General features: G+C 40.8%; 2 protein-coding genes across 4 annotated transcripts in view; both read left to right on the top strand.

Annotated features, from left to right (window-relative positions):
* The window catches only part of EAPP (E2F associated phosphoprotein), a 20,244-nt gene extending 14,484 nt beyond the window's left edge, over positions 1-5,760 (top strand). The window contains exon 6 of the mRNA XM_019428110.2: positions 3,181-5,760. Within this exon, the coding sequence (XP_019283655.1) occupies positions 3,181-3,457 (277 nt within the window). The 3' untranslated portion in view covers positions 3,458-5,760. The remainder of the gene's footprint in view (positions 1-3,180) is intronic.
* A 38,189-nt stretch (positions 5,761-43,949) lies between these two features.
* SPTSSA (serine palmitoyltransferase small subunit A) lies at positions 43,950-71,816 on the top strand. 3 transcript variants are annotated; one of them, XR_002074749.2, is made up of 3 exons: positions 45,618-45,724; positions 52,880-53,009; positions 70,197-71,816. XR_002074749.2 is itself a non-coding variant. In XM_053889346.1 (2 exons), exons 1-2 carry the CDS (start codon positions 44,012-44,014, stop codon positions 64,143-64,145), a joined length of 207 nt encoding a protein of 68 aa, XP_053745321.1. In that variant the 5' UTR covers positions 43,950-44,011; the 3' UTR covers positions 64,146-65,198. The 3 variants fall into 3 exon arrangements, 1 of the variants encoding a protein (XP_053745321.1); XR_008417177.1 differs by lacking the exon at positions 70,197-71,816 and adding an exon at positions 64,042-64,154; XM_053889346.1 differs by lacking the exons at positions 45,618-45,724; positions 52,880-53,009; positions 70,197-71,816 and adding exons at positions 43,950-44,114; positions 64,042-65,198.
* The last annotated feature ends 273 nt before the right edge of the window (positions 71,817-72,089 follow it).

Below are 72,089 nucleotides of genomic sequence, written 5' to 3'. Positions count from 1 at the left end.
GTCAGTGCAAAGCCCGATGCAGGGCTCTATCTCCTGAACCCATGAGATCATGACCTGAGCCAGAATCAAGATTCAGACGCTTAGCCACCCTGGCGCCCCTGTAATTGGTTTTGTGTCCTGAAACTTCATTGAATTTTATATTTATTTTAACAATATTTTAATATTTTTTTTGGTGGAGTCTTTAAAATTTTATGCGTATAAGATTATATCATCTACAAACTGAGACAGTTTTACTTCTTCCCTATTTGGATTCCTTTTATTTCATTTTTTTTGCCTGATTGCTCTGGCTAGGACTTGTAGTACTATGTCGACTAGGACTGGTGAGAGTGGGTACTCTTGTACCCCATTTTAACCATTTTAAGTGTACAACTCAGTGACATGAACTACATTCACAATATTGTGCAGCTATCACCACAGTCCATTTTAGAAACTTTTTTGTCATTGCAAACAGAAACCTTGTACCCATTAGACAAAATTCCCCATTCTCTACCCCTTCCTACCCCAGCCTGTGGTAACCTCTATTCTGTTTTCCTTTCTGGATTGTTCATCGCTCATGTATAGAAATGAACAGATTTTTGTGTGTTGATTTTGTACCCTGAAACTTTGCTGAAGTAGTTTATTAGCTCTAATAGTTTTTTTGTGTAATGCTCAGAATTTTCTACATACAAGATCATGTCATCTGTGAATTATTTGTTTCCAGCGTGGATGCCTTTTATTTCTTTTTCTTAGCTAATTGCTCTGATTAGAACTTCAAGTACTATGTTGGATAGAAATGGTGAAAGCAGATATTTTTAGTCTTGTTCTTGATCTTAGAGGAAAAATTTTCATTTTTGAATATGATGTTAGCTGTGGAATTTTCATATATGACCTTTATTGTATTGAAGTTCCTTCTATTTTTAGTTTATTGGGTATTTTTACCATGAATTGGTGTTGAATTTCGTCAAATTCTTTATTTTTATTTCTCATTTTTTAAATGTTTATTATCTATTTTTGAGAGAGGAGGAAGAGAATGAGCAGGGGAGGGACAGAGAGAGAGGGAGACATAGCATCTGAGCTGTCAGCACAGAGCCTGACATGGGGCTCAAACCCATGAACCTCAGGATCGTGCCTTGAGCTGAAGTTGGACGCTTAACTGACTGAGCCATCCAGGCGCCCCTAGAAGCTCTTTAAGCTTTTAAAACTGTAGCTTTTACTAAAATGGTGACAAGAATGGCATCAGTTGTCATGAGAGGAGGGCAGTCTCAGGCCACAATGTGAAAAGACAGTCAAAACATTAGCTCTCAAGTTTCCAATAACTTTTCTTGTCTTTCTAAGTTTGAAGAGCAAATGAAATTATTTTTGGAGATAAAAGTTACTTTTAAAGCAATAGAAGAGAGGATATATTCATTCTTTATTATCTATTAACACATTTTTTCCTACTTTTTTTTTTTTTTTTTTTAATGTTTATTTTCAGGAAGAGAGAGAGTATGAGTGAGGGAGGGGCAAAGAGAGGGGGAGAGAGAGAATCCCAAGCAGGTTCCGTGCTTTCAGTGCAGAGTCCGATGTGGGGCTTACTCCCACGAACTGTGAGGTCATGACCTGAGCTGAAATCAAGAGTCAGATGCTTAACTGACTGAGCCACCCAGGCGCCCCAGTTTTTTCCTATTCTTAAATAACCCTTAACATTTCTTTAAATTTCCCATTTTGTTCTGTTTGTACTTTGGTTGTATTTCAGTAAGTTTTTGGTCTTCTCAAAGTTTAACTAATTGGAGATGCAAGAATATACACTGGGGGAAAAGATAGTCTCTTCAATAAATGGTGCTAGGAAAACTGGATAGCTACATGCGAGAATGAAACTGAACCACTTTCTTACATCATACACAAAAATCAACTCAGAATGGATGAAGGACCTAAATGTGAGACCTGAAAGCATAAAACGGCTAGAAGAAAACATAGGCAGTAGTGTGACATAGGCTATAACAACATTTTTCTAGATGGTCTTCTAAGGCAAGGAAGATAAAAGCAAGAGTAAACTACACCAAAATAAAAATCTTTTGTGCAGTGAAGGAATCCATCAACAAAATAAACCCACTGAATGGGAGAGGATATTTGCAAATGATCCATTTGATAAGGGATTAATATCCAAAATATATAAAGAACTAATACAACTTAATACCAAAAAAACCAATAATCCAATTAAAAAATGGGCAGAGTATCTGACTAGACATTTTTCCAAAGTAGACCTATAGATGTCAAACAGACACATGAAAAGATGCTCGACATCATTAATCATCATGGAAATGCAAATCAGAACCACAATGAGGTATTCATACACTTGTCAGAATGGCTAGAATCAAAAAGACAAGATATAACAAGTGTTCGTGAGGATGTGGAGAAAAAGAACTCTTGTGCACTGTTGGTGGGAATGTAATTGGTGCAGCTGCTGTGGAAAACAGTATAGAGATTCCTCAAAAAATTAAAAATAGCAATAACTTATGATCCACTAATTCCACTTCTTGGTTTTTATCCAAAGAAAATGAAAACTAATTTGAAAAGGTACATGTACTCTTGTGTGTATTGTAGTATTATTTATATTAGCCAAGATATGAAACAACCCAAGTGTCCCTTGATTGATAGATAAAGACAATATGCTAATATACACAGTGGAATATTCAGCCATAAGAAGAATGAGATCTTGCCATTTGTAACAACATGGATGGATCTAAAGGGTATTATGCTAAGAGAAATAAGTCAAAGAAAGACAGATACTGTATGATTTCACCTATATGTAAAATCTAAAAAACAATAAATGAATTAACAGACAAAAAGCAGAAACTGACCCATAATTACAGAGAACAAACTGATGGTTGCCAGAGGAGAGGGTGGTGGGGGATGGCCAAAATGAGTGAAGGAGAGTGGGAGATACAGGCTTCCAGGTACGGAGTGAGTAAGTCATGGGGATAAAAAGGTACAGCATAGGGAATAAAAATGATATTGTAATAGCATTGTATGGTGACATGGTAGCTACACTCATGGTGAGCATACATAGGGTGTAAACCTGTTGAATCACTGTGTAGTACATCTGAAACTAATATACACTGTATCAACTATACTTGAGTTAAAAACTTTTTTTTTTATCTAAATAGATAACCTATTAAAATAGGACATAAATCGCAATTCTCCGTTTGTTTTTCCTCTTAGGCATGAATCATACAAAACTCAGTATAGAGCAATGTTTGTGATGAATTGTTCTGTCAACAAAGAGGAGGTTCTAAGATACAAAACCCCAGAGAACAGGAAGAAAAGGCGAGGCCATAAGAAGATGAGGTCTAATCGTGAAGATGCTCCAGAGCAGGTAGAGGCAGAAGTGGAAGAAATCTATCACCCCGTCATGTGCACCGAATGTTCCACTGAAGTGGCAGTCTATGACAAGGATGAAGTCTTTCATTTTTTCAACGTTTTAGCGAGTCATTCTTAAATAGCTAAGTTGGCATTTAATTGCCCAATACAATATACAACGCAAATGTGGACACTTACTTTCCCTGTTAATTCCTCTCCATTGACATTCTGAGCGGTTATTTGAGGAAGCAGTGTTTGTCTTTTTGAAAGAGAATGATTGTCAACCTGCATCCTTCCACCTCCTTTAAAAAAAATTTTCCCCCAGTTTTGATGGGACTAATTATTCATTTCCTTTTTGATGGGCATTTGGAAACCATGGGGACTTTTTTTACATATTAAAACTCTTTAGAATTAAAATGCTCTGGAGTTATAAGTAATGTTTCAGAGTGTTATTTTTTATTTTGGATGTACCCTTGGTGTGATTAAACTAGACACTATTCCCCCCACCCCCACTTCTGTCTGTATTGTTTTTGCTAAAAAGTATATTTACCTTCTATCATAGTATGAAGTGACATTATTTAGCAACTGTTACATGGGGTAATATTGCCAGGTGCTTTCAGTAATTAATATAGGTCTTTTCCTAAAAGGATTGTATAGTTAACAGTAATCTAACCTTAGTGAATTAACATAGTAAGTAGAAATTTATGGTGATGGGTCGCCTGGGTGGCTCAGTCAGTTAAGCATCTGACTTCGGCTCTGGTCATGATTTCATCGTTCCTGAGTTCGAGCTCTGTGCTGACAGCTCAGAGCCTGGAGTCTGTTTCAGATTCCGTGTCTCCCTCTCTGTTTCTGCTCCTCCCCCATTCGTGCTCTGTCTCTCTCTCTCTGTCTCGAAAATAAATAAACATTTAAAAAAAATAAAAAAAAAATTATGATGAGGAAGAGCAAGCTCACCCTCCACCCTTGGACTTAAAAATACAGTTGCTGCCTCTTATGCCCACTATTTGTTCTGGAATTTCTGTGGCCAGCAGCCAAGATACTGTTTTTTCTTTTTTGCTATTAATATAAAAATCATTAGTGACAGGTTGGAGGAAATTGCATTGTAGGCATCTGTGCTTTTGAAAAGAACGATTGGACTTGTTCCAAAAACATTAGGAAACTCAGGATCCTCCTGTTATTCTAGTAGAGATATGGTAGAGTGGAATGAAGTCAGAAAATAGGTATTTAAAAAATTTTTTTTAAAAATAATCTCTGCCCTAGTGGGGCTTGAACCCACTACCCCAAGATCAAAAGTCTCATGCTCTACTGATTGTGAGCCAGCCAGGGGCCCCAGGAAATACATTGTATGTATGTATGTATGTATGTATGTATGTAAAAGATTTTATTTTTAAGTAATCTCCACACCCAACATGGGGCTTGAACTCACAACCCCCAGATCAGGGATTACTTACTGTACTGACTGAGTCAGCCAGGTACTTTAGGAAATACATTTTAATTCAGGCTATCACACTAATCTTGGGCAAGTATTTTCCTCTGAGTTCCAGTTTTCTCATCTGTAAGATGAAAAGATTGCATTAGAGCAGTGATTCCCCACAGAGGTCAGGGCTCAGCAGAGCTTGAGGGGGACCTCTACATATTCCCTCAGAATGATACATCTCCAGAAGGGAGAACATGTCCTTCCCACTGCCTTGCCTTCTGTGCTTTCTAAGGAGCACAGGAGAACTGGAACCAGTGACCGTATGATGTTCATATGAATTGGGTGGAGGCAGAAAAATGATAAAGAATTTGTTCCTAGGGATTTCCAATGTCTAAATAGCATATTTTATAATTTTTATAATATGCCGATGTCTATCTGGCTGGATATCTGATTGGAGATATATATATAGATATATATATCTATATATATATCTATATATGATGTATACATACTTTTAAATGTTTAAGCATATTGCCAGATGATCTGTTACAGAATAATACTACTAGTCTAATTTAACCTTGTTTTTGCCATATTATAGCTTTGCAAGATCTTTTTCCTACTTGCTGTCATTGCAGACCCTGCTTTCTTCCCACATCCCACAACTACTGTTCCATTGTACCTTCATCTCCACTGCAAGGTTCTCAGTGGTCTTATACATAAAGATCACCTGGGGCAGATATTTAAAAGGTGCTACCCAGAATGCGACTCAGTGACAAAAAATGAGGCAGGAAATCACAATATATAAAGATGCAGTTTTTGGCAACAACAAAGGGGAGAGACAGAACTGTGTAAAGCAGACTTTTGTGTATTATTGAAGCTAAGTTTGAGCTAGTTTGTTAGAAATTTAAGATGGCAATTGTAATGCCCAGGGTAACCATGAATATGTTGCAACAAGAATACTTAAAGTGATCTAAGAATAGAGTATAATATATTTGAATATTATGTTATAAAATTATAAAACTGTACAGCTATTCTCTATGTCTCTTTATTTAAAAAAGATACCTTGAAGTATCACTTAAGGAAATTGGTGGTGAGCACTGTTCTGGCTTGAAGCAGAGAGGGCTGTGACAATTTTTGTGCTTCAGTTTTTAATGTGTAGCTTTTAAATTTTATTTTAATGCTTTATTTATTTTTGTGAGAGAGAGCACAAGTGAGGGAGGTGCAGAGAGAGAGGGAGACAGAGAATCTGAAGTGGGCTCTGTGCTGACAGCAGTGAGCCCAACACAGGGTTTGATCCCACCAACTGCGAGATCATGACCTGAGCCGAAGTTGGTTGCTTAACTGACTGAACCACCCAGGTACTCTTAACGCACAGCTTTGAGTATACTCTCTGTTCTTTTGTTTTCTTAGGATGGTATCTACTGTGTGATTGCGTTCAGATTATTCAACATGTGTTTCAGCATAGCCTTTTCACATTTTGTAATTGTAAATGTTTTTCTCTTATCTCTGTTAAAGAGCTACATGTGAGCCTTTAGGTATGCCTGGGTGGTTCAGTCAGTTGAATATCTGAATTCGGCACAGGTCATGATCTCCTAGTTCCTGGGTTTGAGCCCCACATTGGGGTTTGTGAGCTAATAGCGCAGAGCCTGCTTTGGATTCTCTGGCTCTCTCTGTCCCTACCCTGCTTGGGCTCTCTCTCAAAAATAAATAAACATTACAAAAAAAATTAAAGAACTAGACATGAGCCTTTAAAGAACCACTTGTAGCCTTAATCTGCCCCAGTTCCCTTATCTATCTATCTATCTATCTATCTATCTATCTATCTATCTAATGTTTATTTATTTTTGAGGGAGAGAGCACAAGTAGGGGAGGGGCAGAGAGAGAGAGAGAGAGAGAGAGAGGGAGACACAGAATCCGAAGCAGGCTCCAAGCTGTCAGCACAGAGACCGATACAGGGTTCCAACCCACGAAGTGTGAGATCACGACCTCAGCTGACATCAGAGGCTTAACCCATTGAGCCCCACCGATTCCCTTTTTGAAAAATTTTTTAAATGTGTATTCATTTTTGAGAGAGACAGCGGTAATGGGGCAGGGGCAGAGAGAGAGGGAAACAGAATCTGAAGCAGGCTCCAGGCTCTGAGCTGTCAGCACAGAGCTGGACCTGGGACTTGAACCTGTGAACGAGGAGATCATGACCTGAGCCGAAGTCGGCACTTAACCAACTGAGCCACCCAGGCACTCGCCCCCCAAACCCAATTCCCTTTTTAAATGAAGCATAAATTAATATTTAAATGAGGCATAAATAAATATATGGGCCTGGAGCTCTGGTTTGGGGATCCCACTGAAACTAATTGTTCTTTTTCCTGATCAGCTTGGCTCACTGTATTAGGGTTTTTTGTTTTGTTTTGTTTTGTTTTTTAATGTTTATTTACTTTGAAGGTGGGGAGGGGCAGAGAGAGAGGGAGGGAGAATCCCAAGGTGTCCCTGTGCTGACAGCACAGAACCCCACACGGGGTTCGAACTCATGAACCATGAGACCATGCCCCGAGGCAAATGAAATCAGGAGTCAGACTCTTAACGAACTGAGCCACCCAGGTGCCCCTCACTGTATTAATTTTTATTGTTGTGTAACAAATGACCACAAGCTTAGTGGCATAAAATGGCATATATATCACCCCATAATATTTGTGAGTCAGGAATGTAAGTACAGTTCAGTGTCCATTACTCAGTCTCAGAAGGTTGTAATCAAATTGTTGGCCAGATTGCATTCTTGTCTGGAGACTTGACTGGGGAACATTCTACCTCAAATCTCCCTTAAGTTACTGGCAGAATTCACCTCATCTTACAGGACTGAGGTTGCTGTTTTCTTGCTGGTTACAAGCTAGGAGTTGTTCTTACCTCCCAGAAGCTACCTACTTCTAAATGTGTCTTCATGCTTCTCTATGTGGAAATACACAGAACATTAAATCTGTTGCTTGTTAAATCTGTCACTTATGTTTCAAAGGGTCAAGGATGTGTCTGTGTTTGGTCTGTTTCCATGGACATCCATGCAGACTGTTTGTTCTTGCTTCTTAGCTCCTCAACCTCCTAATCCTTAGAAACTTTGCCCTCTCAACCCCCAGCCCTCTTTGCAGGAATACCACCTCAGGCTTAGTTCAGAAAGCCTGAAGGAGACAGGCAGGGAGTGGAGGGAGAAGAGGGAGACCATCCCCTGTGTTATATCTGGTAGTAAGATGCATTCATAACCAATGTTGAATATTTTTCTTGTAAAACCTTTTAAATGGATTATTTATTTTTTTAAATTATTGGACTATATTGACTCATGATTTGATATGAGTTTTAAAAATTATTGTACATACATGGGAATTCTTTATTTTTTAAATTTGAGAGATAGAGCGTGTGCACAAGTGGGGGAAGGGCAGAGAAAGAGGGAGAGAGAGAGAATCCCAAGCAGGCTCCACATTGCCAGCACAGAGCCCAATGTGGGACTCGAACTCATGAAGCATGAGATCATGACCTAAGCTGAAGTCAGATGCTTAACTGACTAAGCCACCCAGATGCCCCGGATGCTTAACCGACTGAACTACGCAGGTGCCCCTGCATGGGAATTCCTAAGAAATGCAAAAATCTAATGTATGAGTTACTTTAAAACATATTGAAATCTGTATGTTTTGGATTTAAAAATTAATGGCGTGCCTGGGTGGCTCAGTTGGTTGAGCATCTGGCTCTTGATTTCTGCTCAGGTCTTGATCTCATGGTTTGTGGGATGGAGCCTCACATCGGGCTCTCTGCTGACAGCACGGAGCCTGCTTAGGATTCTCTCTCTGCCTCTCTTTCTCAAAAATAAACTTTAAAAAGATTAATGAAGTTTATATGTGAATTTAACTACACATCTTAATTTCATAGCTTTATTTTATTTAGAATCAGTACCTGCCCTTTCCCTGCCTGGACTCAGACATTTTCCTGTGCATTTTCTTTTCTGGAAAAGCTTGTATGTAGGCTTTGGGTGCTGTGCCTGCAGTGCCAAGGACATAAACTGGTTTTGTTTGGCTCTTCCTGTGGATCATTAAGGGGATTCAAGTTTGGCAGCAGTTTACAAACATTCCATTCTGAGAAAATTAAGCAATTTCAATAATTGTTAATAGGATGACAGATTTTACTGTCACTTAATAGGTGTTAGTTAATGAGACTTAGGGAAGCACAGGAAAATTTTTCTTCATATGAAAGCAACTCTAGGCAGAGAATACTTTTCATTTAGATCAGTGTATTAATTGGTTAGGACTGCCATAACAAAATTGGTAATGAAGAAGTAAGACTCTCACTATATGCAGATGACATGATACTATATATAGAAAACCCTAAAGATGCCACCAGAAAACTACTAGAACTGATAAGTGCATTGAGTAAAGTCACAGGATACAAAATCAGTATACAGAAATCTGTTTTACTCCTTTAATGTAAAAATGAAGCAGTAGAAAGTGAAACTAAGAAAACAATCCCATTTACAATTGTGCCAAAAACAATAAAATATCTGGAATAAACTTAACCAAAGAAGTGAAAGACCTGTACTCTAAAAATTATAAAACTCTGATGAAAGAAATTCAAGATAAAGAAATGGAAAGACATTCTGTGCTCATGGGTTAGAAGAACAGGTATTGTTAAAATGTCTATACTACCCAAAACAATGTACATATTTAATGCAATGCCTATCAAAATAGCAAGAGCATTTTTCACAGAACTAGAATAATTGATCCTAAAATTTCTTTGGAACCACAAAAGACCTTGAGCAGCCAAAGCAATCTCAAAAAAGAAAAAATTTAAAAAAGAAAAACAAAACTGGAGGCGTCGCAATTCCAGATTTCAAGTTATATTACAAAGTGGTGGTAATTAAAACAGTGTGATACTGGCATAAAAATAGACACATAGATCAATGTAACAGAATAGAAAATCCAGAAATAAACCCATAATTGTATGGCCAATTCATCTTTTTTTTTTTTAATTTTTTTTTGACGTTTATTTATTTTTGAGACAGAGAGAGACAGAGCATGAAGGGGGGAGGGGCAGAGAGAGAAGGAGACACAGAATCGGAAGCAGGCTCCAGGCTCTGAGCCATCAGCCCAGAGCCTGACGCGGGGCTGGAACTCACGGACCGCGAGATTGTGACCTGAGCTGAAGTCGGACGCTCAACCGACTGCACCACCCAGGTGCCCCAATTCATCTTTGACAAAGGAGGAATGAACATGCAATAGGAAAAAGTCTCTTCAACAAATGGTGTTGGGAAAACTGGACAGCCACCCACAAAAGAATGAAACTGGTCCACTTTCTTTCACTCTATACGAAATCGAAAATGGATTAAAGACCTAAAGGTGAAGTCTGAAGCCATAAAAGTCCTTGAAGAGGGCACAGGCAGTAATCTCTCTGACATTGGCCATAGCAACATTTTTCTGGATATGTCTCCTAAGGCAACGGAAATAGAAGCAAAAATAAACTCTTGGGACTACATCAAAATAAAAAGTTTCTGCAAAGCAAAAGAAACAATCAACAAAATAAAAGGCAACTTATTGAATGGGAGAATATATTTGCAAATGGCATATCCAATAAAGGGTTTGTATCCAACAAGTATAAAGAACTGGTATAACTCAATACCCCCCCCCCAAAAAAAAAAATCCAATTAAAAGTGGGCAGAAGACATGAACTGATATTTCTCCGAAGAAGACATACAGATGGCCAACAGATGCATGAGAAGATGCTCAACATCATTCATCATCAGGGAAATTCAAATCAAAACTACGAGTTATTACTTTACATGTCAGAATGGCTAAAATAAAAAACTCAAGAAAACAACAAGTGTTGGTGAAGATGTTGAGAAACAGGAACACTCAGGCACTGTTTGTGGGAATTTAAATTGGTGCAGCCACCCTGGAAAACAGTATGGGTTTTCCTCAAAAAGTTAAAAATAGAATTAGCCTTTGATCCAGCAATCACACTACTGGGTATTTGCTCCTCAAATACAGAAACGCTAATCACTAATTCTATTTTATTTTGTTTCATTTTCTTTCATTTCATTTCATTTCATTTCATTTCATTTCATTTCATTTCGTTTTCTTTCACTTTATTTTCTTTTATAGAGAGAGAATGCAAGGGGGAGAGGGGCAGAGGGAGAGAGAGAGAGAGAAAGAGAGAGGGAGAATCTTAAGCAGACTCCATGCTCAGCGTGGAGCCCAACTCAGGGCTTGATCCCATGACCCTGGGATCATGACCCGAGCCAAAAACAAGAATCGGATGCTCAACTGACTGAGCCACCCAGGTGCTCCCAAAAACATTAATTCAAAGGGATAAGTGCACCCCTGTGTTTATGGCAGCACTAATTTACAATAGCCAAACTATGGAAGCGGCCCAAATGGTCCATATATAGATGAATGGATAGAGAGGAGGTGGTATATATAGACACAATGGAATATTATTCAGCCATAAAAAAGAAAAGAAAGAAACCTTGCCAATTGCAACAACATGGATGGAGCTAGAGAGTATACTGCTAATTGAAATAAGTCAGAGTAAGTCAAATACCATATGATCTCACTCATACATGGAGTTTAAGAAAACAAATGAGCAAAGGAATAAAAATAAGAGACAAACTGAGAAACAGACTCTTAACTATAGAGAAAAAGTTGATGGTTACCAGAGGGGAGGTTGGTGTGGATATGATGGAAATAGGTGGTGGGAATTAAAGAGTATACTTATCATGATGAAAAACATAAAATTTAAAAACATGTCAAGGAAAAAGGAAGCCCAAGAACATTCAAGCATTCACCCATGCAGACATCTGCTACTATCTTTCCTCTGCTTTTGGTCAGGTGGGATGTGTTGCTTCTACTTCTAGAGCTAGAACAACCGTAGCCCCAAACACACGCCTCATGTGGAATTCTGGCTTTTGGCTTATCAGTGCCAAACATGGCCTGGTTGTTTTTTCTCTCTTGACCCCATTTCTTAGCCAGGGTTAAGGGTCTGTTGTATTCAAAGGTTTTGAGAGAGCTTGTGGAGTGAGGATCTGCAGTGTGGATTTGGTCACAGCAAGATTATGGAGATCATTGATGAATACTTACAGGTGATTCATCTGCACAGGGGGTGGAAATATTTTGAGCTAAGGGGGAGAAAAATTACAATGGCCTTATCACAGATCCAAGGACTGAGGCAGAACATTTTATTTTTTTATTTTTTAAATGTTTATTTATTTATTTAGAGAGACAGAACAACTGTGGGAGCAGTTTATTTATTTATTTTGAGAGCAGAGAGAGAGAGAGAGGGAGAGAAAGAATCCCAGGCAGGCTCTGTGCTGTCAGCGCAGAGCCCCATGCAGGGCTTGATCTCATAAACTGGGAGATCATGACCTGAGCTGGAATCGAGAGTCAGAGGCTTAACTGACTGAGCCACCCAGGTGCCCCTAAGTTTTCTCACTGTTAAAATCTGTCTTTCAGTTTTTATAGGTTCATAAAAGTACTACACATTTTCAAAGTTTATCCCTAGCTGTTATATTTTTTTGCTACTGCAAATGGGATCTTTTGTCCATTATATTTTCTAGCAGGTTGTAGTTGGAGGAAAGCCATTGATTGTTATAAGCAAATGCTTGCTATATTCTGTAACCTGCTGCCTTTCTGAACTTTAAGTTCTAATAGTTTTTCAAGTGATTCTCTTGGGTTTTCCTCTTCTCATCTCCATTAGTGTCCACGTGCACAGCCCTGTTCCTCCATGAACATACTTTTCTTTGCTATCCTTTTTCTTCTTCCTTTCCTTGAGATCTTTGGGTTCTCGAGGTTTCAGTCCTTCAGCCACTCAATGCATAGTCTCTTCCTTAGAGAATTCATCCACTTTTTAAAAAAGTTTCAGCCTCACTGCCAGTGACTCCCAAGTCTATTTTGAGCTTTGGCTCTAATTCTGCATGTGCAAAAGCATGTTGGATTTTCAAGGACTCACAAAATCTGCTTATCTAAGGCTGAACAAATTGGCTACCCTAGGATCCCTTTATGCCAGGTGTGGTATCCACCTCCTAGCTGTATAGGTTTAAAATCTTAAACATTTCTTTTCTTTGTTTCACACTTCCTCTTAGTTAACAATTCTTTTCTTCTTCTCACCCTCAAAATGCCCATATTCATCTATCTTTTCCTTCTAGTCACAATGCGTTCAGGTCATTTTCAATCCCGTGGACCATTACAACTGCCTTTTCTGAACTTGAAGTTCAACAGTTTTTCTTTCTTCCAATCTCCCTTTCTTTGGTTGGTTTGTCAATTCAACATTGAGCTCCTCTTATGTGCCAGGGATTCTGCCTGGTGCTAGGAATTTTCAGAGCAGTGACAAGGGCCTGCTGTCAACCAATTGAGATGAGTGGGGGAAGCAGGTCATCCAACAATGACGGTATTGTGTGGTGGGTGCCATGGCACTAGTGTAACACCAGGTGCCACCAGAGTACAAAAAAGGAAGGACTAGGGACAACTCTGCAGAGAATGTGTTTGAGCTGAATCTTCTGGGATTATATGAGTTGGCCAGGAATTCAGCCCTCTGAGGTCGTTAACTCTTTGACCAAACTCTTCTTTAGGAAATTTTTATCTCTGCATGCAAATTTTCCACATATCTTACTTTTTAAATACTTTTTTAAGGTTCTTAAAATATTGTTTTCAGGTTTCAATCATTGTAATTCAAGTACAGGATTACATTTCAAGCTACCAAATGACTGTGTTTATTGAGAAATTAAACCTCAGGTATAAATTTGCTAATTATCCCCTTGCCATAGCTGTATAGTCATACCCCAAAAACTATGCTGTCTAGAGTGTTATGATGGCATTTTGGAGATCAACAAGGTTCTCATAGATTTGGTGCTGTCCTAGCCCACCTACAGACCTATAATCTGACAAAGTCAGGTTTATTAACTCATTGCAATGGGGGAGGTTACACACCAAAGGACCAAACAAAAGATAAGAGTTAACAGAAGATTTGGGGGAAGGGAGGAAATTTAAATAAAGCAGTATTTTGACAGGCTTGGTGCAAAACAGGCTCATGTGAAGAGATCCATGTTAGGTCTAAACTGTTAAGTGGAGTTTTGTTTCCTTGGAAACTATAGAGTTTAGATGTGGAATGCTGTGCCTACAACCTCTTTTCTGAAGCTTTGCACCTAGATTGTAAACCGACTGCTTTTGTGTGTCTAGGAATGGAATGTTTCCTTCTTACTGATATAATTTTAAATAGCAAAATTTCTGATAATCTATGACTCTGATAATCTAACCTCTGAAGAGAACAAAAGCTTTCAGTGAGGTAGAAAGGAGAAGTCAGGCAAAGAAGGGGGTTTTGATACTTTACTGCTATCATGTGTCATTGGGAGAGATCCTTTTCTCTTTATTATGTGGCCGTCTTCATCTGTAACTGTTATCCTAGCCTGGGCAATGGCAAGGCAGATTTTTCATTTTCACAGTCCTGCTGAATTTTGGCCTTTTCAATGCACTCATCATAATAAAGCAGGATCTGTGGACAGGAGATGGGGGGGGGGGGTGGTCTAATGAAGGCAGGTGTTAGTGAGGCCTGTGGCTGATGGAGCTGCTTCCCTCCGAGGTAGTAAGGAATTGCATCTAATCACCTGTTAAATGTCTGGGCTGTGAGCTTCCTGAGCCCTGAGCCTTTCAAAGATTCCCTTGGTGCTGCTAGTTCCTGGTGCTCAATGGCTGGCTAGTGAACTCACAGAGTCATCAGGATCGCTCACCTCTAGTTTTTACCAATCTGTTATTCTTTAACATCTCCAGGGTGGAGGTAGCAGGTGCTACCTCTCTCCTGAGCAGTGTGTCCCCAGAATCCCAAGTGCTTTTAACTCCCCGTGTTGCTTAATCAGTGAAGGAGGGGGTTGGGGGTGTCATTTGCATATGTGTCAAAATCAGGTAATTCAGAGTCTTCGTGCAGAGCCTTAAGTCATGTTCTGAGCTTCTTGCGGAATCTCTGGCCCAGCCTTTAAAAACATTGTTGGAGGTGAGACACCAACCCTCCCTCCTAGCATAAGCTGCCCTGGGAAAGGGCAATGATGCTTTCCTGGAACATCCTTACATAAAATGCAAATGGGTAAGCAATAGTCATGGAGTTTCCAACTCAGAGAGTTTAAAAGAAGCGGTATCATATTCAGATGAATTCTTAGCTTCTTGAGCTACCTTTACTGGGTGTGTAATCTGTGTTATAGGAGTAGTCAACATGAATCACTTTTTTTCTTAATTTTTTTTTTTTTTTTTTGAGAGATAGAGAGAACGCATGTACAGGAGGGACAGAGGGAGAGGGAGAGAGAACCTTAAGCAGGCTTCTTGCCCAGTGTGGAGCCTGATGCGGGGCTCCATCTCACCACCGTGAGATCATGACCTGCGCTGAAATCAAAGAGTGTGCTGCTTAAACGCCTAACTGATTGACATCCAGGTGCCCCAATCACTTTTTTTTTAAGTTTATTTTTTTTCGGTAATCCCTACACCCAACATGGGCCTGAAACTTATGTGCTTTTTTTTTTTTTTTAATTTTTTCATGTTAATTTTGAGAGAGAGAGACAGAATGTGAGTGGGGGAAGGATGGAGAGAAAGGGAGACACAGAATACAAAGCAGGCTCTAGGCTCTGAGCTGTCAGCACAGAGCCCCACCGTGGGGCTCAAACTCATGAATGGTGAGATCATGACCTGAGCCGAAGTCAGATGCTTAACCGATTGAGCCACCCAGGCACCGCCACATGCTCTTGTGATTGAGCCAGCCAGTCACCCCTAACATGAGTCACTTAAAAGGCCCTCAACAGAATCACTTCTTCTTGGGTTTTTCTTTAAAAAAATTTTTTTTAAATGTTTGTTTATTTTTGAGAGAGACAGAGAGAGGGAGACAGGTTTTGAAGCAGGCTCTGCACTGACAGCAGAAAGCCAGATATAGGGCTTGAACTCTAGGACCATGAGATCCTGACCTGAGTGGAGTGGAGGTCGGTTGCTTAACTGACTGAGCCAACCAGGTGCCCCTCTTTTTTTTTTTCTATAGAATTTTTTTATTTTGAGAGAGAGTGAGTGAGATCACATGAGTGGGGGAGGGACAGAGAGAGAGGGAGAGAGAGAATCCCAAGCAGGCTTTGTGCTGTCAGCATAGAGCCTGATGTGGGGCTTGATCCCAGGAATCATGAGAACACGACCTGAGATGAAACCAAGAGTCAGACATTTAACCCACTGAGGCACCCAGGAGCCCTCTTCTTGGATTTTTAAATTGCCAGATAGGGTGTGCTTAACGCAGGGTTCTTATGCACATGCAGAAATGCCAGCTTTTGCAGGACTCTAGGTACTAGGACCAGAGTGATCTTCTTTCTCTTTTTAATGTAGTAAGCAGCTTTATAAAGTAACTTCAGCTTTTAAGTGTTAAGCTTTTGGTTCAGAAATATTTTATCAAATCAAATGTAGTGGTCTCTGCTTATTAACCATGTGCATCCACAATATAACCATAATACACCCATTGCCAAGGCAGTTTTCTGTTACATAACGACATGATAAATAATTCATAGGGAGGATTAGAGTCTGTCAAAATATACCTTGAGCCTTTATTAGCTTTTGCCTGGAGATCTCAAGAGAGATTTATACAGATGATCTAGACTTGCACAAAAAGCGTCCTTTGCCAATGTGTCTTGAGTAAAAGAATGATCTTTGTCCTTAGATAATATATAAAATTTTGCCCTTTATCATTGCAAATCTTAGAATTTAAAAAATTTTTTGGAATTTTTGGAACTTAAATTTTTATCAAGTTAATATATAAACTGGTTTAAGAATAGTATTAACATACACACAAACCAGTGTTTCCCACCTCTAGCTACAATGCTGCTACCCAGAGGCATCTCCTTCCAATTTAGTTGTTTTTTCTGGTATTTACTTCTCCTATCTAAATAATATGCTTATACTATGGATTCTTGATTCATCAACTTTAGATGATAGTGTTTACTTTCTATTTGGTCAACAAAGACCTAGAGCTCTCTCATACCCTGAGTCTCCTCTCAGTATGAATATAGCACAGGGTTGTTTTTTTAAAAAAATTTTTAATGTTTATTTATTTTGGAGAGACAGAGACAGAGTGTGAGTGGGGGGAGGGTCAGAGAGAGAGGGAGAGACAGAATCCAAAGCAGGCTCCAGGCTCTGAGCTGTCAGCACAGAGCCTGACACGGGCCTTGAACCCACAAGCTGTGAGATCATGATCTGAGCCGAAGTCGGACGCTCAACTGACTGAGCCACCCAGGCACCCCTGCACAGGCTTTCTTTTTAAAATCAGTATTAAGTGATTGTACTATTATGGCTGAACTAAGCTGTGTAAGATGGTTACACTTCCTTTTTTCTACATTTTGTTTTTTCCTGGAGTTAAAAATTGCCTTTACTTTCTTTATTTGCTTAATTTTCTTGAACATTTAAGCACGTCTTCCCACGTCTTTAACTGCTTTTCCATGAATCATTCCATGTGGTCAAACCTGTCAGTTAATCTGTCCCTTCCATGTTTTCCTAGAAACCACCCTCCTGAAATCCTTGATCTTACTCAATCCTCTGTAGCTCTGCCTTACAGTTACCATTCTGGGACTTCCCTTTTGCCATAATATGGGGAATTCTCTTTATTTCTCACCTTTGTTGAATCTTGCTTCTGGGATTCTATGTCTTACTCATTGTTGGCTTAATCCTTCATCTTTTGCCAGAGCATATCCTTCAATACCTGAGAAAGGGTATATGGGACCTAATATGTAAAAACGTACTGTATTCTTTTGTCAAATTTAATTGAAAGTTTGGCCAGTTAAGAACCTTGATGAGAAGTAATTGCACTAAGAATTTTAAAGACATTGTTGTCTGTATTCTAACATCCGGGGTTGCTATCAGAATTCAGATGTCATTTTGATTTCTTTTCTTTGCACATGACAGAAGCAAGTACTGTTTCTGCCCATTTGTAACCCCTTCCCGATCCTCTTTTCCTGTGTGCTACATGCTTCTTACTGTACATGCCCAGGAAGCTTTGCCCGGGGGCTTTCTCTAGCCCCAAGAAGCCTGCAAAGGCCATGCCCTCTGCATGATGAAGTGCTGGGCAGTTTTAGTGCCTTCAACCAATGATTAAAGGAGCTGGGGGGTACTGCCCTTTGGGTGGGACAGCTCTGAAGTGTGTTCTACCCTGTGTCCAAAAGATGTCTTGTGGGACTGAGCCCTAGTTGTCCACATTAAAGCTCCTTTTCTCTTTCTGTCTCACTACTTCTCTACTAAGGTTTCTTTGCGATCATCCTCCAAATAAACTGTACTCAGATTGGAGATGTGCTTCTGGGGATACTTAACCCAGGACAGGGCCTATGTTTCATTCCACCTCTCTTCTCTTTTTTCCATGATGCTCTGAAATGTCAGTGATGTGTCCTTAGCTGAGTTTTGTTTGTTTGTTTGTTTGCCTCATAGTATATGTCACGCAGATGATCCATTCAATCTGGGTCTTCAGTTGTAGAAGTGTTTTCTTTATTTCTTTGTAATTTCCTTTAGACTAGGCTCTGTTCTCTTTTAAGATCTCTTGTCAGATGTAGGACCTTTTGGACTTATTCTTATTTTCTTAGGTTTTCTTAAGAAAATGAACGGATAAGGGCACCTGGTGGCTCACTTGGTTAAATGTCTGACTCTTCATATCGGCTCAGGTCATGATCTCATGGTTTGTGAGTTCGAACCCCTCATCAGGCTCTGTGCTGACAGCATGGAACCTGCTTGGAATTCTCTCTCCTTCTCTCTCTGCCCCTACCCCACTGTGTTTTCTCTCTCTCTCTCTCTCTCTCTCTCTCTCTCTCTCAAAATAAATAAAATAAATAAACTTAAAAAAAAAAGACAACTAATGGATATAAACTTGTTCATCTGTTTGTCTTTATTCCAGCTACGACAGGTATCGTCTATCTCTTTGTCATTTTGTTTTTTCTGGGAGATTTTCTCAACTTAATCTTCTAGTATACTCATCTTGTTTTTTATTTTGGGCTTTATTTATTCATTTATTACATAGATCCCTTTTTTTTCCTGATTGTTATTTTTATAATATCTTTTTCTTGATTTATGAATGTTATATCTTTTAGGACTCTGGAGATAACAGTTCGAAGTTTTCTTATCCTTTGAGTTCTTTCTTTTTGTTGATTTGTTTGGGTGTCTGTCTTTTGTGTAGGAAGCTTCCCACATAAGGTCCAGTGATCCATGACTCTTCCATGACACTGAAGGATGAGGCGCTAAGCTAATTGGATGATCCGTGCAGACTGGTGAATTTTACTATACTTGAGAGACTTAAAAGTCTACTATTTAGGGGGCGCCTGGGTGGCTCAGTGAGTCAAGTGCCCAACTTCAGCTCAGGCCATGATCTCGCGGTTCCTGAGTTCAAACCTCACGTCGGGCTCTGTGCTGACAGCTCAGAGCCTGGATCCTGCTTTGGATTCTGTGTCTCCCTCTCTCTCTGCCCCTCCCCAGTTCATGCTCTGTCTCTGTCTCTTTCTGTCTCTAAAAAATAAATAAGCATTAAAAAAATTAAAAAGAAAAAGTCTACTATTTCAGATCAGAAGTAGAATACCTCTGTTTTCAGTTGGTACCCGTACTATGTGCTGCACCTAGTATTACAAGCCTAGAGCCTCTCTGCTTCAATGTCTCCAGAGAGTAAAATTACTGTGTGCTGCAGGGTTTCAGGAAAAGGAAGGTCGTTTGGCTTTCCAGGGTGGTGATGAGGCCTGATGTCAAATAGCTCCTTATACAGCCTTTCAACCAATACTCTTGTCCCCAGCCTCTCATCTCATTCTCACCTCTCTCACAGAGCCCAATATTTCCAATTCCTGATGAGACCCCAAATTCTCAGTTTTGAATTTTCCTATGTACAGGATATAAAGAAAAGTGACTGAACTAAGGAAATCATCATGTTGGAGATATTTCAAGATTTAAATAGCAAATATAGGACTAATCACTATATCTTATATTGCAATATCCTAGTTCACAATCTCACCGTCTACTACCTGAATTGCATTGTCCAGATTATACCCCATGTAACCTTAGTGTTTTGCCCAGTATTAATAGATGTTCTATCACAACCACCATCATAACAACAGAGATACTTTGGTCTACTAAGTTTGGGACCCATTGGGTTGAACAAAGAGCACCTAATATGCTGACATGCACGATAACTCTCCAAGAAGGACCCCCACTCTTTCTTTTGAGAACACCAGTATTTCTTGGAACACGAGATTTCATATAACTTCCTAATGGGGCTTTTCCTGTTTCCATCTCTCTTGTCCTAATTGCATGATTTATATTGTTGCCACACTTTTATTTCTAACTCGAGCCAATCTTGGCATGTCAGTTCTCAGAAAGCTTCCCCATTTTTGTGAAACTTGCAGTCCATACTCAAGATTTTCAAGACCTTCCATGTTTTGACTAACAGATTTTCCTAACCACTCTTCCACCGTTTACTTCACGCATCTGCATGTTTCAGCCAAATTAGTTGCTAGTTTTACTTCATGCTCACAGAGTCCTGCTCCTGCTCTTCCTTTACTCCAGTGCTTTTCTCTTACCTCCCATTATCTTCCATGAAGTCTTCTCTGATCTACTTTCCTGTTTGCCATTCATGTTGGCATGACTTACTTCCTCCTCTGTGATTCTACCATTTTGCTCGTGGTTCTGTTAGACCTATTGCCATCAGCCTTTTAGCTTGTTGTCTCACTGGTGGAGTCTAAGACCCTTTGGGGTAAGACACTGTCTACTCACCTAATAATTCTAGCATGTCTTATATTGGGTAAATACTCAATGAATTCAATTCTTTTTTTTTTTTTTAAATGTTTATTTATATTTGAGACAGAGAGAGACAGAGCATGAACAGGGGAGGGTCAGAGAGAGGGAGACACAGAATCTGAAACAGGCTCCAGGCTCTGAGCTGTCAGCACAGAGCCCGATGTGGGGCTCGAACCCACAGACCGCGAGATCATGACCTGAGCCAAAGTTGGACGCTTAACCACCTGAGCCACCCAGGCGCCCCACAATGAATTCAATTCTAAAAGAATTAGAGACGGAACCACTTTTTTGGGATTTCATGTTATACAGTAAGAGATTGCTATAGTTAACGTTATTGAGGAGTTGATTTCTCAATTTCTAGGTTATCTGCACACCTTATTATTTTTTCCCCATCTAAATGGCTTTTCAGCAGCTTCATCCCTTCCAGATCAGGGTGAACAGAAACAGAATGAGATTACTATAAGGTTTGTGGCTATTTATAATTTTTTTTTAATGTTTATTTATTTTGGAGACAGAGAGAGACAGAGCATGAACAGGGGAGGGGCAGAGAGAGAGGGAGACACAGAATCTGAAATAGGCTCCAGGCTCTGAGCAGTCAGCACAGAGCCCAACATGGGGCTCGAACTCACAGACCATGAGATCATGACCTGAGCCGAAGTTGGATACTTAACCGACCAAGCCACCCAGGCGCCCCTATTTAGCAATTTTTAAAATGTGAAGTATTTAATTGGAAAAAAAAGATTGAACTTGGGGTTTTAGATTCCATTCATTTTATTTGCGCATTTCTACCCCTCACTGGCAAAAATAATCAAGAGCTAACTGCATGTTACCACATGCATCTTTTATTAAGCCACTGAGATGCTAGCCTCAGACTCTTTCTCATTTATACCCTAAACTGGGAGAACATTGTGACAGTAAGAGCTAAAAGGAATCTAAAATTAGGTAGACTTTATTTTATTTATTTATTTATTTATTCATTTATTTAGTGTTTATTTTTGTGACAGAGAGAGACAGAGCATGAGCAGGGGAGGGCAGAGAGAGAGGGAGACAAAGAATCCTTAGCAGGCTCCAGGCTCTGAACTGTTAGCATAGAGCCCAATGCAGGGCTCAGACCCATGAACCGTGGGATTATGACTTGAGCCCAAGTCGGCTGCTCAACCAACTGAGCCACCCAGGCACCCCTAGACTTTATCTTTTTAAAGGAGTGTTATAAATTTGAGTGTCATAAATGAAAACACCCACAAAATCTTACTCTGATTGATATTCAGATCAATGTGGTTAACTGTAAGGTAGAAAATTCATCAGAAAGGAAGATTTTATGATAATTCAAAATGTGAAAATAGTAGTTGTTCATCCTGTAGGATGCCTGTATAATCAGTTTAGGCTCTTCACTTGCTAGTGCTGAGGAGACGTGATGAGTGAGAGGATGGGCCTCCTGGTCAGTCTTGCAAGTTGGCTGTCTTCTTGAAAAGTTTTATTCTATGACACCCTTTCTTGGTTTTCTGCCTGTGTCTCTGGCCTTTCCTTGTCCGTTTCTTATTGGTTCTTCCATCCCTTTTTGATTTTCCTGGGTCGCTGGGCTCCAATACATGCATCTAATGGCCTATATGGCTTCTCTGCCTTGGGGTCTCATAGGCATCTCAAACCCATCATGGCTACTCAGCTTCCCTGGTGTCTCCCTCCTGCCTCAGCACACTTTAGCTGGGTACTTTCTATTTACCCTGCAGGCTTTCCCTTTATTTATGTAACAAATACTAACTGAATGCCTAATATATGCTTAAAAGACTCATCCTCAGAGATTCGTCGGATGCACCAGATCAGGTTAGGTGCCTCTGTTACCAGGGAAACTATGTTTTTCCTGTGAGAGCACTTATTACAGTGGAAGTTACATGATTTTAAAAAATTTCAGGGGAGCCTGGGTGGCTCAGTTGGTTAAGCCTCTGACTTCGGCTCAGGTCATGATCTCATGGTTTGTGAGTTCGAGGCTTGCGTCAGGCTCTGTGCTAACAGCTCAGAGCCTGGAGCCTGCTTCCGATTCTGTATCTCACTCTCTCTCTGCCCCTCCCCCGCTCATGCACTGTCTCTGTCTCTCTCTTTCTCTCAAAAATAAAACACTAAAAAAAAGTGTTGATCACACTAAACTTAAGATCCACAGGGGTAGAAATAATGTCTACTTATCACTGTATCCCCAGTGCCTAGGATCGTGCTTGGCACAGAGTAGGTGCTCAATAAATGTTGCAGAATGCATGAACATAAAAGGATTTAATGGAACTTCCTATAATCTAGTTGACGAAAGACAAGTTTTTCACGTATAACATGTTTGCGAAACAAAGTTGAAGTGATTAGACTATCTAATCAAGATCCTATCTGATCTTGAGACTCTATGATTCTTATCCTCTATCCGAGTTAATGTAGAACACTCTATACATTCTTTTTTTTTCTTTTTAAATTTTTATTTAAATTCTAGTTAGTTAACATACAGTGCAATATTGGTTTCAGGAGTAGAATTTAGTGATTCATCACTTACATGTAACACTCAATGCTCATCACAAGTGCCGTCCTTAATACCCATCACCTATCTAGCCCATCCCCCACCCACCTCCCTCCATCAACCCTCAGTTTGTTTTCTGTTGTTTAGAGTCTCTTATGGTTTGTTTCCCTCTCTTTTTATTTTTTTCTCCTTCTCATAAGTTCATTTGTTTTGTTTCTTAATTTCCACATATGAGTGAGACCATATGGTATTTGTCTTTCTCTGACTTATTTTGCTTAGCATAATACACCTTAGCTCTGCCCACGTTATTACAAATGGCAAGATTTCATTCTTTTTGGTGGCTGAGTAATATTCCATTGTACATAAATATACCACATCTTCTTTATCCATTCATAAATTGATGGAAATTTGGGCTCTTTCCATACTTTGGCTATTGTTGATAGTGCTGCTATAAATATTGGGTGCATGTGCTCCTTTAAGTCAGCACTCCTGTATCTTTTGGATAAATACCTAGTAGTGCAATTGCTGGGTTGTAGGGTAGTTCTAGTTTTAGTTTTTTTCTTTTATTTATTTATTTTTGAGAGAGGGAGAGAAAGAGAGAGAGAGGAAGAGAATCCTAAGCAGGCTCCACACTGCCAGCACAGAGCCTGATGTGGGGCTTGAACCCCGAGACCATGACCTGAGCCAAAACTAAGAGTCAGCTGCTCAACTAACTGAGCCACCCAGGCAACACTGTCCATTTTTAATTGGTTATTTTTTTTTTTGTATTGAATTGTATTAGTTCTTTATATATTTTGGATATCAGATATGTCATTTGCAAATATCTCCTCCCATTCAGTAAGTTGTCTTAGTTTCATTGATTATTTCCTTTGCTGTGCAGAAAGTTTTTATTTTGGTGTAGTCCCAATAGTTTATTTTTGCTTTTATTTCCCTTGCCTGAGGAGACATAGCTAGAAAAATGTTGCTGTGACTGAGGTCAAAGAGGTTGCTGCCTGGGTTCTCTTCTAGGATTTTTTTTTTTCTTCTTCTTTTTTTTTTTTTTAATTTTTTTTTTTTTTAACATTTATTTATTTTTGAGACAGACAGAGAGAGAGAGCATGAACAGGGGAGGGTCATAGGAAGAGGGAGACATAGAATCTGAAACAGGCTCCAGGCTCTGAGCTGTCAGCACATAGCCCGACGTGGGGCTCGAACTCACGGACCGCGAGATCGTGACCTGAGCCGAAGTCAGACGCCCAACCGACTGAGCCACCCAGGCGCCCCCTCTTCTAGGATTTTAATGGTTTCCTGTCTCCCATTTAGGTCTTTCACCCATTTTTATTTTTATTTTTATTTTTAAATATTTATTTATTTTTGAGACAGGAAGAGACAGCAGAACGGGGGAGGGTCAGAGAGAGAGGGAGACACAGAATCCGAAGTAGGCTCCAGGCTCTGAGCTGTCAGCACAGAGCCCGATGTGGGGCTCAAACCCACAGACCGCGAGATCATGACCCGAGCCGAAGTCGGATGCTTAACCGACTGAGCCACCCAGGCGCCCCTCACCCATTTTTAAAAAGTTTATTTATTCTGTCGGGGGGGGGGGCGGGTAAAGGGAAAGAAAGAGAGAGAGAGAGAGAGAGAGAGACAGAGAGAGAACGAAGAGGTGGGGAAGGGGCAGAGAAAGAAGGAGAGAGACAGAATTCCAAGAGACTCCACACTGTCAGCACAGAGCCCAAAGTAGGGCTTTGAACTCACGAACCATGAGCTCATGACCTGAACTGAAACCAAGAGTCAGAGGCTTAACCAACTGAACCACCCAGGAGCCCCTCTTTCATCCATTTTTAATTTATTTTCATGTATGGTGTAAGAAAGTGGTCCAGTTTCATTCTTCTGCATGTTGCCATCTAGTTATCCCAACACCATTTGTTGAAGAGACTGTCTTTTTTCTGTTGGGTATTCTTTCCTGCTTTGTCAAAGATTAGTTGACCATTGGAATACTCTATACACTCAAGGTAATGCAGAGCAAAGGCATAATCAGAGTTGGGTATAGTTAATTTGGGAATATTTCCTAATTGAAATAGAGTAATTTAAAGCAGGATTTCTCAGTCTGGGTACTATTGGTATTTTGGGGCCAGATGATTCTTTGTGTGTGGGGCTGTCCTGTGCACTGTAGGATATTAGCATCCCTGGCCTCTACCCAGTGGCAACTAGATGCCAGTAGCAGTCCTTAGTCCTGACAACCCAAGATGTCTCCAGATATTGTCAAATCTTCCCTGGGGAGCAAAATCACCCCTAGTTGAGAACCACTAAGTTATAGGAGGAGAATAAACTGGATTGCCTGAGGGAGAAGGTTTATAGAGAATGGCATTTAGAGAGGCACTAATTTGGAAATGAGTGAATCCTGCTTAGGAAATGGCGAGAGTCTCATGGTTAGAATGGGAAGTGCTAGGATGGGATGTTGGTCAAACTGGAGAAAAGAGAGCTGAATTCTCTTCATAAAGGGTTGTTTGGGGGCATCAATCTATGTTTGAAAAATGCAAGTTCTGTGGAAGTCATAAGTATGAAGGTCAAGGGCAACCTGCTGATGAAATAAAGGGACAAAAGGAGCTCCTTGGGGAATGGGTGGTACCCCTCGCTGGGTGGGTGCCTCCCATCTGGTATCCGGTGGCTCCCAAGGAACCCTTAATCAGAGCAGTCACATCCAGGAAATGTCTCTCAGACTAGACTGAGTGCTCTTCAGGGTCTGGGCAAGTCTTACTGTTACGGTGCCTGCCCAGCACATTGACAAATTTCGTTAAATGAGCTCCTAGCTGGGCTTTGCCAACAGAGAAGGCGAAAATCTTCTAGTTTGTTGGTTTGTTGCATGTCCTATTAAGTACTTAGAATGATATCAGTAAATCAGACCGTTGCTTTTTTTTTTCTTCCAAACAACTCCTTGTTAGTCATCAGATATTTGTACCTTCTGATTTCTATCTTTATCCCAGGCTGGAACAGGAAGAAGAAGGTGCTAATTTGTGGCTTGATTAGTCATGACTATTAGATGTTTAAGTATGGCACGTTTTTAATATTTTTTAAGTCAGGGGATGATATCAGTGAAACCTTTATATTAAAAAATATGACTTTCCCCCTGTAAGATCCAGTGTAAGCATAAAATGCCACTATTGTTAAAAGTTAACTTTCTTCTTTATGAAAAATTTTAATGTTTATTTATTTTGAGAGAATGAGATAGAGTACAAGCAAGGCAGGGGCAGAGAGAGAGGGAGATAGAGAGAGAGAAACCCAAGCAGGCTCTGTGCTGCCAGCACAGAGCTGATGTGGGGCTGGAACTCACAAACCCCAACATCATGACCCGAGCAGAAATCAAGAGTCAGACACTTAGCCGACTGAGCCACCCAGGCACCCCAAAGTTAATTTTATTCTTAAAAAAAGTTTTTAAGGTTACTTATTTATTTTGGAGAGAGAGAGAGACACAGAGAGTGAGTGGGGGAGGGGCAGGGAGAAGGGGAGAGAGAATCCTAAGCAGGCTCTGCACTGTCAGCATGGAGCCCAATGTGTGGCTCGAACTCACAAACTGTGAGATCATGACCTAAGCCGAAACCAGTAGCCGCTTAACTGACTGAGGCACCCAGGTGCCCCAATTTTATTATTTTTTTTTTTAATTAAATTTTTTTTTAATGTTTATTTATTTTTGAGACAGAGGGAAACAGAATGCGAGTGGGGGCAGTGAGAGAGGGAGACACAGAATCCGAAACAGGCTCCAGGCTCTGAGCTGTCAGCACAGAGCCCAACACGGGGCTCGAACTCACGGACTGAGAGATCACGACCTGAGCCTAAGTCGGACGCTTAACCGACTGAGCCACCCAGACGCCCCTGGAGCTGACTCTTGAAAGGTGAGCTGGAGTTCACCAGGATGCGCAGGAGTGGGGACTCACATGCTTTCTGGCAGAGAATGACAGTTCTTTCCTGTAGGCACAAGGGAGTGACCAAGTGTGTTCCACAGAGATTAGTAATCCTTCAGTGTGTGGGGGGGAGACAGGGCAGAGCAGAGCTTGCCCATCATGCTGAGACAATAATCAGGGAAAGGTTCTTGGAAAGTATGCGCTGACAGTATCGAGAAGGAAGGACTGGGTTTGGGGGCAAGACAGGAAGATGAGGTATGGAGGCTACTGCTGCTCTGCACAGAATTGGGGGGCACTGTGAGAGGTGCCCGAGGGAATGTGCACTGCCCCTAGATTCCTAGAGGGAGGTGAAATACTTTTCTGACCCTGAGAAACGTGTTAGAAGTATCTAGTATGTGAACTGTTTCTGTACATGGTAAAATGTAGCCCACAGTTCCATGTGTCCTGCAAGAACATGACAGTAAACCTTTTTCCTTTTAAAGATTTTGTTGTTGTTGTTGAGCAGCAGGCAAAATTTATTAGAATATAAAATTAGGAAAAATGGTAGGAAACCTCTCTTTACAGCAAGGGGACATCCGGAAGTGAATGCCCAAGAACTATAGGTGAGGGTCCTTGTTTTATAAGCTTCTGGTCAGCCCTCCTCTTCCCCTTCTCCCTTGTTCCTTCTCAGGTTCTACCCTTATTGGCTTGATAGCTCTAGGTGTTGGGTTGTCCATTCCTGATTGGCTTGTTTCCAATGTATGAGGGTTGGTCTAAGGCCCTACTTAGGTCTTTTGTCAAATTCCTGAGGGAAAACCTGAGGGGGAATAGATGGGGTCTGTTATATACCTAAGAGGAACCTTATGCCTGAGGAAGTTTGCTTAGGGGGTCAGTGAGACACTCCCAGCATTGTTCCAAAATAGGTGTTTTTCCCCACCCAGGGACCTCAGGCCCTAATCTTTCTCTCTCTGCCTACTGAATCTGATCTTCACCTATCGTACTTCCACCTCTGAACATGTGACTCCTAACCGCCATTAGGAACCAGGATGACGACCAATCTTAACTGCTATTTACTGAAGGGGGTTGATGATAGGGCAGTCAGGGCAGGTTCAGAGGTCCATCCAGAGGTCTGATATAATGGGAGGGTGTTTGGAACATCGGGGCTAGCAGAATTTTCTTGGATGTCTTATTTTTCTGGCATATGTGACAGCTTCTACAAATGACATACAAGAAGAATATTAGACCAACAAGCATTAATATTCCAAAACAATGCCTCCTAGGGAGGAGGCCACACCATAGGAAGGGAAGGCACATTGTAGCCATCCAAAAAAAATCCCTGGCATGCCTGGTCATATTTTTAAAATCAATTTAACTATAGTTTTTCCTCCCTCTTCCATATTATTTGGATCTGGTGATACTGTTGATTAGAATAACTAAACACCTAAACTAGTTCATGGTCCTTAATCCTCAGTTCCTCCTTTGGCCATCCAGTTTCCATATGAACAATTCATGAGGCTTATTTCACTTTACCTCAAGGAAAGATTGATCTTTGATATCCAGATTACTACAAGTTTAGTCAGCTGTTTATCTGTCCTGGAGCTAGTAGCACTATAGTCCCTAATTTGGTCATAATGTCCCTTCTTAGCAAGGGAGTGTGGCTCTCTGGCATTATCAAAAAAGGACGCGAAAGATAATCAAGTCTCCCCATACGCACCCCAGTGGCTGAGAGAAACATCTAGTCATAAGTTTTCTGGAGACACCTCTAGCTGTTAGGTTGCGTTTGGATAGTTGGCCAGGAGTGGAAAGGAGTGCAGAAAAGGTGGCTCTGGTGTTAAGGAAATCAACCGGTTTTCCTTCTAAATCCAGAGTTACATGAGGTTCTGGGTTTCTGATAGACAGTTGATTTAGGGGAGCCCCTGTAAAGAGTCCTGGGCCCTGTCAGTCCCAGGGGACATTAGTTATCTAAGCCCTCAAAGATAGAGGTCCCTGCAAAGGGCCATATTTCATTCTTTCTCATTGCCACGTAGTATTCCATTGTGTATATAAACCACAAATTCTTTTTTTTTTTTTTAATTTTTTTTAACGTTTATTTATTTTTGAGACAGAGAGAGACACAGCATGAACGGGGGTGGGGCAGAGAAAGAGGGAGACACAGAATCGGAAGCAGGCTCCAGGCTCTGAGCCATCAGCCCAGAGCCCGACGCGGGGCTTGAACTCACGGACTGTGAGATCGTGACCTGAGCCAAAGTCGGACACTTAACCGACTGAGCCACCCAGGCGCCCCTAAACCACAATTTCTTTATCCATACATCAGCTGATGGACATTGAGCCTCTTTCCATGGGTGGGTGATGGGTACTGAGGAGGGCACCTTTTGGGATGAGCACTGGGTGTTGTATGGAAACCAATTTGACAATAAATTTCATATTAAAAAAAAAAAGATAGAGGTCCCTGAGGGCATTCAGATGTCTAGTGATTGTCTCCACACGAGAGGCATAGTTCACGGGGTTTCCACTTCATTTGTCCCCTCTGAGGACGTTCTCATTTCCAGTGTTCTTAAGGGCCGTAGAAATGGCACTTAGTGCCAGGACCTCGGGAAGTCCGGTCTGACATAGTATGTAGGGCAGCAACTAAGGCCTCAGATTTTTTTCTTAAACCTCCTTTCCTGTTCCTTACTCTCCTCTTGATCTTGGTTGTAATATACCCAACTGGCAACTCGTAAGAGCTCCCCCAGGGTCCCTTCAGGGCCAACAACCAATTTTTGCAGTTTTCTCCAAATATCTGGGGCCAATCAAGTGATAAATTTGTCTTTCAGAATCGTCTCACCCTCAGGGATGTTAGGGGAGATAGCCATATATTTAATGAGAGCCTCCTTTAACCTTTCCAGGAAGGCCACCGGGGTTTCATCCTGTGTCTGTAAGATAGTGGCTAATTTAGTGTCATGTAAAGGTTTAACCCTAGACCTCCTTAATTTTTCCAAAACATAAGCTTGGAAGTGGCAGTGATACCATTCCCCAATGGGACGGTCATAGTCCCAGTTAGGATCTTGGGGTAGAACTGCCTGAGCTCCAGTAGGGAGCTGGAAGTTCCCTATAGGACCTCCAGTCGCATGGTAATTAATGAGTTGCTCATCTCCATACCTCTCAGCCACTGCCAGAACCCCACATTTCTGTCTCATTAAGAGTCTGATTCAACAAAAGCATTATATCTTTCCAGGTCAACTCAAAAACATATGTAATATTCTGAAAAGCCTCTATATACTTATCTGGATCAAAAAATTTATCTAGATCTCCTTTTATCTGTTTTAAATCTTGTCATGAAAAAGGTACTTAAATCTTGTAAAGTAAAAGGTCTCTCCTTCTGGCATTCTAGCTTCTCGTAAGGGAAGCATGCCTGTTACATTATGGGAGGGCTTGGATAAGGTGGGCAGCAGGAAGCTGAATTGCACTTTTTATATAGATTGACGACCCGAGGAGGAGGAGGTTGAGGTGGAGACTTCTCTTCCTCCTTCTCTAGGTCTGCTTTCTTTGGATACAGATAAGGGGCCCTTAATTGTTTCCCTGCTTGATTGCTGGGTTTTAGAAAGCGTTGTCATTAAATCCGGATTGACCTTACATTGCTTATATATATCTTGATTTTTTTTCTTAAGGCCCAAAACACTGAACATAGGGGACTTCTCCCCATTTCCCCTCAAATTTGCAAAAAAAGTCCAATTGTAGGATAATATTATAATTGACATTTCCCTCTGGCGGCCACATTTCCTCCGCCAGCTTGTACTGGGGCCAAGCCTTTGTGCAAAAGAAAATGAGTCACTTTTTCTTTAGGGTTTGTAGATCACAATGCATTTCAGAGGAGTACTGGCCTTTGTTGGGGAGTTACCCATTTATAGGAAGAAGAAGGAAAAGGCGTCCCTTATCTCAATTTCCTATAACTGGCCAGGAGAAACCTCATCTCCTGGCCCTGCGTTTTGGCTGGCTATGCGACTGGCAGCCAAAAGCCCTGGTAGTCTTGTGAGGTGCTGGGAGTAGTCACTGTTACCCAGGCTTGACCCTACCTCTGAGAGCTGACCTGGTCTTCCCCAATTTCTCATACTCCAATGTTGTCCGACCAAGCAAGACTCCCCTGGTTGTAGAAGAATGCATTAATTTTATTTTGGCCCCAAAGTAATTTACATCCCATTTTTTTCAGAATGCATCCTAAAGGAGTATTGACCTTGGTTGGGGAATTGTCCATTAATTTTTTTTTTTTTTTTTTTTTTTTAAGTAACCTCTGCATCCAGCATGGGGTTTGAACTCACAACCCCGAGATCAAGAGTCACATGCTCCACTGACTGAGCTAGCCAGGTGCCCCAACATTTTTCAAGGTAGAAGATGATAACCTGACTTCCCCCACCTTCCACCAAACTTGTTTAGTTGTGTTACACCTTTGGTTCATCCAGGTGATAATCAATGGGTAACCTAAGTTAGGTACTGGGAAGGAAAGGAATGAGTTAGCAAGGACACTGGGATCATTCAATGGTTAGGGAGAAGATTATAGATCTTGTTCAGGTGAAGGTAGAGGCAGAGGGAGTATCTAGGATAATTCCTATATTCCTTGCTTTGTCACTAACTTTTTTTTTTTTTTTAATTTTTTTTCAACGTTTTTTATTTATTTTTGGGACAGAGAGAGACAGAGCATGAACGGGGGAGGGGCAGAGAGAGAAGGAGATACAGAATCGGAAACAGGCTCCAGGCTCCGAGCCATCAGCCCAGAGCCTGACACGGGGCTCGAACTCACGGACCGCGAGATCGTAACCTGGCTGAAGTCGGACGCTTAACCGACTGCGCCACCCAGGCGCCCCTGTCACTAACTTTTAAAATTGCCTTCTGGGGAGCCTGGGTGGCTCAGTTGGTTGAGCATCTGACTTCAGCTCAGGTCATGATCTCACCGCTAGTGGGTTTGAGCCCTGCGTCGGGCTCTGCGCTGACAGCTCAGAACCGGGAGCCTGCTTCAGAATCTGTGCCTCACTCTCTCTCTGTCCCTCTCCCTCTCACCCTCTGTCTCTTTCTCTCAAAAATAAATAGATGTTAAAACAAAAATTTTAAAATTGCCTTCTGAGACCTTTCATGGGCCAAGGTCACTGTCATTCCTTTTTTACTCAGTCTACAGAGCATGAAAAATGAGTCATTTGGTCTTCTCTTTTACTCATTCCATAATGCAAGAACCAGTTTGGTAACCTACGTGAATCATTAGATTATCCTTTAATTGACTTTGGGATATTTACAAAAAAGGATCTACTTTCAAAGGATAAAGTTTACCCCCCAGTAAGGGTTTACAAGAGAACATGCCCAAGTTCTGCCCTCTTCTTTAAAATGTTTGCTTTTATCTGGAACTAGGAAAACATTTCATAGTTGGAAAAAATTTGGTGCCAACTCAGTCTTTAACTGAGCTAGTATGTTTGGTATTTTGAAGAGGCTTGGGCCTTTTGTGTTTTTAAAACCTCTGGTTCAGGCACTTTCTTCTGTCTGTAATGTCTCCACATGTTTCCCTCCTTCCCATTTCCAACTTCAGGCTGGGGAATACAATATACTCTTTGAGGCCCAGGCCAAATATTGTCCCTTCTGCCTTCTTGGCACCCTCACATTGCAGGCAGGGAAAACTGCCTCTTCTGGACTGTTTTCTCCAGTTGACTGTGTGCCCTTTTAACAGAGGCTCCACATGCCCATCTTTGAGTTGCCATTATTATTATTATTAATTTTTTTTATTTTTATTGAAAGGAGATACAGGTTTTTAAAAAAAACTATAATGTTTACTTTTGACAGAGAGAGAGAGACAGAGCATGAGTGGGAGAGGGGCAGAGAGAGAGGGAGACACAGAATCTGAAGCAGGTTCCAGGCTCTGAGCTGTCGGCACAGAGCCAGATGCGGGGCTCAAACTCACGAGCTGTGAGATCATGACCTGAGCTGAAGTCGGACCTCAACTGACTGAGCCACCCATGTGCCCTGGAGATAGAAGTTTATTGAATATGCTGCAAGGGAGCAGTGGGCAGGACAGCACAAAGGAGAGACTAGTCTGCCTCAGTTGCCATTATTCACATACCTGCATACAGCATAACATTCATTCATTTAAGGTGTACAGAACTCAGAAATGTATTGACCAGTGTTCTATCTGCCTGGGAAGGTTGGAACCCAGAGCCCACCCTGAGGAGGCTACATGAGGGTGCCCAACCTGGGGGCAGGACCCCCTGGCACCTGGCAGTAGCAATAGGTGGACATCAGGGAGGACTGACAGGAAAGCAGGATGGGCCTGGGGTTCAGGGCCAGGACTATTGGAAGGCCTGGAGGGACAACATAGGCAGGGACCAAGACAGGGATTTGGCATGGAGTTGGGGGAGGGTGAGAAAAAAGGGGCCACTGGGATGGCTTAGGAGGAGACTTAGGGACCAGAGCTAAGGCATTACCCAAAATGTGAGAAAAAAATCAAGCGACCAGCCAAATTGTTAGCACAGACTGCAGCTGTCACTACATTGTTGAAGAACAGGGAATCATTACATTTGAGAAGGAAAACTTAAGCTGGGCCTAGAAGAACATGATTTGGACATTTAGAGGTATGTGGGAAAGAAATTTCAGGCAGGAGGGTGGTAACAAGCATGTAGTGTTTATAAATGGAGAGGCCATTTGTGAGTGTGGGACCAGCAGCAGGTGTGGGGGCTACAGGACCCAGGATGGTGCAGTCCAACTATGGAAATTCAGGAAAGCGTGGCAAAGGAGTCTGCGCCAAATACAGAAGGAAAGAAGAGGACCCCTATGCTTTCTGAGCAGAAACAAGAGTGATGAGGACAGCCATGTGTTGGGGAGATGGTGTGAGTGGTTGATTGAAGCCTGGGAGTCCTGGTGTCCTGGAATTGCCAGGAGACTTAGATAATCAAGTGAGAGCCGAGGCAACTCAAATCTTAGTTGGTGTGTGCGAAACCACCATATACACAGTTCCCATCTTCCTGGAACATAGGATTTATTTGGGAGATTTGGGGGGAAAATACTTTTATATGGAAACAAATGCAGCTATACAGTCTTGGGGTAGAATGCACATTTAGAATGAGGTTTCAAATAACTGTTGTGCCAGTTGTTCTGGCTGATCCCTCCCTCACCTCTAGGGAGAACTTGTTGCCCTGCACCTCATGGGCACCTCAGTAGTGAAGGTTGGGAGGGCCTGTGAGACATTCTTCATGGGCTGCTGGGAGAGTTAAGGAGCCTCACAGACTTGGGATGGCCACGCCCAAAGGTCAGCGGCTGGCACTGACTGGGCAACAGGACCAGGAATCCCTCCCTATTTTGTGTCAGCTTTTCTCCCGCTGTCATTGGTGGGGGCACTCCACTGAAAGGAAGAAGAGGAAACTCTCCACTTCCGAAATCACCTACTGGTGTCGTTTTCACATTAAAACACTTCTTGTGTTAGAGGAATGGAAGTTTTTAGGTATCCCAAATTCCTGTTACTCAAGACTTACACATGTGGACCTAGAAGTAGATGTGGGAAGGATTGTTTGTGTAAACAGGTGTAGCTAAGGAGTCACATGGATGCTAACTTTGAGGTTTTTCCCAGATTACTTAGAGACTTAGAACAAAATGGCTGGAGTGAAGTAGTTAAAATGAGAATAATCTGAAGGACATATACTTACTTTACTCTTATTTTTCTAAAAACGTCAAGCTTTCTGCCCTCTTCCTCTACTATATAAATGATCACAATAGCGTTACCTGCTTGTCAGGAAAGCTAAAGAATATAGAATCAACAGAAGTAAAAAGTAGCCTCTCCCTTCTCCCTGAAGTCTTCCTTCTGTCAGGGTTAGCTGCTGTAATTGTTGTGTATTTTTTAAGGACACACTCTGGGACAACTTGGGCTACCAGGTAATTTTCCAGCTTCTGGGAGACTGCAGGGAACATAGTAGACAAGGTTGTAGGCTTTCTAGATTTTTCCCTTTACAAACATGCATCCATTCAACAAATATTCGAGCACCTCCTTTGTTTGAGACATTGTTCCAGGCATTAGGGTACCTCTATGTCCAATCAGGCATGTATCCTGTTCTGCAAGCCTTTCTCCTTACTTGTACCTCTTAGGCATCATTCCATTTTGGTCCAAAACGGACTGACTCATTCCTTTCAAAAGCTAGTCCATTGTATGAATGTGTCATAATTTGTCTAATCTTCTATATGAGCATATTTACACTTGTGACCTAGTTTTTCACTGTTACAAACATAATAATGGGGATATTTTCATGTTCTTAGCAGCTACTGTGAGCCACCCCTCCTCCTAGGCAAAGATGGTCTGGTAAGCCATGACTGTAGGTTGGATGCCAAGCCCTGGGCCTGGCTTTTTAAAAAGGGCCACCAGATTTCCTGAATAGTGGTGACCTGGGAGGAGCCACAGGGTTGGCCCGAGGCCCAAGTGAAGAGGCAGCTCTTTGTGAAGCAGTTTTTGGGCGAAATGCCACTGAGAGATGTGACATCCCACCTACCTTCTTGCCTACCTCAGAGCAGCTACAAAAGTCCCTGTGTTCTCTGTGTGCCTGGCTGGATTCCTGGTGGAAGCTGCTGGATGGGCTGGTGTCTTAGCTGGCACCTGTGGAACCTCAGTCAGTCTGGCAGGCACATGCTGTGTCCCGTAAACGATGCTTATGGACATTTGCCCCTCCTTGTGGCTTTATTTCCTTAGGCCAAATTCCCACGTGTGAAATTTCTGGTTCTCACATAGGTTGCCAAATCACCCTCTTTTGAAGGTTGTAACAATTCATCTCTCACCCCCCCCCCCCCAACCCCGACCCATGATAACAATGGCTATTTATCAGTCTTTTTGACTTTTGTCACTCTGGGAGAGTGAAAATGGCATCTAATCATTGCTTTAATTTGAATTTCTTTAATTGTTGCTGATGTCAAGCATCTTTTAATGTTAATAGGTTCTATTTCTTCTGTGAAATGCTTTTTCTTTTGCTGTTTTAAAAAATATAGTTTATCTTTTATTAAAAACATTTTAAAATAATTTTTTAAATGTTTATTTATATTTGAGAGAGAGACAAAGTGCGAGCAGGGGAGGGGCGGAGAGATAGGGGGAGACACAGAATCTGAAGCAGGCTCCAGCCTTCGTTTCTTTTCTATAACTTCCTCCAGTTTCTTCTGTAATGTAATCACGTTTAATGTATTTTTCAATTATTTGTATTTGAAATCGAGCATTACAAAGATATTAAGTCATACTTAATATGCAAAGTTTGAAACAATGAAAATCCTCCCAAATTAAAAAATAATCAAGAATCATATATTCTAGAAAAAGTTGGCTTAGTCAACTCCATTTAAGTATTGCTACAGTCTGTCTTGAATTAATGTTTTAAATTATATAAAGTCTTTAGGAACACATACCCTGCATAAAATCCAACAGCCCTGTATCCTACATCACATTTTATTTCTTTAAAAAAGGAATATCTTATCAATCTCTTAAGCTCTTCTTATTTTTGAAGTTTGTGAGAAAGCTTTATTTTTTTCCATTCCTCTGCTTATATAAAGACTTTGAGATGACTCTGACATGTCTTCAGAATGTGTTAATACTGGTTGAATTTCTGTATTAATAGTCAACCAGCATAAATATTTATTTTGGCAGCATATCAGGGATACCAAAGATTCCTAGAACTTCTTAGAGAGATGTCAGATAATCCAGCTTATATTGTACAAATAATTTATAAAATTATAATGAAATAACATATAATGTGATATAATAATACAAGGCAGCTGCTTCTAAATCCCTGGCCTATGTGATATATGTTCCAAATGGGATTGAAATTCAGCAGGAGGAAGCTCAGAATTCTAGTGTTAATGACAGAAAACACCAATTAGCTTTAATGAGCAGATGTGCATTTTAAGCAAATAGTTGGAAACCACATCCACCTTGTCCAGTTTTGGACAAGCTCTTCTAGGACCTTAAGTTTATCATGTTTGTATTAAATAGCAGTATATATATATATATATATATATATATATGTATATATATATATATATATATATATATATGTATATATATATATACATATATATGTATATATACACATATATATGTATATATACACATATATATATAGAGAGAGTATACTGTATATATATATATACAGTATATATATTAAATAGTTGTATATATGTACATATATATACATATACATATACGTACATACAGTATTAAATGGTCTGTATATAAATAGACTTTATATAATTTAAAACATTAATTCAAGACAGAGACTGTAGCAATACTTGTAGCAATACTTAAATGGAGTTAAGCCAACTATTTCTAGAATACATGATTCTTGATTATTTTTTAATTTGGGAGGATTTTCACTGTTTCTAACTTTGCATTAAGTATGACTTAATATCTTTATAATGCTCAGTAATGAATAGCACAGTCCAAAGCCTATCTGATACAATATTCAGAGTCACAGAAGGGAAGTTATTTTACTTTACTAATTGATTATTCTGTTCAATCTTGTCTCATAGGTGAACTATTGATCAGTTCAAATATCTTCCTAAGTAGCCAAATCTCCTGCAGAGGAATTTTACACTTTAAAAGTATAGCATCCTAAAACTGTTGAACACGTATCAAAATGATTCATTGAACAGCAAAGTTTTTAGTTATGTTATTTTGTATTCTATATTTGCTCCCTCGGAGGTTATTTTAAAGGCTACAAAGAATGCTACAGCAGGAATGGCCTGCTATTTGTTTGAGATTTAAAGGAGACTAAGGATGAAATCACTATTGTGTTTGTACTTGGAAATTAGGCAGAATGAGTTAGAGGAGGTGGGATCTGTTGACGTGAGACTTGTTTAAGTGGGTCCTCTTGTTTATATGCATTTGCTAATGGGACAGGCAGGTTGGCAAACAATGACCTCCAGAAGGGTACATTTGGCCCTTGTCCTTCGGTCTACCTGTAGGATCCCACCCTTCCAGCCAGACACTGCTCCCTGCCTTCCTCTCTTCACAGCAGCTTCGGGGTCTCAGCCTCCTCAGCCTTCTCCACAGCCCAGCCTTGTTGCCTCCTTGTTTCCTTGCATACTCAGCTTTGGCGTTCTCAACACTCAGCTTCCTCAGTTCTCATCTCCTTTCATTCTGCATCTCCCGCCCCAAGCCCCCTTCCTCGGCTGCTCTGGTCATATGGATGAACTCTGTTCATTTACTTCTGATGGGAGGGGAGCAAGATCATGCCACCTTTCTAGTCCACAGGTCTGTGGATCTGCATGTGGGGGGCATACCTTTGCAAGGGGGAGCAAGTTTTCATTTCTGAGGACCTGAGGTCAGAGTGGGGACTGATGGTGCTGACAATAAAGTGTGGTGGGGAAAATTCACTTCCTTCCATATCTCCCAGGAAACTACTGATACCACTGGCATCTGGACTACATGTCGGCCAATATCAGGGTTCCTGATCTACCAATGCCACCTCACTTGCTTGTTGCATTTCCCAGAAGTTTCTTAATAGTCAGTCACCTGGTGCCAAACACAATGGGAGTATTAGAAAGCAGGCCTCAGTGCCTAGCACTTAGTAACCATTCAATAAGGATTTGTTACGTGCATGTATGAATGAATACAGGGGTTAGATCGACTCTTCTGTAGCTCCTTTATTTGGAATCAAATTATAATACTTGACATATTTAGGGGCACTTGGGTGGCTCAGTTGGTTAAGCCTCTGATTCTTGATTTCAGCTCAGGTCATGATCTCATGGTTTGTGAGTTCAAGCCCCACACCAGGCTCTGCACTGACAGCAAGGAGCCTGCTTGAGAGTCTCTCTCTTCCTCTTTCTGCCCCTCCCCCACTCATGTTTGCAAGTACGCTCTCTTTCAAAATAAATAAAATTAAACTTAAAAAAGTTACTTGCCATAGTCATATTTTAACAAATTGATAAGGTGTATTTACCTTGTGAAACAGAATAAAGGAAACCTCATTTAATATGGAGCTGGGAGGCCAGAAGATTCATGGCATCAAGCCCTGCATCGGGCTCCGCGCTGACGGCACAGAACCTGCTTAGGATTCTCTCTCTTCCTTTCTCCCTCTCCCTGTCTCTCTCTCCCTCAAAATAAACTAACTTTTAAAAATGCACAAAAGTTTTACCAAGCATTTACTGTGTTTTGAGACATTCCGTGACATGTTCAGAGGGTTTTCCTTAGTTTATGTACTCAAATTGACTAGCCTTGGTCGGGTCCTTTCCTCCAAAACCAAGCCACTGTATGAGCACTTTCTCTACCCTAGGAACAAGATCTCAACCCTGCTACCAGAGCCAATCTGCTTTTCACCTTGTCTTTCTCCTTCACCCACAAACATCCTCTTCGTTGCTCCTGGAATAGCTCAGACTTCAAAGGCTCTGCCCAGCCCCTGCAGGAGAGACTTGGGCAAAGAACCCCAAGGTTACTGTGGCTGCTGGTCCATGCATATCACAAAAACCTAGTGGGCCATTATGTGTTTTCTTGTCTCCTTGCCTGGGCCAGGAACTCCTTAAGTGCTGGCTCTGTGTGACCCGCCCTACCACTCCCAGGGCCCCTGGCAAAGGGAGACATACTTACTACAGTTAAACTTTATTATAACATTCTTTCCAAGGGACATAAGGACATGTTTCTTATTAGACCATAAACTCCGAGGGCAGAGGTCATGTCATATTGGTCTTTCTGTAACCCAGCACTGGCGTAGCCAGCATATTGTGGGCATAGAGTAGTGGGAGGTAAGTGAATGGATTGGTGAACCACTGGCTCATTCCATCTGAAGAGATGATTAAGTGAAAATTTACAGGAGGTAAACAACATACATGGGATAGTTTCCTGAAAGCCTGTCATTCTTTTCTCATAAATTAAAAGTATTTTCAGGGGCACTTGGGTGGCTCAGTCGGTTAAGCGGTTAAGCGTCTGACTTCAGCTCGGGCCATGATCTCACGGTCCATGGGTTTGAGCCCTGCATCAGGGTCTGTGTTGACAGCTCAGCGCCTGGAACCTGCATCGAATTCTGTGTTTGCCCTCTCTCTTTGCCCCTCCCCTGCTCATGCTCTGTCTCTCAAAAATAAATGTTAAAAAAAATAAATAAAAGCACTTTCAGGACGAAAGTTGTCTTGGAAAATAAAAGTATTTTCAGGACGAAAGTTTTCTTGGAACTCAAGTACATGATTAATAAGCAGGAATAGCCAGTGGTTGCTGGTAAGCCAAGCTGGGGTGACAATAGTCAGCTTGTTATATTGATAGAGTGAAGTTGTGTATGGATTTTTAAAATGGCAGATCTTACCAAAAAAAAGCAGACCTGAGATACTTGGAAGAGTGACTCCATATTACTTAGGGATGGAATTCGGGGGTGGGGAGATGAGAAAGGAATTAAAACTGGTTCAAGGTTTCTGGGCTGGAGATTGAAGTGCTTTTTGCCATTAACAGAGAGAAGAATGTGAGATAAGAAAGAAGGTGCATGATTAGTTTGGGCTTGAATATGTCTCTGAACTCCAGCGTCCATAATTATTAAATAGGGGTTATGCTTGCTCTTTCTGAGGAAATGAGATGATGTGAAAGCACTTTGAAATTTGAAAAGGGAAGGACTAGACAATTATGTTAATGATAACCTTTATTATGAGTTTAATAATACTTAGATATATTCTTTTCTTTAATGTTTATTTATTTTTGAGAGGGAGGAGGGGCTGAGAGAGAAGGGGACAGGATTTGAAGCAGACTCTAGGCTGAGAGCAGAGAGCCCAAAGGGGGACTTGAACATGCAAATCATGAGATCATGATCTCAGCCAAAGTCGGATGCTTAACTGACTGAGCCGCCCAGGGGCCCCATGGCTGCTGTTTATTAAGGCTTTAGATCTGATCCCCCAGCTGACTGTCTTCACCTGTATCTTTAAGCTCATAAACTTGGCTCACACCTGTCCCATCTGAAAATCAAACCAAACAAAACCCCTTGCTACTATCCTATCTCTTTCTCTTCACAAGCTTCCTGCAAAGATAAATCTGATTAGCTCACTTCTCTTCTTACCTCCCTACTCCCTCTCTAATCCGGTTTTTGCCCTTATCACTCCACAATGAATGGGTCATCAGTTGAGCCCCATGTGGACAAAACAAATTGGCACTTCCCTTCCAACATTTGGTTGATCTCCCTGAGCCACTTGATCTCCTGGCTGTCCCTTCTTTTCTTGGCTTCTCACACAGGTCTCCCCTCCTTACTATCAAATCTCAGCTCCTCTTGAGTGCCCTTTATTGGCTCCCTTTGGACTCATCCCCTAAATGCCAGAGTCCCTGGGTTTATTCTGTACTCTGTTCTTCCCATTCTCTGTGCTTTCCCTGGGTGACCTCATCTACAACCACAGCTGCAGTTACTAGGGACTTATTGAACATTCACATGCCTGTTCAGACTTCTCTTCTGACTTCTGGGCCCATAGGCCTACATGCCTCTGGACAACTCCACTTAAATGTCCCTCAGGTACCTCAGCCTCAGCCTCACCTTAACAGAATTCATGTCTTTTCAGTCAGATGTCTTCCCCTGGATTCTTTGTGAATATTGTCATCATCCAGGATCCCAGCTTCTTTCCCCCATTTCTAGTCAGTTATGAAGAATAGCAAGATGAGGGAATTTTTGTTCCCTAGAATCCCAGAGAAGTTGAGGGATGCAGATTGGCTTGATAGGGCTGTACGCCCAAGGAGAAGCAGCAGATTGAGGAGCTACATACAATGGAGAGAACCAGGTGGTAGGAATGGCATTTTGGGAGCTGGCCCAGTGAGGGAAGGGTAGCTATGGGTGATGCTTCCAATCCTGGGTAACCTTAACTGAGCATCAGTAGGTGCTGAGGTATTTGGAGCTCTGGAAGAAAAAGGAACAAAGCTGGAACGTACCCAAACAGATCTGAAAAGAAATACTTCAGAGAGGAATGGGGACAGAGAGAAGCCCAACACAGTAAGACTTGGAAATGGGAGGGCCAAGTGGACTTCAATTTCTCAAGGGTAAGAAGCCCCTGAATGAGTATGGGTTATAGATGTTCATTTCATTTACAGGTTCTACCTCCAACCTGATCTTCTTTTTCTTAGCATCCTCTAGGCTACTGCGCACCCCCAACTCTTGTTTCATCTTATCAAGCTGTTGTCTCTTTTAACTTTTGTATGTTAAGGTAAAAATTCCTTTGCTTCTTTTTTTTTTTTTTTTTTTTAAATTTTTTTTTTCAACGTTTTTAATTTATTTTTGGGACAGAGAGAGACAGAGCATGAATGGGGGAGGGGCAGAGAGAGAGGGAGACACAGAATCGGAAACAGGCTCCAGGCTCCGAGCCATCAGCCCAGAGCCTGACGCGGGGCTCGAACTCACGGACCGCGAGATCGTGACCTGGCTGAAGTCGGACGCTTAACCGACTGCGCCACCCAGGCGCCCCAAAATTCCTTTGCTTCTTACACAAGGCCCTTCAGGATATGGTCCCCATTTACCATGTAGCCCCATCTCTTGCTCCTGACTACACAGTCTTTTTGCTTCAGCCACATGAAAGTTTTTCCAGCCCTTTAAAAGCATCACACCTTCATATAGCGGTTCCATGTGCCTTTTGGAATATCTGTCTTACCCTCTCCTCCCTAAACTCATTCATTCTGCCACTTCTACTTTTCCCTCAAGCACCATCTCAGAAGCCTTTTATAACCCCAATCTGATTTTCTCTGACCTATCATGGCATTCTACACATAAAAAAAAAAAAAACAACAAACAAACAAACAAACAAAAAAACCCCACCTTTACCACATCTCACTGTAGTCAGTTAACTCACCTCTCTGCCTTAGCAGACTGGTTATGTTAGGAAGGTAGATTTCAGCGTAGCTGGCTTTCTATCCCCAATATTTAGCTCATAAACAGCAGTTGATATTTCCAAATGAATAAATAAAAAGTTATCAACCATGAAAGTTTTAAAGTTTAAGCAGTAGGATATTTAAAAGAAACTTAAAAAAAATTTTTTTTTAACGTTTATTTATTTTTGAGACAGAGAGAGACAGAGCATGAACACGGACCGCGAGATCGTGACCTGAGCTGAAGTAGGACGCCCAACCGACTGAGCCACCCAGGCGCCCCTAAAAGAAACTTTTTAACATTTAAACAGCAGGCCATTTAATGGTCATTTCACGTGCTAGCCATTCACCTTGTTCCCGGAAGTGAGTGCAATCTTGCTGGCCCATTTGCCAGTGGGAAGATATGGGCATTTAAAAGTGCATCTCCAGGAGGTATCACCAACCCACAGAGGGATCTCAAGCAGCCTGTCATCTACAGAGCTCACCAGATCAGGGTCCATTTCCTGGCCTTGACCTGTAGGGTACCTGTAGCCACTAAAAGAGGTATGCCGATATTCATTGTTAAGGTAATCTCTTTTGTCTTTAGGTTAAGGAATGCAGGGGGATATGTTGGTCTATATGTGTATGTGTTTGTGTGTGCGCGGAGGAGGGAGGAGGCAATGTGTGCATCACTTCTTCAGAGACGCCTTCCCTGACCTCTTTGGTTAGGTGACGTTAGCCTCCCCACCCTCAGAGCACCTTATTCTCCCTCTCTGCACGGGTCACAGCTGTTGCATTTATGTGGTTAATGCCCGTCTCTCCTGCTAGATAGGAAACTGCTCGAGGCAAGGAACCCATCACGATCCTGTTAACCCCCGTGGGATGCCCAGTAGGATGCCTGAAGCATCACAGGCATTCTACGAACAGGTCTTCGACAAACGTTTCTGGGGCGAACTGGGGCTGCCGACCACCCCCGGTCGGCCTACCGCTACCCCACCGAGGACTAACTCCCCGCCCACCAGCGGCCGGGCCAGGCGGGGCGGGGTAGGGCGCGGCCGGCGGCGCGCGGCGGGGCGCTCTCGCTGGGAGGGTTCTCCCGCTCGCGTGGGCGCGGCCGGGGTAGGAGAGGGGGAAACCGGGGAGGGAGCGGGGTGACGCGTGGCCACGGCTGGGCCAATGAGTGCCGGCCGGGCGGGGCTCGCCGCCGGCTGCCTGGGCGCGCGCGGGGCTGGGCGTGCCAGCGGGTGACGCGCCTGGCCGGCCGGGCCAATAGGCTCGCAGTGGCGGGCGGGCGGGCCTCGCGGCCGGGGGCTGTAGGACGCTAACCGGAGGCCGGCCGGACAGACTGACGTTCGGCTTCAACGAGGAAGGCGCGTGGCGGGGATGGCGCTGGCGCGGGCCTGGAAGCAAATGTCCTGGTTCTACTACCAGTATCTGCTGGTCACGGCGCTCTACATGCTGGAGCCCTGGGAGCGGACTGTGTTCAGTATCCTGCCCAGGCCGCGGGCGCGGGGGCCGGGGGGCGGGGGAGCGGAGCCGGGCGGCATCCTCCTGGGCCCAGGCGCCGGGGTGGGGGCGGAGAGGCGGCTGTGCGGGGACGGCGCGCGCGCGGACTCGCTTCTTCGCTGCGGGCGAGCGGGGCGGAGGTCTCGGGGCCCAAGGGCGGCGGGCGTGCGGCTGGAGAGGGTGGGGGGGGGGGCTACATCCCTTGATCCGGGGTCGCCGGTGAGTCGCTTTGCCGAGGTAGAAGCGGCTTTATTACTGGAGGAAATCCCCTAGGGCGATGTCTAACCTGGTGCGTCCTCGCCGGCACTTCGGCCGCGCCTGCCTTTGGTTTCGTCCCCTTTGCTTTGGGAGGCAGGGACCATGCAAGTGGAGCAAATCGCTCCTGGCTTTGGACGCCTTTGACCTTTATCTGTCCCTGAGTTAGCTGACTTTGGTCCTAATGAGAATGCTAACCAGTTTACTAGACTTTTAAAATCATGTGAGTTTGTGTTTGTGACACCCCAATAGTTTTTTAAAAGCAGTTTGTTGTAGCTTTTTGGTCTCCAGGATGGGGAGTTTAAAAAGTGTGTTTTATTCATTAAGTTGCTGTTTTCACAGTCCATAGAAGTCGAGCCCAGAAAGGAATTTGTGGTTAGTTGTAAATAGTGTTTGAAACTGTGTTTTCATAGATAGCTAATAAATACTTGTTAAAGACCATTGAATGGTCACTTGGAGCCAAGCAACTGTGCTGAGCGTTTGCCTGTATCTTAACCCATCTAACTTTCATAACAACCTCACTTAATAAGCAAAGTTGTGTGTAAATAGGCTTTCTGAAGCCTGTGATGTTTGTGTTTTCATTTGCAGAATATAGTAATAATGAGCTGTAACTTTTTTTTTTGTTTTTGTTTTAAATTTGGGGGCCAAATATAAAAAATATTTCACATAACATGTACTTCATACGGGGTTTCTCTTTTTTTAATTGAAGTATAGTTAACACAACGCTACACTAGTTTTATGTGTACAACATAGTGATTTGACAACTGTATATTACACGGGCCCCTTTTCAATGTGGTTTAGTTTGGAATAGCTTGAGAACAGCTTTGCAAATGCATTGTTGCATTCTGGTGGAGTGACTGAGATCATTTCCTTCCAAGCATTAATAAGTGTGCTTATTTGTGTTGAACTAGCATAAGGTTGTACTCAGAGCTGTTTTTTGTTTCAACACTTTGGAGGACTTTTAAGCTGCTTACAAGAAAAATTATTTATTTTTATTATTGTTTCTTTCCAAAGCTTTCCAGCACTTAAGAACCATGTTTTTGGATTTAAAGTCTGAATGTAAAGTGTGCTCTGATTTCCTGCACCATTTATTTGTAGCTGCAGTTTAGTCTTACTCTAAGTTCTATAGGTTAGAGATCAAGTCACCCGTGTAAAAGGTATACTAAGTATAGAAGCACAGACTTCTTGACTCGGTTAAAATCATCTTTATTTATTTATTTATTTTTTAAATTTTTAAGGTTTATGTTTTATTTACTTAAGTAATGTCTACATCCAACATGGGGCTTGAACTCACACCCTGAGATCAAGAGCCACATTCTCTTCCAACTGAGTCAGGTAGGTGCCCCTCAGTTAAAATCAGGGGCTCCTGGGTGGCTCAGTGGGTTGAGCGTCTGACTTCGCTCAGGTCATGATCTCACAGCTTGTGAGTTCGAGCCCTGCGTCAGGCTCTGTGCTGACAGCTCAGAGCCTGGAGCCTGCTTTAGATTCTGTGTCTCCCTCTCTCTCTGCTCCTAACCCACTCGCATTCTGTCTCTATCTCTCTCAAAAATAAATAGACATTAAAGAATTTTTTTTTTTTTTAAAAGTCACATCCTCTTCGAACTGAGCAGCTAGTTTCCTTACTTAGATAATTTCAAAAACCCTCATATTCAACTGGGATTCACCTTCCAATTTACAACAACCATTAACTTCTAGCTGTTTCATTTCGGAGAAATAGAGAAGCAAATTCAGATGTTTAAGGATGCCTCTAGAAAAATAGAGGTGCCCCTCAGTTAAAATCAATTTAAAAGTGAATTTAGGATTACTTGAGTGGCTCAGTCGGTTAAGGGCCCCACTCTTGATTGCAGCTCATATCCTGATCTCACTGGTTTGTTCGATTGAACCCTGGTGTTGAGCTCTGTGTTGAGCTCTGTGTTGACAGTGGTGAGCCTCCTTGACATACTCTCTTTCTCTCTCTCTCAAAATAAACATTTAAAAAAAAGTGAATTTAAACAATGTTGCACTAAATCGACACTCTTTAAGTAGGAGGTTGAATGTAGAGCTCACTGTCAGAGTCCATCAAAAGTTTTACTCTTAAAAGCTTTTGCTTGGATACATGCTACAGTGTCAATGGTATTAAGGTTTTCCTCTTATACTGCAATAGTAATAGTGTCCTGTAAATAAACCAGATGATGGCTCTTTGGGAGGGGGGTGGTGGCATAAATTATGAAATGAAATATAATGCGTCTGTAGATTTTTGACTTCTCATTGGTTTTTGTGACCAAGTGTTTTGTTTTAAAAAAACTAGTGAGAACTGCAACAAACTAGCATCGGGGCTGTAGAACACTATGGCTTTAAATCTAAGACTAAAAAGATATTATTTCAAAGTTCACATTATTGAATTAACCAAGGTGGAAATGTAATAGTTTTGACATATGCCAGTCTGAAATTACTATCAGCTGTTGTGCTTCTATTCCAGTTGAACTTCTAGACTTAAAGTCAGGCATTTAATTATTGTATACGATTTTGGAACATTGATTTGAAATTGAATCTTCATTCTAGGGCGGAGGAAGAAACTGAATGAGGAAGCTGGATTTCCCCCCAGTTATTAGGAGCTTTAATTACTGTGAAGTAGTTTGAATTTCATAAGTTCATCAATAATTAGTAAGTTTCATATAGAACAGTTTTGTAGCCAGTTACATGGTTTTGAAAAGAGACATACTTTCTTAAAAATTGCATTGAATCCAGTCATTGCTGCTAGCAAACTAAAATTTCATGTAAGAAATTTGTCTGGCTGTCTGAAAAATGGTCTCTGAGTTAGAAGTCCTAACTAAAGACTCTAGAAGAAGGTAATTTCACTAGTTTACATGTCACTGCTGTAATTCCTTTAATAAATTGAAGTTGTCCCTGTTTTAGGGAAACTGATAGCCTTTTATTAACTACTTCTGTACATTTTTCTAGAGGCATCCTTAAACATCTGAATTTGCTTCTCTATTTCTCCGAAATGAAATAGCTAGAAGTTAATGGTTGTTGTAAATTGGAAGGTGAATCCCAGTTGAATATGAGGGTTTTTTGAAATTATCTAAGTAAGGAAATTGTCACAAAAAATAATTTTAAATATGTTTTTTAAGGAAATGCTTCTGGGGGCGCCTGGGTGGCTTGGTCAGTTAAGCTTCCAACTTCGGCTCAGGTCATGATCTCACAGTCCGTGAGTTCGAGCCCCGCGTCGGGCTCTGTGCTGACGGCTCAGAGCCTGGAGCCTGTTTCAGATTCTGTGTTTCCCTCTCTCTCTGCCCCTCCCCTGTTCATGCTGTGTCTCTCTCTGTCTCAAAGATAAATAAACGTTAAAAAAAAAAAAATTAGAAAAAAAAAAAAGGAAATGCATCTGTGTCAAGTCAGGCCCACTGCAAATTGTTCTTGAAAGAATAAGGTTTAAAAACCCGTTTTGTAATTGTACCATGCTAGGGCCCGTATCCTAAATTTTCTCTTACTTTAAAAAAAATTTTTTTTAATGCTTATTTTTGAGAGAGACAGAACGTGAATAAGGGAGGGGCAGAAAGAGAATCCAAAGCAGGCTTCAGGCTCCGAGCTGTCAGTACAGAGCCCGACATGGGGCTCGAACCCACAAACCGTGAGACCGTGACCTGAGCCAAAGTCAGATGCTCAACTGACTGAGCCACCCAGGCGCCCCCTAAATTTTCTCTTATCATCTGCTTTCTGTTACCATATTTGAAACGATAATTAGCTTTTTGTTTGTCAACTAGTACTTGAACATTTTCCATGTGCAGACATGGTATCTGTCCTACACGAGAAGGGGACGTGACACCTGATTAAAACAGAAGGTAACAATCAAGTGAATGGAATAAGGGCAGAGTATTATTACAATGAATACTACAGCAGAGCCTGCAGACTGTAATTCATTGAGCTCCATCTCCAAAGTAGAAGTTTTAACATGTTTCAAAAGCCCCCTTTCCCTACTGGCAGCCATCAGTGGGAAAGGAAAACACCAGGTTTTGTAACTAAGGCAAGTTTTGTAACCAGCGAGGCACTCCCTGTAGTGTCTCACTGAAAAACATTGTAACCATGCTGCTGAGAGGTATGGAAAAATTACAAATACCTTGTTAAAATAATTTGAAGAATAAGTAAAAGTTATTTAGCTTTTTTTTTAAGATAAAAAAGGACTTTATTCTGTAATCACTGAGCTATACTTGCCATCTTTCTATGACTTCTTATGTTTCCATGACATTTTATACTTCTATTTATTTTAGGCAAAATGTGGGCAGTTTTTTGGTTTATGTTAGGAATTAGATTTACCCTGAAAGACAATCTGTGTTCCATAAAGAAAAGAAATTTTTTAAACCACAGTGCTGGGCACATAGATAGTGCTTGAGAAACATTTGTTTGTATATTGATTTGTCATTTCAAAGGAATTGCAGAAGTACTTAGGAATGGTAAAAGAGACCTGATTTTAAAGCGGATTTGGGTAGCTTTGGAGCTTGGCTGTTGCTGGTGAAAAAAATTCAGTTCTTGGAGAGAATTCAAATTAAAAGAAGCAAAAAATACTATAGAGTGAAAGAACTTCTTTGATTTATTTTAAAAAATGTTAACAAAATTTACTTTGTTATATATATTCATTTGTAAAATATGTATGTTTGCTGAATTCTGCATTTCACAAGAATTAAGTACTTCCTAATTGCCAGATACTATTCTAGGTAGTGGGGGTATGACTGAACAAAACAGATAAAAATATTTATTCTAATGCTACTAAATAAAAAATATAGACTATTAAATTGTTATAGCTCTTCTAGAGAAAAACATAACAGAAGAGGATAGGAAGTAGGAAGGAGTGTTTTTCAATTTTAGAGTGGTCAGGAAGGGCATTTGGAAAGATTTAAAAAAAATTTTTTTTTTTTTAACGTTTATTTTTGAGACAGAGACAGAGCATGAACAGGGGAGGGTCAGAGAGAGAGGGAGACACAGAATCCAAAACAGGCTCCAGGCTCTGAGCTGTCAGCACAGAGCCCGACGCGGGGCTCGAACTCGCGGACCGCGAGATCGTGACCTGAGCTGAAGTTGGATGCTTAACCGACTGAGCCACCCAGGCGACCCGAGAACAGGGATTCTTTAAGGCAGAAGAAGTGGCAAGTGAAGTTGAGAAAGCAGGTTAGGGCCATTTATTAATTTACCAGATACTTCTGGGTGCATACCTTGTACAAGATGCTGGCTTAGGTGCTTGTGATACATCTGAGCAAATGAGACAAAGATCCCTTCCTTGTGGAACGTTTATAATTGAATTACATAGTATGCTAGGTGGTAAGCATTGTGGAAGACAGAGAAGTAGGTCAGTGGGATAAATGTGCAGATGGGATGGAGTTGTTTCTAAAGAGGATATCAGGAGAGGCTTCCCTGAGCAGCATTTGCATAAAAACATAAAGAAAGTGATGGAGTTAGAGAGTAGAAATCTAAGGGAAGAACATAGCTGGCAGAGGGAACAGCCAGGGCAAGTCCCTGAGTCCAGAGCCTGCCTGGCACATATGAAGGCCATCACCGAGGCAGGTGTGGCTGGAGCAGAGTGACCACGGGGGAGAGGGCAGAGTCCATGGAGATCCTGGAGGTCATGGTAAGGATTTTGGCTTTTAATCTTAGTTGAAAAGGATGCTCTTAGAAGGTTTTTGAGAGGAGTGATCCAGTCTGACTAAGTTTGAAAAGGTTTACTTTAGCTACAGGGTTTGGGAAAGATTAAGGGCCATGAGGGGAGGCAAGGGTAGAAGCAAAGGTAGGTATTTTGGATTGGGGTAGGCTTTGCATGATAATGAAAAAGAGAGCATTAAAAATTTAAAGGTGTATGCTGTGTCAGTAGCAGCTAAGTTAATTTATTTTTGTAGATTTTTGCTGTATCCTCAAATGCTAACAGCTAGAATTGAGAAGAATTTTTCTTTGCATCTCAATATACTAAAGTATTTGAGAGTTTAGAAAATATGAATTTTTAAATTGTAAATAAAAATAGATCATATATCCTCATGGTTCAAAACTCAAAAGGCACCAAAAAGGTAGGTGGTAAAAGTCTTCTTTCCACCCAGCCACCTCAGGACAACCCATGTTACCAGTTTCCTGTGTATCACTCCTGAAGTATTCTGTGAAAACCTGGAAAATGCACTTAAGCTGTTTTTAATAGCTCCTGGTTTGGTAAAATCAAGGCTTTTATAAGCCAGGAGAGAGGTGTTTGAGGTGTATATTTTGCCTTGCCATTTTTGGAGTCACTAATAATTAAGTTAGTATTTTTTTCTGTGTATTTCCTGTGTAACATATTTTTGTAAATAAACGCAACAAACAAAACAAAATTGACAAAGAAACACTGTATTTTGGCCAGGGGGGAGCTTTAGCTCAGTGTCTCTGTCTTTGGCAGAGCTTCCTCTGAGCTATTCAATAGAAGGTATTATCATTAAAACCCCAATTCACCAGAGTCTTCTACTAGAACTTTCTTCTTTTAAAAGTTTTTTTTTTTAAATTTTTTTAATGCTTTTATTTATTCTTGAGACAGAGACAGAGCATTAGCAGGGGAGGGGCAGAGAGAGAGGGAGACAGAATCTAAAGCAGGCTCCGGGCTCTGAGCTGTTCGCACAGAGCCCGATGTGGGGCTCGAACCCATGGACCGCGAGATCATGACCTGAGCTGAAGTTGGATGCTCAACCAACTGAGCCACCCAGGCGCCCCTAGAACTTTCTTCTTAATGAGTACCTCATTTGAAGAAAATGTTTGTATGTACAAAATCCTTTGATACTTTAAATAGAGTTCCAGTAAAAATCAGCATGTGGTTTGATGATTAGGCAAAAAAAGTATATTTTTTTAATGTTTATTTGTTTTTGAAAGAGAAGGAGCATGAGTGGGGGAGGGGCACCGTGGGAGAGGGGGACTGAGGATCCAAAGTAGGCTCTGTGCTGACTGCAGAGAGACTGATTCAGGGCTTGAGCTTATGAACTGAGAGATCATGGTCTGAGCAGAAGTCAGACACTTAACTGAGCCACCTAGGCAAAATTGTTAATATCAGAGAAAGTTACTTCTAGAAAGATATTTAGTAAATCAGTTTAATGCCTTTTAGAAAGATTTATCAAGGTGTCTTCAAACAAAATGTGATTTCAGAATAATGTTGAAATAGCCCAAACATTGCCTTCAGACTTAAGGAGAAAGAGAATTTCTTCCCACTAGTCTTCAGTCTTTTACATTTCATGCCATTTTCTTTTGAGATTCCTTTTGTAGAAATGAATGCAGCTCTCTGTTACAAGGGAGGGCTGAAGAGGGGGAAGTAGAGGTAAGAATAGTTGTAACTGATAAATTAATGCTTCCAAGCCTCCACCCCAGTGGTATTTAGACTTTTTGTGTAGCCCCTACAAGAACAAAAAGTAATGGGTATTATCTTGTTCATTTCAGTTGACATTTGAAACATTTCATAGTAAATTTAAACAGTTACAATGGATTTAATTCCTTGCTTTTCATATGTATTTTATTATTTTATGTGTATTAGAAAGTGCAAGTAGGGGAGAGGGGCAGAGAGATAGAGAATCCTAAGCAAGTTCCATGCTCAGCATGAAGCCTGATGTGGGGCTTGATCCCATGACCCTGGGATCGTGACCTGAGTCAAAATCAAGAGTCAGACGCTCAACTGACTGAGCCACCCAGGTGCCCCTATGATTGTATATTTTTGTTAAAACCTTAAAACTATATTTTTTCTTGTATAATTCATAGAAAATGTTTATCGCATAACCTATTTGGAAACACCAGTCCTTATTGTGAAGCTAAATAGGCAAAATCAACCTTAATTTCTGTCAGAAAAAGCTCAGTGCCATTTTTCTGCTCAAGCAATTGTTACATAAACACTTTTACCCCTCTTGCCTTTTTTTTTTAAATTTTATGACTTTATTTGACAACCAGTGCTTATTTCTCATCGATATTGACTGTAGATTAAAAAAAAAAATTTTTTTTTAATGTTTATTTATTTTTGAGACAATGTGAGAGACAGAGTGCAAGCAGCGGAGGGACAGACAGAGGGAGACACAGAATCCGAAGTGGGCTCCAGGCTCTGAGCTGTCAGCCCAGAGCCCGACGTGGGGCTCAAACTCATGAACCATGAGCTCATGACCAGAGCTGAAGTCGGATGCTCAACTGACTGAGCCACTCAGGCGCCCCTGACTATAGATTTTTGAAAGTGGTGACAGGTCCATAGATAACCAATGTATTAAAGCTTGTTTGGTGAATCTTCATCCTAATGTTTTCTGGACAACCACACATGGGTATGCCCTGGGCCATTCCTCATTCCTTTGACTCAGACAGCTTTGTGGGGCCTGGTGTCAGTGTGCACATCTGGACTTCCCGTCTCTTCATGGCAAATTTCCAGACTTTTGGCATGCTTCTTGAAGCCTACTCCATGGGTGTGCTTTTAAGTGCTGACATTGTATTATCTGGTCACTACCTCGTTGATGGCAGAAAGGCCCTTCTCACCATCCTTCTTTGTAGGAGCCATTCTGTCAGGCCCAGGCTGGGAAGCTGTCTCACTTCTGGATTGAAATTATTAAATGGATAGATCGATGAAGCTTGTAGCTGTGCCAGGAGTTTGTTACCGAGTTGAAATAAAGTACAACTCAAGGTACTCTTTGTTTGCTGTCCCAAAAATTATTTTATACCCTGGGGAAATGCATAATTTTGGATTCAGGAAGTAAAGTGGTAGAAATGAAGTTGCAAGGGGGGATGGGAAGGAGAACTAGCAGATCATGAATAATAGCAGATCATGATAATGCTCAGATCAGGCTTTAGGAGAGTCAGTGGCAGCTGAAGATCTGTAAACCCTTCCCTTTAACAGATCCTAACCTTCTGGAAAGTCTTCTTGTATCTCCAAGGCTCCTGTGCTTTAGTTCAAAGACAGCTGCTCTAGCCTGTTTTACCCTGCCTTGATGTTGGGTTGGCTAAGTGAAAATGTTAGAATATCCCTTATCTATACTTCTTTGGATATTACAATTTTTTCTTTAATAGCTCTCAGGAAAGATGGAAGATGAAGAAAACTGTATTACACAAGAACTGTGTGTGTGTGTGTGTGTGTGTGTGTGTACACTTATGACCCTGAGATTGAGTCACATGCTCTACAGACTGAGCCAGATAGGCATCCCATCCACTACAAATTTTTAAAGACTTTGTGACCCACCCCCTAGGCTTTAACATTTATGGTACTTAGGAGCAAAGATAAGATGGATTCTTTTGTTAAAAAACAAAAAAAAACCAAACCCAATGCTCAAATTTAATAGTTAAAACTATATGTTCCAGAAGATCTACTTAATAGAGCATATATACTTTTCATAAACTGGAATGCTTAAAAAATAGTAGTTATGAAATGATAGATAGTATTTATGATCAATAGCTATGAAAAGTAGAATTACTTTTCTAATTCTCAGTCGGTTGAGCGTCTGACCGGCTCAGGTCATGATCTCACTGCTTGTGAGTTTGAGCCCCGAGTGGGGCTCTGTGCTGACAGCTCAGAGCCTGGAGCCTACTTCAGAGTCTGTGTCTCCCTCTCTCTCTGCCCCTCCTCCACTTATGCTCTGTCTCTCTGTCCTTCTCTCAAAATAAATAAAACATTAAAAAAAAAATAATTACTACTAATAAAAAAATTTTGGCCATCACATGTGTTCCTGAAAAAATCCCCAAGTTATAGGGTTTATGGGAAAATAGCACTAGAGCACTCAAAATCTATACAACTTAGTAAGCAAGCACTAACTAAAACAATAATTGACATCTTGGGGGGATAACTTGGATAGCCCAGGCAGGCACGCTGGGGGCTGCCTCAGAGGACATTAAAAATGCATGGGCAGAATTGACTGGAAATGCTAAGTAGTGTAGATGGTGTGGGCTGCCATTGAAGAGGTACAGGAAGGAGTTCAACCTGCCACTAGCTAAGAATTGTGCTAGCCTGGAGGTGTGCTTTTCTGGAGAGGGAGTCTGGGTGCAGATACTAACTTTTAATTTTCTTTTTTTTTTTCTTTAATTTTTTTTAGCGTTTATTTATTTTTGAGACAGAGAGAGACAGAGCATGAATGGGGGGAGGGTCAGAGAGAGGGAGACACAGAATCTGAAACAGGCTCCAGGCTCTGAGCTGTCAGCACAGAGCCTGATGCGGGGCTCGAACTCACGGACCACGAGATCATGACCTGAGCCAAAGTTGGCCGCTTAACCAACTGAGCCACCCAGGTGCCCCACTTTTAATTTTCTTAAAATAGGGCTCAAAGGATTCTTGCCTGTGCAGCATCTAAGCTAAAGGATGTTTCTTGCTGAAGGTTATAATTCTTCTCTCACTTAATCTGGCTCCCCTAATTTATGAAGAATCCCGTATAAAACAGTACAGCTCCTATGTTATGCTAGTCCTGTGTGAGCTAGCTGATATTCCAGGAATGTATCACAGCAGAACAGATTATATTTCAGAGCAGGCTGGGGGTTTTGTCCCCTTGATCCTGGGACTTCAAATCTGCATGAAATTAGAAGCTTTAATTACAAAGGTGCACAATGATACACAGCCTGGGTGTCTCTGGGCTCAGAGCTGCAAACCATTTCCAGGACTTCAGTTCAGAGTTGAACATGATCATTGGTGGTTTCAGCAGTATGATTTTTTGTTTCTTTAGTTTGTCATCAAGTTGTAGTTTCTAAAATCAATTTCCATCCTTCGATGTAATCATACTACGCGAAGTTTAGAGAATGTGTTTTGCTTGCTAAATACTTAAAAAAAATTTTTTTTTTTGACGTTTATTTTTGAGAGAGAGAGACCGACCATGAGTGGGGGAGGGGCAGAGAGAGAGGGAAACACAAAATCTGAAGCAGGCTCCAGGCTCTGAACTGTCAGCACAGAGCCTGATTCGGGGCTTGAACTCACAAACCGCAAGATCTTGACCTGAACCGAAGTCGCATGCTTAACCGATTGAGCCACCAAGGCACGCTGCTAAATACTAACTTCTGATGCTAATGTGATGTCCTTTAAAATGACCCATGGATATCAAATTGACTAACCTACACGGGACTGTAACAGTATCAGTATCTTCTACTTGCTTTTATTTTAAGGTAACCAGAAAAGTATCAAGAGATAGTTGATATATTTGGTAAAAATGCACTTTCTTAACATTTCTCTTGGTGATGATCTCCAGGTGTTTTTTTTTTTATTTTGATTTGAATATAGTTAATATACAGTGCTATATGAGTTTTGGGTGTGCAATATAGTGAATCAGTAATTCTCTACATTACTCATTACTCATCATGATAAGTGTGCTCTTAATCCCCATCACCTATTTCACCAATCTTCCTACCCAACTCCCCTCTGCTGACCAGCAGTTTGTTCTCTCCAATTAAGAGTCTGTTTTTTGGTTTGTTTCTGTCTCCTTGTTTGTTTCTCTCCTTTGCTTGTTTGTTTTGTTTCTTAAATTATACATATGAATGAAATTATATGGTATTTGTCTTTCTCTGATTGGCTTGTCTCTCTTAGTGTTATACTCTCTAGCTCTATCCATGTTGCAAATGGCAAGAATCAGTGCATTGAAATTATTTAGATTTGTGAAGAGGTATGAGTTGTACCTGCTGGAACAGAGGTCCCTGGCCTTTTCCCAATGAGAAACTACTTTTGATTTCTCCAAAGTCTTGTGAATAGGTTACTAAGGTAGGCGGTGATAGTGCGGTTACTGGCTGGGACGGAAAGTGTTAGTTGCTGTGGTCTTGCTTCTGATGTACTGTACTTACCTTCAAAGCATTTCCTCTCTTTGTTATCAGGATTTTTTTTATTTTTATTTTTTTTATTTTAAGTCTCTAGGAAAAGGGTTGGGTATGGCCCTTATATGAGCAAAAGAAATCTTTTTTTTTTTCCTATCTAGCTGGAAACTTATCAGCTGATGATTAGTTGGGGTTTCCTGTTAAAGAACAGCAAACAACATACAGATATATGGTTTCACATCTATTTGCTTTTAAATCCACTGAACCCATAAAACATTTATGTTATATCCAGGTTATAAATAACCTGATTGTTCATTCAGTCCTTGAACAAACATTTATCTTCAGCGCCTGCACATATCCTGGCACATTATCTGCTCAGTTCTTGAATGATTTATGAAGCACCTGCTTTATCTAGCAATGCATTACAGCTGCAAGCCAAGGGGCGGCTGAGCCAATGTACTCTGGCCCTTGAGCACTTAAAATTCAGTGGTAGAGGCAGTTACAAACACACACATTTTTTTTTTTTTTTTTTTTTTTAGTTTTTGAGGTTTTTTTTTTTTTTATATTCCAGATTTTGCTAGCTTTATACTTCTCGAATCATATAGCCCCCCTCTAGAATGTCAACCCAGTTAATTACTGTACTGCTACTGGTATGTATATCTTTCAGACAACAGTAAGGGTTTTCTTAGATTATTCTGTCATTTTGAGTATTGCCTTCCAATGTATGCGTGTTATGAAACATTGATTATTTACATTTTTTCTCTGTGTGTATGTGAAACAAGATTACATCAGGGGTGGATGAGAGTTGCCTAAGTGCCCTCTCCATGCAGGTGGTATCCTAAGATGTTAATGCAGGAAGTGGCCTCTTTTTATGGAGAAGAAACTGTTCCAGAGGGATTGTGATGTCTCAGAATTGTACTGTAAATTAATAACAAATTGGTAGCAGGGTGATCTTGGGAAGTTCCCAAACATTGTGTAAGTCATGATGCTAAATGCCTATGGCCTCAAACAATAGTTTTTTTTTTTTTTTTAATTTTTAAAATGTTTGAGAGAGAGAGACAGCGCAAATTGGGGAGGGGCAAAAAGGGAGGGAGACGCAGAATCTGAAGCCGGCTCCAGGCTCTGAGCTTTCAGCCCAGAGCCCGATGCGGGGCTCGAACCCACAAATGTGAGATCATGACCTGAGCTGAAGTCAGATATGCATAGAAGAATTTAAAGTTTTGACACTTTAGGGGCGCCTGGGTGGCTTAGTCGGTTAAGCCTCCAACTTCAGCTCAGGTCACGATCTCGCGGTCCGTGAGTTCGAGCCCCGCGTCGGGCTCTGGGCTGATGGCTCAGAGCCTGGAGCCTGCTTCCGATTCTGTGTCTCCGTGTCTCTCTGCCCCTCCCCCGTTCATGCTCTGTCTCTCTCTGTCTCAAAAATAAATAAACGTTAAAAAAAAAAAAATTAAAAAAGTTTTGACACTTTAGTGTTCACAAATAGAGTTTCAGTTTCAGATTCTTAGAGTAGTTAACTCACTGAGCCACCCAGGTGCCCCTCAAATAATAATTTTAATAAGGATTGTATTGCCTTTTGTTGCAGAATAGATTTGATTCAAAATTCTCACATGAACCCTGAAAGGTAGGTGATGTGTGTCCTTATTTTATAGATAAGGAGACTGGTGATCACAGAGTTTTTGACACAATCAGGAATTGGCAGTGTTACAGCTCAAACCTAGGTTTTCTCCAGTGTCATGGTGTTTCCAGAACTCATTTCTTGTGCTTCACAGTGTATGGAGTGTATGGAGTACACTTTAAACTTTGAGAGGTGTATTCAAGAATGCGATGGATTGAGAAATCTGATCAAATGCCAGATAGCAAATTATAGGTAGTATACTCTGTGTGAGGAAACTTCTAAGGAGATGAACATCACACATTCCCTAACCTTGCAAATGTCACAAAAAAACCAGTACTCAGTAAAACTACCATTTTAAATGGTGTCAAGCATAATCTCAGGGAATGTTCAACTCAGTTACACTGGAGCTATTTCAACTACATTGCTTAAATAGGCATTTGTAGAAAGCTACTCATAAAAGGGGCATTCTTTCTGCATTTTTTGCAAGGTGATTATTAAGGGTCGTAAAAGTTCCTCATGGACCCATTGTCTACTTATTCACCTAGTGTGAATTGTGTAGTCATGGTTTAGTTAAGTTGGTTTTAAATATTTTCTTATGTTTGAGAGCTTTAAGATAATTTTTGGGAATAATTTTGACATTTAATGGTACAGAAAACTTACTGTTAAAGCTTATTTAGTTGCTGTGATTCTGGAAATAATTAGAAATAGGATCAGAATATAGAAACATTTGGGGGGAGACACAGGATAAAAGTTAAATTTAATAAGTGGCTATGAGTGAAAGGTTAGGTTAAGTTTTTTTTTTTTTTTATTAAATAATTCTTTGAGCAGCTTATAAATTGGCATTTTTGCATGTAGGCTCAAGTGACTTTCAGTACTTTTCTGTTTATCATGGCCAGAATTGAGAATTGTTGATTTCTGAGAGCTAAGACTTTCTATTTCCTAGTGGCAAAGTAGGCCCAATGATGTCTAACTCAAATTTTGTAAGGGAGGAGAATCCTTCACACAGAACAGTTTTTAGTCTAGTACTGCATGTAGCTTCATTTTCCTTTACAGTTCTTATTAAAAAAAGTTATTGACTATTCAGGCATACAAAAACTCCATAAAGAATAATATAGTGAATGTGCATTTACTACCAACTAGGCGAAGAAAAACGTTACTAATACATTTGAACCTCCATTTATACCCTTTCTAAGTTGTTTCTCCTTCCTTCCTCTCCCCATTTCACCTTACCAAGTAGCCATCCTGAATTTAGCATATATAATCATTATTTATTTCCTATTGCTTTTACTCCATATGTATATGCATCACAGCATAATGCTATATAAGATCATGAACTCTAGTATCTTACATTTTAATCAGGCAAAAAAAAAACTTTTCAAGTTTGGTAAGTTCTTATTTCACTGGCAAGACATAACATTTTTTAATGTTTATTTTTGTGAGAGAGAGAGAGAGAGCGCGAGCGCGAGCACGAGTGGGGGAGGGGCAGAGAGGGAGATAGGATCTGAGCAGGCTCCTCACTGTCAGCTCAGAGCCCGATATGGGGCTTGAACTTGCAAAATGTGAGATCATGACCTGAGCCGAAGTTGGACGCTTAACTGACTAAACCACCCAGGTGCCCTGCAAAACATATGTGTAGAAGAATTTAGAGTTTTGACACTTTAGTGTTCACAAATAGAGTTTAAGTTTCAGATTCTTAGAGTAGTTACCTGTTAAGGTAATTTGTGCATGCTTCTTAACTGATATATTCTCCATACTAAATTAAAGAATTATAATTAAATTTATAATATAAAGAGTATGTAATATAATCATTCAAATGACTGTTTTTAGTAATCATTTCCTACTTGATTGAATTTGAGCCAGTGACCTGAAGATCTTTGCCATTTCCTTTACTTGGTATGTACACTTAAAGCTGTAAAAATCTAAAAAAACATTTTGAAAATACGGTATTGCCTAGAAATGGACTTTTATTTTTTCTGTAGTCACTATAAAGTTTTTCACCACAGTAATATGTGGAATATGTAGAAAGCACTGCAATGAATCTAGAATCAATGTTTCTTGAGCAATTTCATTATTCATCAAATATTTATTGAGTGTGTGTTATGTTAGATGTTGGAGATACAAAAATAATAAGACATTGTTCCTGTGCTCAAGGAGTTGATAATATGGATGAGATAAATACATCAAAAAAAAATAGGTAATGTCAAGTGATAAGTGTTGAATTATATGAATAAAGAGCTTTATGAGCAGTAGGGCCAGGAGGTTGGGAGTAAGAATGGGAAAAATATGAATGCTAGAGAAAGCCTCATAGGAGAGAGGGTAACTACCCAAGCTCTAAGAATGATTGGGTTTTACCAGAAGGAGTAGGATTTTTCATATATACGAAGGTTTTCATAGTGGTTAAGAACACAGATTTTTGGAGTGTGACTGATTTGGTTTGGAATTGGTTCCATTGCTTCCTCTGATTTTGAGATTCAGGGTTACTTGAACTTGCTGGAGGATTTAACACAGTGTTGGGCGCACACTAGACATTCACAGAATAAAAGCTGCTATTACCACACTATTATCCTGACTCCTGTTATTATTAAACCATAAGCAGAAGCAGAGCAGTATGAAAATATACAGCATTGTTTTCTGAGACTCACGTAATATGGCTGTGAGTAGGATATGTTTGTCAGGGGAATTATTTGGAGTGTTGGAAGGCACAAGGGAAAAGTAGTATAGTAGGTGGTGCTGCTGGTCTTCACCTCGACCCCCTCTACTGGCTGATGTGTCCCTCCTCTTTTGTCTTCTACCTGTCCCGTTCTTCAGAGTATTGGCCTTCGCCAAGGCAGCTGTCTTATCCAGGTGGGTTTTTCTCACCCAGTTCTGCAGCCAATGATTGACAGATAAAGGGACAGAAAAAGTCAGGCCTCTTGCCTCAAAGCAAAACATGTCCAATTCATGCTCCAGAGCATCCTGTGGGAGCTGAGCCCCTGAACCTACTTAGCTTTTTCTCCCTGCTCTGTTTTGCTCTACTCACTCCTTTATGCTAAAACTCCCTCAAGAATAACTTGTACAAGAATCTCTGTCCCAATCTCTCAATTTCTGTCTACTTCTATGGACTCCAACCTAAGACAGATACTTTGGACTAGATTGGAAAGTCCTTGCATGTTTCGGCTTACAAATACGCATGCTGTCCTGTAACACCGGGAAGCCTATCTGCGCTGACAGCAGAGAGCCCGACAGTGGCTCAAACTCACGAACTGTGAGATCATGACCTAAGTTGAAGTCAGATGCTTAACTGACTGAGCTACCCAGGAGCCCCTGGAAGCCTAATGTATTTTGAAAGGATCACTTTAGTAAAGAGTGGCATGGAAAGTGGCTAACAGCCTAGAATCAGAGCTTTGGCATGATTAAGGAATGATAAATACCTCAGTCATTTATTATCGATTAGGGTAAGGGAACATGAGATATAAAAGTCATTTGTAGGGGTTGGGAAGAACTGAGAAGTCTTAGATAATTTGAATCTGGGGAGGAGGAATCAAATTTCTGGATTTAGTGACTAGGCAAATTGTTAATAATTATGTCAACTATTTCAAATAGTTAAAAAAAATAAGACACTCCTAGAAAGAGGTAGTTTTGGAGAAAGTTATTGAGTTCAGTTTTGGCTCTGTTGAACTTAGGAAGTACCTCAGAAGTTTCATAGGTGAAAATGTTTAGCAAGTTGTAGGAAATCCCTGTCTGCAGAACAGAAGGTGGGTTCAGGTCAGCAACATTAAGGTGATTGTTCAGGCCATAAGAGTTTGTAGGGTCCAAGACAAAACATTAGGGATTCTATTTTGTCATTCAGAATGTTTTCAGCTACAAGTATAACAGACATTTTACAACTTGTTCAAGAGTAAAGAGACTTTATTGGCTTCTATATCTAAAAATCCACTGGTGAGGTAAGCTTCAGGTGTTTTGATGAGGTTTCTGGCTCCATTTTCCTGTGATTATTTTTGTTGCAATAATAATGTGGCAGCTTTGTTCTGAGTTGTGCTTTCCTCCTGGAGGCAAAGTGACTCCAGTGATTCCAGGATTCCATCAACAAACTGCATATTCCATAAGGAGAGAGAGAGAGAGAGAGAGAGAGAGAGAGAGAGAGAGAATATGAATCTGTGTTCCTTAATTCCTGGTAGAAGTCCTAAACTTTGAGCTGGCTGATCAGTTTTGAGAGTGGGAATTATTACAAAGATAATTTCTTTTTTTAATGTTTATTTATTTTGAGAGAGAGAGTGCGTGTGAGTGTGAGCCCACGTGAGTGGGGTAGGGGCAGAGAGAGGGTGAGGGAGAATCCCAAGCAGGCTCCTCGCTATCAGCACGGAGCCTATGCGGAGCTTGATCCCATGAACCATGAGATTGTGACCTGAGCCGAAATCTAGAGTCTGACGGCTAAGCAGTTGAGCCACCCAGGTGCCCCAAAGAGATGGGTTTTCTAGTTGGTTAAGATCAGTCGGGGCTGGAGATGGGAAAGGTTAGGCCCATCCAGAGAATGTGACTGCCATTCTAAGAGTAGTGGTGGAGTGTATGTTTGGGAGAAAAGCACAAAATTCACTCTAATTATCTTACATATGAGGGACAGATAGGGAAAAAGAGCCAGCGACACCGGAAAATGGTGAGAGAAATGGGAGGAGAGTCCTGGAGAAAAGCACCTTCTTAGCTCAGAGTGGGAAGAGTTTTGAAGAGGAAGGACTGAAATTGTCCATTCAAATAGCCATTGGATTTGATAGGTGGCCATTGGGGACCTGAGAACTGTGTCTGTAGCCTGCAGGGGTAGAATTTATATGGTTGTGTGGGTGATGGGTAATGATATGAAAGCAATAAGCATTTTTTTTTTTTTAATTTTAAGAAATTAAAGGGTATATAGAAAGTGGTAGCTTAAGAAAGAACTGGATTAAGAGAGGCTAAGAAATAAATTTAAACAATGATTATGGGAGACTTTCATCTATGTTACTGGATGAGGAGAATGAATTTAGGGTTTGAGTTGGATAGCTTCAGTTTGTGCTCTGGCTCAAAAGACAGTTAAAAAAAATTTTTTTTTAAGGTTTATTCAATTTTAGACTGAGCACGAGTGGCGGAGGGGCAGAGAGAGGGAGACACAGAATCTGAAGAAGGCTCCAGGCTCTGAGCTGTCAGCACAGAGTCCAATGTGGAGCTTGAACTCACAAACCATGAGATCATGACCTGAGCTGAAGTTGGACGCTTAATTGACTGAGCCACCAGGCACCCCAAAAGACAGCTTTTTGTAGGGCCCTGTGTTTTGTCAAGCTCTGATGAATAACAGTCATGATAAACATTTCACAAGAAAGCTGTTAGAGCAAGCAAGATAATATATAAAAGAGGTTTGTCAACTGAATTGTTATACAAATATTAGTTGGTAGGTAAGCATGTTGTTTATTTAAACCCTATCTTCTTGTGCAAGAATGTAAGGTATTATAGAACTATTATGTAGAACTGAAAGGTATGAAAGATAAGAGTGGGGGCAGGGGAGAGAGAGAATATGAATGAATGAATTCATAAAATGTGGTCCCAATTCAGAAGCAGTTATTCCTTTTAACATGGTTACGTGACAGCAAAGCAAAAAGCCCTTAGATTTGACATAATTTCTGTTAGCAGTATTTTGTGTGGCCCAAGAGGAGGGCCCCTCGTTGTTTTGAACATATACGTTTCAGTTCCTTTGGAATGAGGACAAAGGAACACAAAACAGATGTTTATTGTTTTGGTTATCAAGATGACTTTTATTGGATGTTGCAAAGTTTAGTGATAATGATAAATGTTTAACAGTAGCTGGTTCTGTCAGCTTATGTGTCGTTAGGTATATATGATTGATCTTAGCTGAAGCTCTAAAGCCAGCACTTTTAACCAAATAGTCTAAATAGTTCTAAAATTCTTGGATCAGACATCTTATTATTAAAGTTGGTAGACCTTTTGAAGTCATTATTACGCAATCATTATGCAGTAGTCAAAATTGCAATAAAATGCAATTTTATTCCTATACATTTCTGTTTCTTAGGTTGAACAGCGTCACTTTCTGCTTCAGTTGAAGCAGTCTGATGTTTTGAAGCATAAATAGGGGGAATAACAGTACCTATCTTGGAAGGTGATAGTGAAGATTAAGTGAGCTACAAAACTTAGAATAGTGCCAGGTGCGTTAATATTAGTGGCTAGAATGGTTAGTTCTTGACATATATGAGAAAGCACTAAGTGAGTGAATGGGTACTTCAACATAAAACAGTTGAAAAAACTTTTGGGATTTACTTTTGAATAAATTAAGAAAAAGTAAATTGTTTCCTTAACTATGACTCAGATTCCATGCTGGTTTCCATCGTGGGGATGGCCCTGTACACAGGATATGTCTTTATGCCTCAGCACATCATGGCGATATTGCACTACTTTGAAATTGTACAATGACCAAGACGTGACCAGAATTGAGCGGTTCCTTGGGGAAGATCCACCTTCTGAAGTTGGGATGAAACTTCATCAGATGTCCTAAGAAACTCTACTAGATGTCAACATAACTAACCCTATGAATATAAAGACTAAAATTCATGAGTAGAACAGGAAAATAATCCTGACTCATGTGTTGTGTTCTTTATTTTTAATTTTAAAAGAGGCTCTTGTATAGTAGTTTTTGTGTATTTTAACATTGTAGTCATTTGTACTTTGATATCAGTATTTTCTTAACCTTTGTGACTGTTTCAATATTACCCTGTGGAAGCTTTTCTTAATGTAACTTTGAGTACATTTTAATTGCCTTCTATTTCTAAAACCCAAAGTCATTAGTTGGGCTTTACTGTTCTTGCTATTGTATGGCACATACATCTGCCTGGATATATTTCTACTCTTGACCAAAGTTTTGTAAGAAACAATACAAGATTTGGGGCAGGGGGATGGGAGGGAGGATATTTTATTGAGAACTATTTACAAAAGACTTAATCTGTAAGTTTGAACTCAGGAGTACAGTTTTAGCTATCTAGACTCTACTCTTAACAGCTTTTGCTTTAAAACTATTAAAGTATTTCTTAATAATGAAAAAGAAAGATCTTGCTAAAGTTAAAATAAGGAACATTTCACCTTTTAAATATTTAATTTTTATGTGGACTCATTTCCAGAAAACTTTGGTGATGATTCTTGTGACAAAAGCATTAAATAGCATTAATAGCATTATTATGTAATGCTTATATACCATAGAGTTTTTAGTAGAAAGTAAATCAGTTTCCTCTGAGGGTTATTATTAACAATGTACTTGCTTAAATTTAGTTTCATGATTGTACTGGGTGCTGCAAATGCATTTGCACATTGCAATAAGATATGATGAGATGAATTGTTAAAAACTAGCAAAAAGAAATGTCAACTTGGTTAAAATCCTTTCACTCTTTGTATTTTTTTTAAGATTTTTATTCCTTAAATGTAAAATGACTACCTAATTTTTTGATGTAACTCATTAAATTCAAGGAAAAATCAGCTGATGTAGCAGTATATTTTTCTCCGGTTGTTAAATATTGATCTAGTACTTACATTTTTCTGAATTGATTGTTGTGAACAAGTAAGCAGTAAGTATATCTTAAAATGTTTCTCAACATAAAAGTAATGCTAATTAGGAATAGACATTTTAACATGCCTCCCATAATAGTTTCACTATTTAAAACAATGTAAGTATTTTTGGCTCTCAGTTTTAAAGACTAGACTTTTGAAGTGTTTTCTAGCCTAGAGGTATGGAGTTTAGTGTCTTCAAAGAGTCCATTTATATCGTCACTGTTAAATAGGGATGGTGAAGATAATATGTAATTATTTAGTTTCAGTATTCATACTGTCTCAAATTGAAGAATATGAGGATTTAACTTTGGATTTGTTCAATTAATGCTCAAATTTGGCTTTCCCCTGTTGAAGCCTCGTAGAGAACCATTGACAAGTGGATGTCTAATATCTGTATCTCTGGTGAGTTGAAGACAGGGAAAGTTGAAAATGACTAGTTTAGATGGGTATACAGATGACTTATCCCAGCCCTCTGCTCAGAAATATTTAATTCATCCTTGCTCTTCTCCAAAATCCATTAAATTGCTGTTGTGTAGCTGGTGATTGTTACGATTTACATGACTACACTGGCCTGTGAGATAGATGGAAGAGAAGTTTAGCTTTACAGAGGATCTTGAGGAGAGCCAGAAAGAGAAATAGGAACGGGTCCATTGAGAGGTAATCAGAGCAGCATTCTCTCCACCAACTGAAGCAAGTCTGGTCTATTTGTTAGTAAATAATGAATTGGGAAATCATTCTACTTTATCTGTTTACAAGAAGGTACTTATTAGACAGTGCACCATGAGTTTCTTACATTTCTGTATGTCTTCCAGACAGAGGTACTGAATATTTTTTCTGGAATATTTTTCAAGGACGCTTGTATGATAGGGAGAAGATAGAACAGAGATAATGTCTCCCTCTGGAACAAAGGAAAAATTACTTACAGCCTTAGAAGATAGTGTCTCTGGAGCAAAGGACACTATGAAAGATTTGGGTTCCCTATGCTCAGGGTTCCTCCCTATAACACACCCCTCTGCATGTATACATATCACCTGGCTTTTCCTTTCATTGTCCTGTTGGAATTGGAACTTGGGAGCCAGAGCAAGACAGTGATACTTTGGCTATTGCTGTGAGTAATAAAGTCTTTTGTATCCAACCCTAGAATCTCAAGTCTTCTGCCAGGACCCACAAAACCGTGCCAGACTAACTTGTTAGCTTGCAAGTAGGGTAAAGTCTCAGACGCTTCAGAGTTCTTGAGTTTTGGAGATGAATATGGGAGGCCCACAGAGACATGGTCTTCCAGAAGAGGAAGGGTAATGGCCCCACAGGCCAGACTGAAGGTTGAGACAATTCCCTGTGATCCAGTAATAAATGCTCTTTCCCAAGTATTGGGTGGGTTATGGGAATAAGGGTCCCCTGCTATCCTGCTTGTTAATTAATGATTAGAGGCTGAGCAGTGAGAGGTAGGATTGAAAGAAACTGCCTAAAGGGTATGTTAGTTGTTGGTCACTCTCCTCTGGGCAGGTTGAAGAAGGAATCTTAGGATAATTGGACAACTCTAAAGTTAGTGTGGCTGTGGCTGCTAAGCAAAAGAATCTCAAAAATTGATGGCATCAGCAGTGAGAGGCATGTTATTTATTTATTTAAAAATTAAAATCTTTATTTTTGAGAGAGAGAGAGAGGAACAGAGAGAGAGGGAGGCACAGAATCCGAAGCAGGCTCTAGGCTCTGAGCTATCAGCACAGAGCCCAATGTGGGGCTTGAACCCACAAACCACGAGATCATGACCTGAGCCGAAGTCTGATGCTGAACCGACTGAACCACCCAGGTGCCCGAGAGGCATGTTATTTAATATAGACCCGCAAACTTTAGATGTTCATTCAGGTGAGCCATGAATGAGCAGCTACTGAAATTGAATGCAAAGCCTTGCTCACTGGCTTAGAGGTGCTCTTGCTCTGTGTGCCCTTCTCCCTTCACTTCTACCCTGACTTCAGTTTCATTAAGGAGAAAGATGATTAAGGCTAGTTGGTCAGGTTATTCATGAGAACCATCTGTTGTATTCTCTCAATGAGAGAAGGCTGGGTTAGTAGAGAAATATGGTGACATGGACCAGGGTGGTGGCACTGGAGGTAGAAACCACAGGATGTGGTGACTGATTAGATACAAAAGTTGATGGGAAGGAAAGCGTCCAGGCTTCTGTCTTGAGCAACTTGGTAAATGGTGACATTCACTAATACAGCGACTGGGGGAGAGGGATCAGCTATAGGGTGGTCATGTAGGAATTAAGTGGGTTGTAGATGGTAAGGGACTTTGTAAGCCATATTAAGGAGAATAGACTTTATTCTTAGAGCAGTGGGGGACTGATTGGAAAGTTTTAAGTGGGGGATTGATATCAGATTTGCATTTTAGACAGGTTACCCTGGTTACAGATGTTGAACATAGATTGGAGGGGATAAAGACTCGGGTAGGAAAACTATTTAGGAGGCTGTTAGAATAATTCAGGCAATGCATAGTGATCAAAACTAAGTTTGTTGCAGTAGAGATGAGAAGTAGACAAAATTGAGAGATACCAATATGAGAAGAGAGAAAATTAGATGGAAGTCATGGTTGCTGACCTGATTTTTGGCTGACTCAGTTGAATGGTTAGTGGTTCCAATCGTTAATAATTAAAGAGATGAATGAGTTTGGCATAGGAGAAAATTATTTTAGTTTTTGATACGTTGAGTTTGATGTTAGTGAAATATTTGAGTGGAGATATTTAGTAGTCTGGTGAATATGGAGATAAGATTATCAAATAGATCTGTGCTGAAGCTACATATAAGTATAGATGTATAAATAGAGATTTGAATATGTATCATGTATATATTTGCTAGTCTTGGGTAGGTGATAATTGAAAAGGATCATCCCTTGGAAAGGATGAAAGTTATTGGGAAGAGCATAGAAAGCAGAGGTTCATCTGGTGCCTAAGTCTACTAAATCTACTCAAATTACATGCCAAATTATATATAATTTTTTTAAGGCGCTTTCCCATCACTTTAATCAGACTTTCAAAGTCATCATTGTCTTGAAAGGATTAAGATCTGTTACAATCTATCTTTGCATTTTTTTGCAATGAACATGATTAATTAGAAATTTAAAAATCTATAGTAGTAGATTGGAACTAGATTGGAACATGACAAAATGGGGGACAACTGGCAAAACCTATGAAAAAGGGTTTACTTTCCTAATCTACAAAAACATTTTGGAAATCAGTAAGAAACAGGTAGCCTCTTATCAAAAACCCTTGGGACTATAAATATTTCATTTTTGGGGGTCTTTAGGAAGGTAAGTGGTATACATTATTTAATATGCCCAGCGAGGCCCAGGGCAGTATGTGGTTAATCAAATACATTTTAGTTCTGCATTGAAACATGAATAATCACACTAAATGAGATAAACAAATCTGTATTAATTGCTTTGCATCATTCCAGAAAAGGTTTTGCTTATGCTGATCAAGCCAGATTATGCTACCAAATGGATTGTAACCAATTTAAGATTTTCAGAGTTATTTTTGATTTTGGGGATTGTAGATAAAAGATTGTTGACTTGTACTAACATTTCAATAAAACACTGGGCAAAGGGCAGAATAGGTCACAAAAGAAGAAATAGGAAATAGCCAGTAAAGATATAAAAAAGGTATTTCACTTCACTGGTAAAGAATACCAGTTAAAAACAAGATATCTTTTGTTGCCTGTCCATTGGCAAATTTTTTGTTACCTGTGAGGTTGGCAGAGGTTGATAGCCTATGACTAATATGGGGAGCTGGGCACCCTCATTGTGGGAAGCAGAATTCTGAGATGGCCCTTCATCTCTGCCCCTGGTGTTAATGTTTTCTAGAATTCCCTCCCCTTGAGGGTGGGTAGGAGATGTGATTTGCTTCTGTGACACGAGGATGAGATGTTGCTTCCATGATGTTATATTTTATAAGACTGGATAGATTGTTTTGCTGGCCAAGAAGTAAAGAACCATGCCTTGAACTTACTATGGAGAGGGCCATGTGCCAGGGAACTATGGGTGCTCTTTAAGAGCTGTGGCCAACCTCTAGCTGATAGCCAGTAAGAAGCCATTCATACAGCTACAAGGAAAATAATTCTTCTCTAGTTGAGTGTCTAGATGAGAACACAGCCCAACCACAATGTTGGTTGCAACCTTGTGAAACCCTGAGTGGGGGACACAGAAAAGATGTACTTGCACTCCGGAACCATAGAAAGTTAGGCTTTTAAGTTTGTGGCAATGTGTCATACAGCAATAGAAGACTAATACATTCATGCTGGTAGAAGTGTATATTGTTTCAGACCAGATGTATCAATATTTAAAAAACACAATAAATAAATTATATATATGTGTGTATATATGTATACACACACACACACATATAGTTCTTTTAGGCTGTAGACAGTTGTATAAAATTATTTGTTCAAGGATATTAATTGAGATAAGGTATAAATAGTAGAAAAGTAACAAGAAGAATGGCTGTTCCTAGTAATGGTTACTATGGTTAACTACAGTAGTGGTGAAATAATGGTGTCTCTATACTGAGAACTGTTAAGCAAACCTTAAAAGTGATGTACATCTAGGTTTTGCTAGGGAGAGATAGCAAATAACAAGCGTACATATTAGCTACCACAGTGAGCCCCAATACCATCTTTTTACTGTCAAAGGGCATGATATACTTTATATCTGTTATTCAAATGGGTGTGCTCATCTCAGAGCCAGAATAAGGCAGAATTTCCCTCTCAGTCACAGGCATTGCTGGGCCAGGGCATGGAGGGGGAAGTCAGCCTCCAGAGGAACAGCCAAATTCATGCTCCCTGTGGTTAGCTCATTCCCAAGAAGACATGTGAATATGGGCCTTGCGTTCCTAGTTCTTGCCAAACTTCCAAGCAGGTTGTCATATTATCTCCCCAGGTAGACAGAAGCCAGGAGTGCATTGAAGGAAAATCTTTCGTCAAGGAAATTGAGAGTGGGAACAATTCTTCCATTGGTGGTAACACTGGCCTCTGAGTCTGCCATCCAGAGAGCAGCTGCTGGAGGTGGCCCATAGACCTGGCCACAGCAAGGTCAGTGGTGGTGGAGACCTGCTTGGAGGGACACATCTGAGTCCTTTTCCCTTGCTGTGGTGGCCACAAGAGACACATGCGGGGTGGGGGAGCTGGGCTAGCATGAGCAGCCCTGAGAGCCTTTGGATATTTCTGGAGGGGAGCCCTGGGAAAGGATGGAGCAAATTTGTAGCTTTACTCTGGAGTAAAATGATCTGGGGTCTGGGGCCATACTGATTACACATCTCTGGGCTGACCATCTGAAATTTATAATGCAGTCCAGACCTTGCTTCTGAGTGCCTACCTTGTATTTCCTGCTATGTATTGGACACTCTGATTTCCTCTTCTTCGTGGCTTAGACCTGATCCTGCTTCCGAGTCCCCCAGCTCAATATATGGTACCTCTCAGCTCAGTTACCCAAGGCAGAAACTTTGGATTTACCTTATTGCTTCCCTTTTTTGCCTTTGCCATTTCTGATCAACCAGTGAGTTTTAGTAATTCTTCCTATGTAATTGGTATGAACTCTCCACTTTATTTTATTTTATTTTTAAGTTTTTTTATGTTGAGAGAGAGAGGGCACATGAGTCGGGGGAGGGGCAGAGATAGATGGAGAGAGAATCCTAAGCAGGCTCTGCATAGTCAGCACAGACCCTGACTTGGGGCTCAATCTCATGAGCTGTGAGATCATGACCTGAACCGAAACCAAAGTTGGGTGCTTAACTGACTGAGCCACCCAGGCACCCCACTACTTTTATTTTTTTTACTTTCACTGCCAGTACTCCGTTCATTCCTACCTTCCCTGAATTCATTCTTACCATAAAACTCTTTTCCTATACTCACAACACTTCTGATACCGAATATGTGGGTAGTTTTTGCAACACCATGACCAATTCTAATGCCAACTGGGTGTCCTACAATTCATTTATATTCTAACACTATCTATCTGGAGTTAGTATCAGATCCCATAGGTTAAGCAGCCAGTCCAGTCCCACAAGACTGCTACCGATTCAGATGCCAGTGAAAAATCCAGATACTCCTATACTCTGACCTACTGGCTATAAATTGGGGGTTCCCATGACCCACTCCTCAAGTTCAATAATCTGCAAGAACACAAGAAAACACTTTACTTACTATTACTGGTCTAATATAAAGAATACTCAGGAACAGCCAAGTGGAGGAGATGCTTAGGGCAAGGTATGTGGGAAGAGACATGGAGTTTCAATGCCCTCTGTAGGTGTACTACCCTCCCAGTACTTCAGTGTGTTCACCAACCCAGAAGCTTGCCCAACCCCATTGTGTAGGATTTTTATGGAGATTGCAATTCATAGGCATGATTGGATAAGTCATTGGTTATTGGTGATTAAACTCAATCTCTAGCCCCCCTTCTCTCCCTGGAGGTGAAGAGGTGGGGTGGGCCTGAAAGTTCCAACACTCTAATCACATGGTTGTTTCCTCCAACCCCATCCTGTGACTATTTAAGTTTCCATCAAGAGTTCCTCATTTTTTAAAATTTCACATTTTATTTTATTTTATTGAGAGAGAGAGAGGTAGTGAGGTTGAGGGAGAGAGAGAATCTTAAGCAGTCTCTAAGATCAATGCAGGGCTCGATGTGGGGCTTGATCCCACGACTGTGAGATCATGACATGAGCCGAAATCAAGAGTCAGATGCTCAATCGACTAAGCCACCCAGGCACCCCTTTAATTTTTCATTTTAAGTAAACTCCACACCACACACCAGGCTCAAATTCATAACCCTAAGATC

This window comes from Panthera pardus, unplaced genomic scaffold, assembly GCF_024362965.1.
Source record: "Panthera pardus isolate Hobbes unplaced genomic scaffold, ASM2436296v1 HiC_scaffold_24, whole genome shotgun sequence".
In the NCBI taxonomy this organism is placed as follows: domain Eukaryota; kingdom Metazoa; phylum Chordata; class Mammalia; order Carnivora; family Felidae; genus Panthera; species Panthera pardus.
The sequence above is the reverse complement of the archived record's forward strand: the minus strand, read 5'-3'. Positions and strand labels throughout refer to the sequence as shown.

Coding starts and splice junctions, on each gene's coding strand:
- SPTSSA (XM_053889346.1), top strand. CDS start 44,012: ATGGCGCTGGCGCGGGCCTGGAAGCAAATGTCCTGGTTCTACTACCAG. Junction 44,115..64,041: donor CTGGGAGCGGACTGTGTTCA/GTATCCTGCCCA, acceptor ACTATGACTCAG/ATTCCATGCTGGTTTCCATC.